Source organism: Leuciscus leuciscus (assembly GCF_965113295.1).
Source record: "Leuciscus leuciscus genome assembly, chromosome: 9".
NCBI lineage: Eukaryota > Metazoa > Chordata > Actinopteri > Cypriniformes > Leuciscidae > Leuciscus > Leuciscus leuciscus.
Genome location: NC_138733.1, coordinates 36,673,311 through 36,745,399, shown reverse-complemented (window position 1 = coordinate 36,745,399; position 72,089 = coordinate 36,673,311). Strand labels below are relative to the sequence as shown.

Below are 72,089 nucleotides of genomic sequence, written 5' to 3'. Positions count from 1 at the left end.
AGATGCATGTAGGCTACACAGGAAAAGTAACCGTGAAGGCACTGAATTTAACATAAAACAGCCGTCATAATAATCACAAATACACTTACATTGCTGTAAATGAGTTTTATGAATGAATGACTTGTTCTAACTGTTGCTGGTCTTCAACATGCGCTTTTGCACCATCTGCCGGTGAGGTAGACTAACAGCAGATGGAGAGTATGCTCGGCAATCTACTGCTTTTCCTGCAGTTCCTGGACGTCAATGTTGAATTTACTGTCGAATTTGAACCACTGAATTTGTGGAAGCGAATTTGCAAAGCGAAATAAAATGGACCGAAAATTGCCTGTTGAATATTATTGGTTGTATTTTTAAACAGTTTGAATATTTTGGAAGTGAAATATGAAAGGTGAATATGGATTATTGAATTTTTAATAATGAAAAGGTGTTTGAAATTTTTTTAATTGAAATATTCACAGCTTAAATATTCAACCATGTTGAATTTCAGCCCATAAAAATGTAAGCACTAAAAATACAATGCATTAAAATGCAAGCATGGTTAATGCAATGCCTATTTTTTTTCAAGTAGTGCAATTCAACAGGCTTTTTATTTCAAAAACATTTGACATTATTTTACTTCCATACTTTGCCACCAATGGTCTCTAAGATCAACTTGGCTCACAATGCTTTTGAGAAATGCAGCCCTGGATCTGTACTCCCAGCATGCTTTGTCGCTTTTTTTGTTTGTTTGCTTAGGCACGCTGTCAATTGTGTTTGGTCAAATTGGTCAAATTTCACTTTGATATAACTTAATGTGTTTAATAACCCCAAATTAAACTAACATTCTTTATTTTGGCAACATGGACTGATTCAGCTAGTAACAATAGCTAGATTTCTAATTTTCTAAAAATGTTTAACACTTATAATGCATTTTTATGTATTATATGCCATATATGATTATTTCATCATTAACTGAATAGTAATGATCTGTGTGCAGGTATTGACCTCATGGGCATGGCCAGTGATATCCTACAGCCTGAAGGAGATGACACTGCCAGGATCTCATGGAACGTGCGCCGCACCATAGCTAAATACCAAGAGACCTTCACTGTTATTGAAAAGGTTACTATTTTAAAACATTATTAATTTACTGTGAAAACATCTCAATACATACACTATATGGACAAAAGTATTGGGACACACCTCTTAATTCTTGAATTCAGGTGTTTCAATCAGACCCATTGTCACAGGTGTATAAAATCAATGCAGTGTGCATTTACAAACATTTGTGAAAAAATGGGTCGTTCTGAAGAGCTCAGTGAATTCAAGAGCGGTACTGTGATAGGATGCCACCTTTACAATAAGTCAGTTTGTAAACGTTTATCCCTGCTAGATATTCCATGGTGAACTGTAAGTGGTATTATTGGAAAGTGGAAGCGTTTAGGAACAGCAGCAACTCCATGAAGAAGAAAACTATATAAAGTTTAGGAACAGCAGCAACTCCATGAAGAAGAATACTATATAAAGTCATAGAGCGAGTGCTAGGTCACCGAGTGCTAAGGCGCATTTGTGTGTAAAAATCACCAATGCTCTGCTGATTCCACAGCTGGAGAGATCCAAACTTCCACTGGCATTAATATTAGCACAAAAACTGTGTGGCGGGAGCTTCACGGAATGGGTTTCCATGGCCCAGCATCTGCATCCAAGCATTATATCACCAAATACAATGCCGAGCGTCGGATGCAGTGGTGTAAAGCCACTTCTCTGTTTGGCAGTCTGATGGACGAGTCTGGGTTTGACGGATGCCTGGAGAATGTTTCCTGCCTGACTGCATTGTGCCAACTCTGTAAAGTTTGGTGAAGGAGGGACAATGGTGTTGGGTTGTTTTTCAGGGGTTGGGCTTGGCCCCTTACTTCCAGTGTAGGGAAATCTTAATACTTCAGCATACCAAGACATTTTGAACAATGCTATGCATCCTACTTTGAGGGAAGGCCCTTTTCTATTTCAGCATGACTGTACCCCAGTGCACAAAGCAAGGTTCATAAAGACATGGTCAGATGAGTTGGGTGTGGAGGAACTTGACTGGCCCACGCAGAGCCCTGACCTCAATACCACTCAACACCTTTGGGATGAACTGGAACAGAGATTGCGAGCCAGGCCTTCTCGTCCAACATCAGTGCCTCACCTCACAAATGCGCTTCTAGAAGAATGATCTAGAAGAACACACTTCTCTCCCAACCTTGTGGAAAGCCTCCCCAGTGGAGTTGAAGCTGTTATAGCTGCAAAGGCAGACCAACTTCATATTAATGTCTATGTCTTTAGAATGAGATGTCATTACAGTCCCTGTTGGGGTAATGGTCAGGTATCCCAGTACTTTTGTCCATATATTGTATATGAGAATATATGTATTGTATACCATAAATGGGATATAGGTAATATGGGAAATATATAATATGGGAAATATACTCAAAAGTTCATACAAAAATTAAGATTCATTCTTTGTGCATATTTGAGAACATTGGCGAAAAGGCATGACATGAAAATGATAAGAGGATTGTAGTATTTTTAGATGAACATTAATATTTGGCTATAACATTCAATGGCAACTAACTAACTACTTTATCTCAATACACAAATCATGTTTCATCATGTCTCTTGTGTTTCTTTTTACAGTGTCCAAAACCAGTGATTGTGGCCGTTCACGGTGCATGTATAGGAGGAGGTTAGTTTCCCTCTGTTAAGAAATTTCCACAACATTCTATACTTTATTGTGAATATATAGAACAAATTCATTATAGAACAGATTTCTTCTTTAGTATTATTTGATGTTGAAACAATCAGTATTTGTACCCTATTGTATTTTTTGTTTATTATTATTACTGTAGTTATTATAGCTTTAATTATGACAGACAATAAAATGTCTTTAACTATAGAATTATTGATCTGTTTGACTAGAAATTTTGCATGCAATGTCTTTGTCCAAGGCATCATCACTGTTAATTTGAACAGTTACATATGCAAAAAAAAAAAATGGCCAGCAATGACCAATAAGCATTGAGTAGTTCTTAGACAAGAATGTCCTACCAAGCCAAAACTTTGGTGGGCCTTTTGGACAAATGACCTCAAAGACAGGAGGCGCTATGATGTAATGATACAGACACAAGTAATTAATATAATTCATTCATTCATGATTGGACTCCTCAACTTGAACAACTTTGTACTTGTGAAGTTAGTTTCTCCACTAGAAGTGTGCTGCTTCACCAGATAGAAAACGATTCTTCATAACCATATATAAAACGTTATCATTTCATTGTGTCTTCTTTTACAGGAGTGGACTTGATCACAGCATGTGATATACGACTTTGTACACAGGATGCCTGGTTTCAGGTCAAGGTGTGGGCAGTCTCATTAGATTGTCATTGTGATTTTAACTGACCATTTAATGCCATTTTAGAATAAACTTAGATTTGCAGAGATTTAAATTTGAATGCCTGATTTGATCACCCTTTCCTGTTCAGGAGGTTGACATTGGTTTGGCAGCTGATGTCGGGACTTTGCAACGTCTCCCCAGAGTGATTGGAAGTCGAAGGTACTAGCTTGATTTTAAAGCGTGTTATAGATTCAGTAGCAGTGCCCTGTTTTTAGGCAATTGATAGTAAAGTTTGCTCCCACTGTCTTTCAGTCTAGTGAATGAGTTGGCTTTCACTGCAAGGAAGATGCACGCTGATGAAGCCAAGAGCTGTGGATTGGTCAGGTGAGATATTTAAGCAATAAGATATGAGATGATGTGCTATTTTGAATTTATAATATATACTGTACATTCACAATATAGTGATAAGTGATTTTTTAAATAAAAACGTTCCTACTGTAGATTTAAGAACTCTGTAATGATTGGCTATCCTCTTCACATGTGGAAAGAGTGAACACAATTACACTCATCAGCCATATTATTAGGTCCACCTGTTCAACTGCTCATTAACGTAAAACATCTAATCAGCCAATCATATGACCCGTGGGAGAAAACCTTGGCGAATGGAGAGGAGAATGACCAGACTGCATCAGTTGATAGAAAGGCAACAGTAACTCAAATAAGCACTAGTTACACCCGTCTGCAGAAGAGCATCTCTGAACACTCAACACATCAAACCTTGAAGCTGAAGAGCATCTCTGAACACACAACACATCAAACCTTGAAGCAGAAGAGCATCTCTGAACACACAACACATCAAACCTTGAAGCAGAAGAGCATCTATGAACACACAACACATCAAACCTTGAAGCAGAAGAGCATCTCTGAACATAAAACACATCAAACCTTGAAGCAGAAGAGCATCTCTGAACACTCAACACATCAAACCTTGAAGCTGAAGAGCATCTTTGAACACTCAACACATCAAACCTTGAAGCAGAAGAGCATCTCTGAACACTCAACACATCAAACCTTGAAGGAGAACAGCATCTCTGAACATACAACACATCAAACCTTGAAGCAGAAGAGCATCTCTGAACATAAAACACATCAAACCTTGAAGCAGAAGAGCATCTCTGAACACTCAACACATCAAACCTTGAAGCTGAAGAGCATCTCTGAACACTCAACACATCAAACCTTGAAGCAGAAGAGCATCTCTGAACATACAACACATCAAACCTTGAAGCAGAAGAGCATCTCTGAACATAAAACACATCAAACCTTGAAGCAGAAGAGCATCTCTGAACATAAAACACATCAAACCTTGAAGCAGAAGAGCATCTCTGAACATACAGCACATCAAACCTTGAAGCAGAAGAGCATCTCTGAACATAAAACACATCAAACCTTGAAGCAGAAGAGCTAAAGCAGCAGAAAACACTCCTGTCAGATGAGAACAACAAACTGAGGCTACAATTCACCATGCTCACCAAAACTGGACAATAGAAGATTGGAAAAACGTTGCCTGGTCTGATGAGTCTGGATTTCTGCTGCAACATTCAGATGTTTGGGTCAGAATTTGGTGTGAACAACATGAAAGCATGGTTCCGTCCTAATATCATCAGTTCAGGCTGCTGATGGTGTAGTGATATTTTATTGGCACACTTTGGGTCCCTTAGTACCAATTGAGCATCGGTTAAACACCACAGTCTACCTGAGTGTTGTTGCTGACCATGTTCATCCCTTTATGACCACAGTGGATCATCTTCTGATGCTACTTCCAGTGGGATAAAAGGCCATGTCACAAAGATCAGATCATCTCAAACTGGTTTCTTGAACATCACAGTGAGTCACTAAACTCAAACGGCCTCCACAGTCACAGATCTCAATACAATAGAGCAGCTTTTGGGATGAGGAGGAACTGCAGATTCACATCATGGATGTCCAGACGACAAATCTGTAGCAACTGCGTGATGATATCATGTCAGTATGGACCAAAATCTCAGAGGAATGTTTCCAGTGCCTTGTTGAATCTCTGCCATGAAGAATTAAGGCAGTTCTGAAGGCAAAATGGGCTCCAATCCAGTACTAGCAAAGGTGTACCTAATAAAGTGGCCAGTGAGTGTATATTTACATGGAAAAATCTAATCGTTTCTGTGTGCGTTTGTTCTCTCTCGTTGCCCACAGTCGTGTGTTCCCAGATAAAGAGGCTATGATGGCCGGAGCTCTGGAGATGGCAGGAGAGATCGCCAGCAAAAGTCCTGTAGCAGTGCAGGGAACCAAAGTCAACCTCGTTTACTCCAGAGACCACAGTGTTGCAGACTCCCTGGACTACATGGTGAGATCACAACTCAGCCAAACATCCAGACAGACAAGTGTATATAACATGACATAGTGACATAATAATATAATATTTATAATAACAAGGAAAAATACAGAAAAACTTAGATCTAGATTGTACATGGGAATTAAAATAACATCAGCATGGAAGTAATGAGAGGCAGGTTATATACAGGTTTGGGATCTTCCCCAAACTGGAAGTGCCTCCCATAATCTAAAATGCAGTAGGCTTATTAGGAAAAAAGTGGATTATTGTTGTACGTTTTCTCCTGTTTATGTTAGTAGAAAGGGAAGTTTCTGTATTTTCTTTGTAATCTTTTTGTAGTACTGTAGTATTTTTGTATTTTTTCCGAAGTTTACGTTATTTATTATTTCTTCCTGTTAATAAAGTCCTCTTTTTTTTCTGCACTTTAAAAGTGTTCTGTGGTTGTAAAAGTATTTGGGAGTGAGAGCGGGGACTCCAGGGATCTTTTTTAATACAATCCCTGTTAATTGTAACAGATAATTGAATTCTCTTTGAGTAGGGATTTAACTAATTCGTGACATTATTTATACTTGATTGATGTAAAAGCATGTGGATGCACACCAGTAACAACATGTGACATTCCGTGATTAAACTGAGAAACTGTGTCTCCTGTTGTTGTTTGTTTGTGTAGAGCACCTGGAATATGAGCATGCTCCAAACCCAAGATTTAATGAAGTCAGCGCAGGCCGCCATGGAGAAGAAAAGCCTCAAAGAAATCATTTTTTCCAAGCTCTGAGAGTCTACACACCCGAGCTAGATCTGATCCGCTCGCTTGTCTAAACCATATCTCGCGATTACGAATGTAAAGTCCGTCTCCACCTTCAGTGAACTCTATGGGTTTGGTGTCGAGCCTTTTTAGGACTGGTTCATTAAAATGAAAGTTTGATTTAATGTTTTCTAACGGGTGCCTTGAAGTCTGGCTCACAGATGTCAGATAACTAACCAAAAAAATGCTAAACATGTTCAGTGCTGAATGCACACTAAAATCTAAACGTGTACAGATACCTAAAATGAAATAATAAAAAAAATGCTAAAATGAGTGTATAGGTCATGTCAGTTTGGACTTTTTGTGAAGAGAAACTAGTTTGGTTTTGTAATATGAACATCATCGCAGCGTGGATATCATGTGCTGATCTCCGCGTCCAGGTTTCAGGTGTTCATTATATCACACTGCACACACTGGGAGCCGTATCGCTTTACTGACTCCCCAGCTGGGTATAAGAGTATAATACACTGGAAACCATCACCACTAAACCAGAGGGTTCTGTGATCCTGACATCTGTGTGATAATCCGGGACAGTGATGTCTGTGCTCAGATGGGTTACTGTGATTCTGCTCTTCCACCTGGTTTACTCCGGTAAGACTCATTCTGCTCTTAAACTTCTCCAGTGTTTAACACAACTGAAAATAACAAAGCTGTGAAAGTAATGTATCCGTTCATATAGCCAGGTTACAAGTTTGAGTTATTTCAGTGAGTGAATGCCAGAATTATCTGCTTCTCTTATTCTTGATAATAACACAAGATATGTTAGAGTATGTCATTCTCTGGACATTATTAACAGCCCCATGACTTGCTATTGATATAATAAAGAAAATAGTGCTTTTATTTATTTACGGTATTTACTTTTGCAATGTTTGTCTTGTTTGGTATGTAAAGAAATTTAATTTAATATAATAAAACTATATTATTTTTTTCATCTGAATATCATCATCATTACAGTGGGTTATATGGAATTCTGCTTTGTATTGAAATTACAGATATCGTGCTTTTACTTCTAAAGTGGTTTATGCATTTTAAAGCATGAATGATTTGTCTGTCACTTACTATTCAAACCGTTATGCTATGATATTTCCCATCTTTCTGACATAATGTTTAAGGGAACGAGATCACATGATTTAAGTTTCTCTTAGTCTTTATCAGTATGTTTACACATACACTGCCGTTCAAAAAGTTTGGGATCGGTAAGATTTTTTTATGGTTTTAAAAGAAATCTCTTCTGCTCACCAAGGCTGCATTTAAATGATTAAAAATACTCTCTCTCTCTCTCTCTCTCTCTCTCTCTCTCTCTCTCTCTCTCTCTATATATATATATATATATATATATATGACAATTAATAACTGTTTTCTATGTGAATATATTTTAAAATGTAATTTATTCCTGTGATCAAAGCTGTATTTACAGCATCATTACTCCAGTCTTCAGAGTTACATGATCCTTCAGAAATCATTCTGATATGACGCTTTGTTGCTCAAGAAACATTCATTATTATTACTAATCTTGAAATTAGTTATGTACACATTTTTTTCAGGATTCTATGATGAATAGAAAGTTCTATTAGGAATTTAAAGGAATTTATTTGAAAATAGGAAAGGAATTTATTTGAAAATAGAATCTTTTATAACATTATAAATGTCTTTATCGTAAGTTTTGCTCAATTTAATTTATCCTTGCTGAATAAAAGTATTGATTGAAAGTATTGAAAAAAACAATTGTTACTGATGACCCCAAACTTATGAACGGTAGTGTTTAATGTAACAAAAGCTTTCTATTTCAGATAAATGCTGTTCTTTTGAACTTTTATTCAAAGAATCCTGACATTTGTTTTGTACACAACTGTTTTCAACATTGATAATAAACGTTTCTTGAGCATCAAAGCATCATATTAGAGTGATTTCTGAAGGATCATGTGACACTGAAGACTGGAGTAATGATGCTGAAAATTCAGCTTTGATCACAGGAATAAATAACTTTTTAAAAATATATTAAAATATAAAACAGTTCTTTTAAATTGTAATAATATTTCACAATATTACTGAGTTTTTTGTTTGTTTGTGTGTGTGTGTGTGTGTGTGTGTGTGTGTGTGTGTGTGTGTGTGTGTGTGTGTGTGTGTGTGTGTGTGTGTGTGTGTGTGTGTGTGTGTTATAATAAAATAAATGCAGCCTTGGTGAGCAGAAGAGACTTCTTTTAAAATCATAAAAAATCGTACCGATCCCAACATTTTTAACGGCAGTGTATATTGGTCTCATCAAGCTCCAGTTGTGGTGATATTTGCTAGTTGACCTTCAACCCCAAATATGTTAAGAATATATAACAGCACAAAGCATGTTACGAGACAGAAATGCCACTGGGTAATTAATATTCTTTCAATTATCGTGTGTGACTTATGTAAATATACACCAAAGCTTTAAAATTACAACATTTGCTAGTGTAATTTGATGGGGCTTGAAATAATATTAGTGCTTAAGGGTTGAACAATAATAAATATCAATGTTTCTCAGGCATATTTCCACTAAAAGATGCTGAAAATTCAGCTTTGATCACAAATAATAAATTACATTTTAAAATATATTAAAATAGAAAACAATTATTTTAAATTGTAAGAATATTCCACAATTTTACTGTTGTTACTGTATTTTTGATAAAAAATAATTAAATGCAGATTTGGTGAGCATTTTCAAAAACATAAAAAAAAAAATGTTTGTTATGTATTTTTGTCTAGGTCAAATTCTATGGCGAATGAAGGACCACGTGCATAAAATCCAACAGGCCCGAATAAAACACACTTCCACTGCCATTCCCAAGAAAGGCACAATTCACCAACCCCTGAACCACTATGACCAGCAGAATGACAAAACCTTCCCACAGGTACAAACTGTAGACACAACCTCACACTCATCCTGCTCTAAATGTGATCAGGGGGACACAAGAACAAGACATGGGGAACACTTTATAATGAGTATACAGTAGCCTAATAAAGTACTTAGATCATTTGCAAAGTATTATAGTTAATTAATATTTTTTACTGCATATTGTAGTATCTACATTGTTAATATTAATGAGCTATATAAAAATAGGGAGCTCTTCATTCATTGTCATTAACACAATTATTGTTTAATTAGCTCATGTAAAAAGTAAAATAATGCTTATTTGATTTGTAAATACATTATTACTGTATATTTATTATAAGTGTTACCGAAATGGGTAGTTTTAATTCCTATATTCAAAATAATGTGAAATATATAAATACAATTTTTATGATTTAAGTTATTATAAAATGTTGTTTTAATTAGGCCTATATTAAAACCAATTAATCGTGTCAATTATTTTGCTATCACTTATTCATTAATATTTGTTCTCCACAGAAATTCTTTGTGAACGACGTTTATTGGCAGCGTTCAGATGGACCGGTCTTTCTCTACATAGGAGGAGAGGGACCCCTCTCCAAATTCAGTGTATTGTTCGGTTAGGACCCTTTTTTTTTCTTTTTTTTTTGGCTTCAAGTCATTCTGCTACTTTCAACCTGATCTCCTGAGAAAAACGTGATTATAGATACGTTTTGTAAAGCCAAAAATACCGTCAGTTCTTCCTACACCTCATTCCTGCTTCAGGTCAACTGTCCACTGGGTGGCGCCAAATGTTGCAGGTTCAAAACAAGTTAAAATAAAGAAGAAGCATCATCCTGTCATTTACTACACAATATATTTTTATAACTTTTGGGAGGGCTCTTAATATCATTTCTCTTAATATCAATATAGAATCATCAGTCACATGGCATAACTGGTTGCCTCAAAAAATGCATTTACATTTATCCAAAGCAATGGCTTGCAAATAAAGAAGAACATCACAAAGATAAAAAAAAAAAAAAGATATTTCCAGAACTGAGTGTTCATGAAGCAAAGGTTGTGCGTATATGGACCAGCCGCAAAACGAGGACAAATAATTGATGGTAAAACTTTAGAAAACTGTGCCTTCATTAATGAATAACTACACAGGAACAAATGAGTAACACACTATTAACATTCTAGTAACTGCTATTAACTAATGAGGAACTCTGATTAACTAATTAGTAAGTAATCGCGCTCAGTTTATGTGGTAGTTCACTATTAGCTAATCAGCAACTACCATTTTTTTTTCATTCCTCCCAGAGAACTACAACAGGTTCATAATTAATATGAATAAAGCATAATTTATAATAAAAGGTAACGGTAACCCACTAATGACTCAAGTGTTACTACATCCTTCTAAAGGAACTGCTAATTATTTGGATCAGTATATTCTAAAGTGAAAAACATGATAACAACCTAATATTGACTGAAGTCTTTGTAAACTTTTTAGATTTTTGTGAGATTTTTAATAGTAATTCCTTCCGATGGATTTGGTAACACTTTAGTCATTACTAGTGTGTTCCCATGATCTTCACTTCAGAATACTGATTCAAATAATTAGTAGTACCTTTAGAAGGATGTAGTAACACTTGAGTCATTACTATCCAAAACCTTACAAAAACCTCAAAAGTTTGCAATGACTCAATATTAGGTAGTTAACAAGCTTTTCACATTAGAATACTGATCCAAATTATTAGTAGTTCCTTTAGAAGGATGTAGTAACAATTGATTCATTACTAATGGGTTACCATTACCTTATATTACCCATTATGCATTATTAATATTAATTATGAACCTGTTCTAGTCTTCAGTGAGGTATAAAAAATAGTAGTTATTGATTAGCTAATAGTGAACTACCACATTCGACTGAGCGCTAATTACTTACTAATACGTTAATCAGAGTTTCTTGTTAGTTAGTTACTGGAGTGTTAATAGTGCGTTACTCATTTGTTCCTGTGTAGTTATTCATTAATTAAGGCACAGTATTCTAAAGTTGAATTCAATTCGAAGTTGAAGTTAAATTTGAATTGATTCTCTAATTTTGATAATGCTAATCCAGAAATGTGATTTGCGTTTGCCCCCCCCCCCCTCCTCCTCCATCTGTTAGGGCACCATGTGTTGATGGCAGAGAGTCATGGAGCGCTTCTGGTGGCGCTGGAGCACCGCTTCTACGGGCAGAGCATCAACCCTGATGGACTCGAGACCGAGACACTGAGACATCTCTCCAGCCAGCAGGCGTAATGATGACCTTTCACTCATCACAATGATGATCACAGTGACAGTTCTGATGCATGTTGTTTCCTCTCCTCCCTGTCTCAGTTTGGCGGACTTGGCTGTGTTCCGGCACTACATCAGCCAGCGCTTCGGCCTCTCGCACAACAACACCTGGATCAGCTTCGGAGGCTCCTATGCTGGGGCTCTCTCCGCTTGGCTGAGAGGAAAGGTTTGTTCCCAAACAAGTTCAAAAATTCTCTAAAAGTGTTGGTCCCGTGTCTTTAACCACTAATGTATGTACTTTTTATGTCCATACTTGTGCTGCTGGGATGCGGGTGAGGTTCGGCACAGGGTCGGTGGTTTAGGAGGGTGGGTTAAGGTGTAAGGGAAGGGTCAACAGTATAGGGGTGTAACAATATATCGTGTCACAATATATCGTAATAATAAAATGCATCAATATGTATTGTGGATAATGACAATATGTATATTGAAATATACGAAATATACGAAAAATATACGAAAAAATTCAAGTTTTCAGAGTTTCAGTGTCAGCACTACATTAAACTGCTATATATAATGTTGAATATAATGTATAATAATGCAATGGGGGGATATTTGTGGGCCCTGATAATGCCAGATGTCTTATGTTACCAGTAAAAGTGGGCCTACGTTATTTTAAATATATCTAGTCAGTGAAAGAGCGCAAGCATATTCGTCTAAAATAATTCAGTATTTTCAGCTTCAGAATCATGAATATTGTTATTCTGGTGTCACTATTGTCCTGTGCGTTGGGTTTCCAGCACCAAGTCCAAGCCTATTTATTTACACACACAAAGTAAAACCAAATTTAGCATTTTTATCAACAGTACTTTTTTTTGTTAACCTTTTATCATATGTCTTGGAGTATCGCAATAATATTGTATCGTGATATGTATCGAATCATGACATGAGGGTGTCGTTACACCCCTAGTCAACAGTGTAATTACAGATGTGATTACAGAGATCAATTACAGCTGTTATTACACACAGTTAATTTTTAAAATGTAAGTACAATGTAAAAACATGTACTGTATGTACTCAATAAGTGCACTGTATCAAATGAATAATTTAAATGTTAGTACAAAGACATCATTGGAACCAAAGTTTTTAATTAGTTTTTAATCTTTCATTCAAATACATTTTAGAGGATCAAATCTCCACCAAGGTCTATCACCTGCATCTTAAAGGGTTAGTTAACCTAAAAATAAAAAAAATCTGTGTTACACTTTACAATAAGGACCCATTAGTTATCATTAGTTAATATCAATGAGCACATGAGTAGTATTGATTAATCATTGTTAACGTTAATAAAAAAAACATGTGTTTATTGTTTGTTCATGTTAGCTCAAGGCCATAAAATTAAAATAAAGATTATAATTAGTTCTAGGCAACGATTAATCGTGATTAATCATATCCAAAATAAAAGTTTGTTTACATAATATGTGTGTGTACTGTGTATAATCATTTTGAATATATAAACACACACACATGCATGTAAACATTTAAGAAAAATGTGTTATTTATATATAAAATATTTATATATAATATAAATTATATATAAACATATATACACTATATACATGCAAATATTTCTTAAATATATACAAGCATGTGTGTGTATTTATATATACAAAATAATTATACACAGTACACACAAATATATTTTGTAAACACAAACTTTTATTTTGGATGAGATTAATCACAATTAATCATTGCCCAGCAACTAATTAGTAATAATAATTAGCAAATGTTGAAATTAACATGAACTATGATGAATAAATTAACTTAATTTGTAGTATATTTCATTGTTCATGTTGAGGAATGTATTAACTATTAACAAATGGAACCTCATTGTAAAGTGTTACCGAATTCTGTCATCATTTTCTTTCTTTCTTTCCTTTTTTTTTTTTTTTTTTCTTTATTTTTTTAACTGAAGAAATGTACAAAAATGCCTATGCTGCTCTTTTCCATTCAGTGAAACTCCAAAAGTGTGTTTTTCTTCTAGTTTCCTCATCTTATCTATGGAGCAGTGGCATCCTCCGCCCCTGTTCAAGCTCAACTGGACTTTAGCTCTTATAATAGGGTGAGAGTTTCATTCTTGTGAAGTATTGTTATTATTAATGTTATTGTTGTTGTTTTCATTCTGTACAAATGTCCTGTTCAAAAGTGACTCATCAAATAAACATTGCAAACAAAAAAAATATCTAAACCTTCACAAAAAATAGACTTTGAGATTGTCTAAACTTATTTTCAAATCCACAACCTAATAAAAGTAAGTAATTATGTCTAAAAACAACTAGAGAATTTATAAGCCTCTTTAAATACAGCTATACAGGCATCTGGTGGTTACAACATGACATCAAATGTGTTTTTTTTTTTGTGTTTTTTTTTTTTTTACTCCTACTGATGACACTAAACTACCTTCAAAAATGTAATTTTAAATACTGCTAATAATAATAATAATAATAATAATAATACAAATCTTAGAAAAAAACGATTACTTTCAATCAGAAATCAAGTGTGACTCCCAAATTAGGGGATAGGAGATTCCCAACACCAACAAACACCAATTTGGGAAACTCTGAGCTAGAGCACAACACTTTCAGAAGTTATTGCATAACTTGTGTGGTTTGGCATTAAAACCTTTATTTTGCAGGTGGTTGCTTATAGTCTCATGAATGAGGCAGTGGGTGGCTCTGAAAAGGTAAGAGCACATTTAGGGTTGCTATGAATTCCTCTGTGTGTCTATCTGAGTGTGTGTGTGTGTGTGTGTGTGTGTGTGTGTGTGTGTGTGTGTGTGTGTGTGTGTGTGTGTGTGTGTGTGTGTGTCCTCACTCAGTGTGTAGCAGAAGTGAAAGCAGTGTTTGCAGCAGTAGAGGCAGCTCTGCTTATGGGGAATGAGACTGAGGTGGGAAAAGACTTCGGCTGTTGTGAGACCCCTTTGAAAACGGAGGACAAAGCGGAGCTGTTGCAGAGTTTGGCTGATATCTTCATGGGAACCGTCCAATACAACGAGGAGGGGGTTGCGTTCAGCATCGCTGAGCTGTGTGACATCATGACCAATAAGAGTGAGGCCTGTGAGCAGAAGGAGGAGGCGTATGACCGTCTGGTCAAAATAGTGGCGGTAACATTTCTTCATCTCATTTAATGTGGCATCCAAACAATTTGGTTCAAATAAAAAGTGGAATTGTGTGTAGCTTTAATAAAGAAATCAAATTTAAGATTAAATTTAAGTTTAGATGTATTTTAAAGTTTTGTGGTATAACATAACCTGGTGTCCTTGTTACATATGTTACATGTACGTACCATAGTAATAACAGTAAATTATGCATAATTACAACTAACCCTCAACCAAACCCTAATCCAACCCTAACCCTATAGTAAGTACATGTAGTTGCTTAATATTACTCAGCACTTAAATATATAATTACACTGTCACAATGACACCTTAAAATAAAGTGTAACCAACAGTATTCATTACCACAGATAGGGTAAGTTCATTTTGTTTCAGTTTCATAACATTATTGCTGTGTTGCTCAGATTTAGAAATTCTAAATTGAAATGCTATACAATACTACAGTATTATTTCATGGATATATATACACTCACCTAAAGGATTATTAGGAACACCATACTAATACTGTGTTTGACCCCCTTTCGCCTTCAGAACTGCCTTAATTCTTTGTGGCATTGATTCAACAAGGTGCTGAAAGCATTCTTTAGAAATGTTGGCCCATATTGATAGGATTGCATCTTGCAGTTGATGGAACTCATTGTCATGTTCAAGAAACCAATTTGAAATGATTCGAGCTTTGTGACATGGTGCATTATCCTGCTGGAAGTAGCCATCAGAGGATGGGTACATGGTGGTCATAAAGGGATGGTCAGAAACAATGCTCAGGTAGGCCGTGGCATTTAAAAGATGCCCAATTGGCACTAAGGGGCCTAAAGTGTGCCAAGAAAACATCCCCCACACCATTACACCACCACCACCAGCCTGCACAGTGGTAACAAGGCATGATGGATCCATGTTCTCATTCTGTTTACACCAAATTCTGACTCTACCATCTGAATGTCTCAACAGAAATCGAGACTCATCAGACCAGGCAACATTTTTCCAGTCTTCAACTGTCCAATTTTGGTGAGCTCGTGCAAATTGTAGCCTCTTTTTCCTATTTGTAGTGGAGATGAGTGGTACCCGGTGGGGTCTTCTGCTGTTGTAGCCCATCCGCCTCAAGGTTGTGCATGTTGTGGCTTCACAAATGCTTTGCTGCATACCTCGGTTGTAACGAGTGGTTATTTCAGTCAAAGTTGCTCTTCTATCAGCTTGAATCAGTCAGCCCATTCTCTTCTGACCTCTAGCATCAACAAGGCATTTTCGCCCACAGGACTGCCGCATACTGGATGTTTTCCCTTTTCACACCATTCTTTGTAAACCCTAGAAATGGTTGTGCATGAAAATCCCAGTAACTGAGCAGATTGTGAAATACTCAGACCGGCCCGTCTGGCACCAACAACCATGCCACGCTCAAAATTGCTTAAATCACCTTTCTTTCCCATTCTGACATTCAGTTTGGAGTTCAGGAGATTGTCTTGACCAGGACCACACCCCTAAATGCATTGAAGCAACTGCCATGTGATTGGTTGATTAGATAATTGCATTAATGAGACATTGAACAGGTGTTCCTAATAATCCTTTAGGTGAGTGTATATATATATATATATATATATATACCGGTAAATAACTGTTCAAAAGTTTGTAATAATTAAGATTCTTTTTAAATGTTTTTTAGTCTCTAATGCTCACAAAGACAGCATTTATTTGGTTACAAATACAGTAAAAACAGTTTCAATATTCTGTATTTTAAAATGTAATTTATTCCTGTGACCAAAGCTGAATTTTCAGCATCATTACTCCAGTCTTCAGTGTCACATGATCCTTCGGAAATCATTCTGTGTGTGTGTGTGTGTGTGTGTGTGTGTGTGTGTGTGTGTGTGTGTGTGTGTGTGTGTGTGTGTGTGTGTGTGTGTGTGTGTGTGTGTGTGTGTGTGTGCAAACTATTACATTTTTAGGATACTTTTAAATTGTAAATACTAAGATTTCACAATATTACTGTATTACTGTGTTACTGTATAAAATAATTGCAGACTTGTTGCGTTTAAGAGACTTCTTTCAAAAACGTACGCACGCACGCACACACACACACACACGCATCTTGAGCTCAAAATTAGTGTCATGAATTTATACATTTACAAAGAATTATCATGTGGACACTTCAGTTCAGAATAGCATACTAGCATATGACTTACACTAAACTATTCTGCGTGAAATACTGTATATCCAGCAATGCCACGTGTTCAACTTTACCATCCATTTCTAGTGTGATAAATGAATAAAAAGTTAAGATATTTTTTAAGATATTTACTCAAATAATGTAATAACAAGGTCATTTGGCAATAATTTAGCACACTATCTTCTATACTGCTTTCAATTTCACATACATTTTTCCCCTATTTTTTTTTTTTATAGGCTGTAAACTCTGTATTCACTAGAAGGCTAATAATATTCTAATTTTGCACAGATGGTGTGCAACTAAAATGAAAAACACAATATCATTTCTAACCAGCTGAGGGCATCACTGACTAAAAAATGTTGTCTGATTCTTTTAAATCTCTTACATTTGAAACACAACTCTACACACATTACTGTACAGTTTCCTCTTACTATAAAATACATTTTGCTAAATTAAAATAGTATTTAAATGATAAAATCATCACAGATTATGTTGATAAAGCTCAACAGCCCCTTTGAGGTGCAGGTGTAAGTCTTATCATGAACATATTTCTGCCATATCTTCAGATGTACCGTGCCAGAGAGAATGTCCCGTGTCTGGATGTCTCTCACGAGAAGCTTGTGCTTGAACTCAGTAACACTAAAGCTTTGTCCAGTTACAGACAGTGGCTCTACCAGACCTGCACTGAGTTCGGCTTCTGTGAGTATTACATCAACTCTACTCGTTTTGATCATTCTCTGAAACTCATTGCATTAGATAACAAAATATCAAAGCAAGTGGCTTTTTCAGAATTAACTTCATCTTTCTATCCTTTTTGCACATTTTTAACAAACTGGTGTCAATGCAATTTTTATGAAGCATGAAGGCAGTTCCCTCAAGTTCACACATGTGGAGTAACAATTGATGTAGTTCATCATATTGACTGTGTGGACATTTTACTAATGCTTGACATCCAAAAAGTATCACAATTCTTTTGGTTTTTATCTTGAACACTATATCTATTTTTGTATCATTTAGATCCTAACAAACATGTTTGTAAAATTATTTGCTTGAATATAGTGTTGGTGCTATCTTTGAAAAAATTGCCATTTGGTTTGACAAACATTTTATCCAGTGCAATGACGTTTATGACATTTTTGAGTGCTGGCAAATATTTTTAAGGTCAGTGTTTTGTCCAGAGGAGAACTGGTCCGCCGACTGAGCCTGGTCTCTTCGAAGGTTTTTCTCTGTTTCTGTCCGCCTCCACAGTAAAATCCAACAGCTGTTCTAACTAACACTTTTTTGTTAGCTTTACATAATGTCTAAACTTAATTGTACAAATCTAGTGATCTGTACTATTCACATACCGTTCCTTGTTTACTCTGAAAACCCAAGATAAGATTAATTGATTTTTTTGAGTGCCGTTTTGTCAAGCAAAAAAGGGTTGAGGCTGGGAAATTCTTAATAGACTTCCGCTCATGTCCTCCGCTTCTGCCGTTATCTTTCTCTAGTTGCATTCACTGATTTCCCAAAGTCATCTTGAACGTTGAATTGTCAAAACAACTGAAAAATTTGAGAGAACATCACATAAAGCTGACGTCATAAATTGATGTTAATTTTCCTAACATGTTTTTGTTTGAACTCACCATTATGGTGATCAGTGTCCCTTTGGTTGGGTGCCTGGGACTACATTTATATTATTGTAATTCTCTTCCTATTAATGCAACAAGAAATCACAGTTATTTGACTTTAAAGGAAGGGAAGTGATTCATAGGTTGCTTTTAAAAGGTGACCTGACTAAATCTTTAACTACTCTATTTTTCATGTCGAAAAATTATGTTTTAAAATTTGATTGCAACACCTAGTGTCATAAACACCTACACTAGTGAATTTTTTTTAATTGGGTTGATATAATCTCTCTATATTTGTGATAATATCTGGCAATTGACCATGCTTGAGTGACACACAGACTTCAAGATTCAGCATGCAAAATTGTATGTATTATTTATCAATTGTAACTAACAATTTTATTAGCTTTTTTTGTTGTGCTACTAACTGACACAAGACAGCAAATAAAAATTGGCAAATAAAAGCAACTGCATAATTTATTCATGCTGCAATGCACTCTGGGAGTCAGTAATTCTGAGTAGTTATACTAAGTCAAGAGTAAATCTAGTCAAGTACTCTGCGGTCCTTTTATAGTTACTTGAACTCTTGTGTAAGTGAACTATACCAACTACACATTTGTTAGTACAACTTATTATTCCTATTTCACTTTACTTAGTTTTTTTAAGGCAATCGGTTTGCTTTTTTAAGTAAGACTAACTAATTACATTTTACAGTATGATGCAGTTTGTGTATGTCTTGCCACTGTTGCCTCTGGCTTGCTTAGTTGGTGATATTTAATATTCAACAATATTATTGACTTGACTGCACTGACACTGAGCTGATGATGACATCACTGATTTCTAGATGCTTTATAGCCGAATTGAGCTCACTGATGATCTTCACACATTTATGAGTACTGCATTATCACTAAACTCATTTCAACTGAATCCATTTGATCCATTTGCATCATTGAATCATTATTTTCCTGTTATCACTGTAAAGCTGCTTTCAAAATCTGTATTGTATAAAACGCTATATAAATAAAGGTGACTTAACTTGAGTGTATTTAAGGTAATTAAATATTCTTTCACAAGGTTAGTTTTCATCATGTCTATTAAGTCTTAATTTCTAATCCAACTTTGTACCTTTTGTGTTGGTTTCTGGATCAGATCAGACATGCGACGACACTCACTGCCTCTTCTCACGTGTGTCAACCCTTCAGTCTCAGACTGAGCTCTGCTCTCGACTCTTCAACATCCCTCAGGACAGTCTGCCGGGCCGCATCGACTTCACCAACCAGTACTATGGAGGGAACCGGCCCCAAACACAGAGAGTTCTCTATGTCAACGGTGAGCATGAGTGCCTTTGACTTTCATGCAGATTCTCAGATCCTTTCACATTCGAGTTCATGTTTGAGCTCATTCATATGCATGTAATTGATTGATTTAACTTTATTGTCCTTAAAGGTGATTCTTTATGTAGACAGCAGTATACTGTGCATACACATATAGCAACACAACACAACACACACAAAAAAAAACACACATTTATAATAAATCATTTAAAAACCTAATTGCAGCAGGTATAAAGGATTTCTTATATCTATGAGAAATAACAGTGAAGTAGCCTGTTCAGAGTACAGTGATTGAACATTATGTGATGTGATTCATAAAAACCTGTTTTTCTGACCAAGGCAACATTGACCCGTGGACGGAGTTAAGCGTGGTCTGGAACGACACGATGGCGGACGATGACAGAGTCATTCTTATTGACGGCACCGCCCACTGTATGGACATGAACGCTGATAAATCAATGGATAAACCTGCACTGCACCAAGCCAGGAAGGTAACATGCAATGGAGTTTGTAAAAAACAAAATATTATGGAATTTAAAAATTGACATACCCTTTTTCGGTAACACTTTACAATAAGGTTTCATTAGTTAAATACCAGAGTTAACATGAACTAAGAATGCATTTCTTCAGCATTTAATAATCTTAGTTAATATTCATTTTCAACATTTACTAAAATAAAATGTTGTATTTGTTAACATTAGTGAATGCACTGTGAACTAACATGAACAGCTGTATTTTTTATTAACTAACATTAACAAAGATTAATAGATAATGTAACAAATGCATTGCTCATTGTTAGTTCATGTTAGTTAATAGATTAACTAATGTTAACTAATGAAACCTTATTGTAAGGTGTACCCTATAGAAAATGCACCGATATGAAAATTTTGCCCGATACTGATAGCCGATAATTCTTTATATTTGAAAGTCGATAAATCTAAATCCAGATTGTATATAATTTTTGAGAGCCTGATTACAAAAAAAAGTCTCATCATGTCCCAATCACACAATTATAATGATGTTTTCATTATAATATTATTCCGCTGATATGAGACTTGCATGTTGCACTGAAGTGTATTTTCCTTTTCAAAGTGATTCCAATCATACTTCAAGCAATTCAAAAACATCATGGCGAACAGTGTTCATCTGTCTCAGCTGAAGGAAATAATACATTATTTAACTGCTTTAATATATTTCTTATCGGGCCAATAACGATAACAATAAAAAAGGCCGATACCGATATAATGTATTTTTTCTCATACAGTTTTCCATGTTGTTATCCCTGTAGGAGATTGAAAGACGTGTGGCCATGTGGCTCAAAAGCGCAGCATGGCACCATAAGGTTTGATCAGCACGACTTTTTCATAATCACATGATGACCGAAGCGTGCCAACTGGGTTTCTTTTTATCTTTTAATTGAAAACGAGAGATCTGAGTGCTTGACATCTTGAAATCTGCTCTACATTAGACTTCTTAACCTTCCTTAGGAGCCGAGAGACTGGTTGAGTTTAACAAAAATGTCTAAATTATTTCCATGTATGTACAGTAATAGTACTCAAATATGTCCACTCACATGATTGCAGTCCAGTCTTAAATGGTCTAAAAATTGTTATTGCATGATCAATACTACTCAAGCTGAATTCATAATTCTATACAAGCATACTAATATTACAATCCCACTTTATATCAGTGGCCTTTAACTACTATGTACTTACATTATAAAACTAAGCATTTAGTTCAAAAGCTTGCCAGATTTGCATTTGCTGAGGTTAGGAGTACTTTTTGGGTTGGGGTGTGGTCATCAGAGTAAATAAGTATGTCATTTCGTGCAAATACTTTAATTAAATAGCATTTTATTCGAATATTATTTTTTGATTTTTTGTAAGTACATATAGTTAAAGACACCTAAGGTAATATAAAGTGTGTTCATTGTTACTATCTGACAGAGTATCGCTCGTATGCTGCTTCAAATTCAGTTTCAGTCTTTTTTTAACTTTTGCTTTTATGAGACACTTTATATAACAGGTGTCTGTACAAAATCCAACACCACACTTGTCCTGCAACACAGAAAACACGTCCTGCACCTTTAATCAATGACTCTGTATGGAAATGCATATACTACCATGCTATTCTTACTCTTCCTGTACTGCAATGCACAGTATGCATATTTTCTATATGCACAGATTTCATATTTATATTTATAACAAAAATCGAACTAAATATATATATATATATATATATATATATATATATAAATATGCTAAAGCTTTAACTTTTTCAGTAAATAATGTAAGTTAACTTCTAACTAATACTCTGTATACAGTGATTAATAAGGCCTTTATAATGATAATAAAATGTGTGTTATGCAGAATTTATTTGTGTTTGTGTTGATGTGGTAAATTTCACGCCTTGTTTATTCCTCGGGTAGAAATGATCATGCTGTTCTGAGGCTTTGCCAAAATCTCAAATTTGCGTGCTATTAACTCATGTAATTTAGATAAACCCAACAACGGCCAGTTTCCATTCACGATAATATCTATGAAAAGCCACAAGCTTGTTTTATACAATAGAAAGAGCTGTTGGTATTACATACTCCCCCTCCTATTAACAATCGTTACTATAGCCAGAAAAATGTGATATATGAGAGAGAGAGAGAGAGAGAGAGAGAGAGAGAATGTATTGTATAAGTAATGGTTCAGTGCTTTAATTTATATAATAGACGAGTCTTGCAAAACTTTGTATACTGTACATTTTTACAAGTTCAGTTATGAATTTCCAGGATCAAGAAAAATATGTTGAGATGCATGATGTTAAGGACAAGAAAAGTATCCTGGTGTTCTCATATACTCCCATTGCATGATCTGTACATTACAGGAGTAATCAGTCATTTCTATGCAAATAATTTACAAATAGGGGCATGTGCAATGATGTCTGAACAACAGCAGAAACACAAAATCAATCATACTCAATCTGTGAATGTATGTGTGTGTAAGGTGAGCAAGAGCCAGTTGTTACAAGGCCATCTGCTTGGCGGCAGTGTGTGTGTGTGAGGGGGTGGTTTAGGGGACAGGGGGTGTGTTCAGCTCCTGCTGTTTGGTCCTGCCTCTCGCTGATTGATGATCTCCACTCCCCCAGGGTCGACCAGGTCACGACCTCCCACTACTGACCCCCCCTCTGAGAGAGCTCATTCAGCACACACACACACACACACACACACACACACACACACACACACACACACACACACACACACACACACACACACACACACACACACACACACACACACACGATTCACTCCATTTTGCTGTCTTTCCCCCTTTCCCTTTCAAACAGATCTATGAATATATATACACTTGCCAATATACTGTACATGATCATTCATCATGTCTTAAATATGACATGTAACAGTAGGATCCTGCAGTTATATGCTCCGCGTCATCTAAAATAGTTTTAAACAAATATTTTATAATTATTTTCAATAATATAAATGTATGTAAACTGAGAGTATAAGTGTTTGAAATATTTGTGTTTTAAATGTCACGTCAACTGCCCTCAGTTAAGAGAACAAGGCTATTTAAGTAAATAAAAAAAAGAATGAAATAATAAATAAATAAATACATTTCAACCAGTTATTGAATATATAGTCCTTTATATTATATATTATATATTTCTATAAATATGTGTACATTTGAAGCACTGTATGCTATTTGTCAACTGTCCATAAATATTTGTAACTAAATTCCATATTCAAAATATCCATTCACACATCATGCGCGTGTGTGTGTGTGTGTGTGTGTGTGTGTGTGTGTGTGTGTGTGTGTGTGTGTTATATTTGCATGACTTCAGTGTGATATACAGGTCCTTTTTCTTTTCTGTGACTTATACGTATACATGATTATACGACAGCTTTGCATTACACACATACTATGTTTAGAGTATGAGCAAAACACCTTCAACTACACATATATTTTAACCATGCTATATTGTACATAATATCACTATGAATATATTTTTTTAATTCAGCCTGCAAACAGGCTTTATCTCATCACTGCAACCAGATAAGCAGAAGCTAAGAGTGTGTCATAGATACTCACTCACTCTCTCTCTCTCTCTCTCTCTCTCTCTCTCTCTCTCTCTCTCTCTCTCCCTCTCCCTCTCTTTCTCTCTCTCTTTCTCTCTCTCTCTCTCTTTCTCTCTCTCCCTCTCTCTTAGCCTGTTCCCTTGATCAATGAGCAAGTGCCAGAGCCACAACTATTAATCAGGGCCTATCGGCTATCTGTCTACCACAACAACCAATCACAGCGGCCCGACAGCTACTCCATAACAAATGGAGCGGGGGAGGGGGAGGGGGGCATACTTTATCTGATCTTAGCCAGGTCACAGCACAACGACACTTACAGATGACTACAGATGCTGATTGAAAACACACATGCGGTCTAAAACAAAAGCACACACGCCCGTGTAAACAGGGACGCCATGCTACATGTATGTCCCATATCAAGAAGAGCTCTGTTTCTGAAATAAAGTCCTTGGGAAAGATTTCAATTACCTTACTTTAGCATTTTGATAAATCACAAAGAAAATTAATTTTGCCTTGACAAATCCCTCCCGAGTTTATGAGGCATATACTGTATACAGCGTTAAGGGTTGGATAGATGCATGTGGCCTGTTTGATCGTCGACTAAACCCCAAACGTCTGATCAAGATGTAAGTCAGAACCGGTTGAAGGACTTCACCAAATTTGGTGGATGTAGCTTGAAATGTGAAGCTGCTATGAAACAATCTGTATTGTATAAAGTGCTACATAAATAAATCTGACTTGACTTGACTTGAAAGCTCTGAGATGAGTTAGTCAGAAATATTGATCTCGAGTTAAGGATTTAGAAAAATAGTAGGTACAATAACAGTATACGTTGGTTTTTTCCAACTCAACAAAGCAAGTCTTAAAATGAAAGTGTATTCAGGGAATTTTCCCCTATACTTGACAGCCTTCAATCATTGTATTATATCATTTGAGTTCACTTCCGGTTTAGCCCATTATTTTAACCTGTTTTCAGGTCAGCATGATCAGAAACTATAATACTATAAAAAAACAATCTCTCGCATGAGTCGACGCTAAACGCCATCTGTCTCTATCTTACGCAGTTCAATGTTGTATCTCGCCAGCACTGATGACATCCACGTTGTTCTTGGACGTTCTCTTTTTGTGGGACCTTCTACTCTTCTGTGGGCAATCCTGTTTTTATCCGTACGAAGTACATGACCAACAAGCCACTGGTGTTGTCTTTCATGTACTTCTCGCACAATCGTTTCTATCCGATAAAAAAACTAGAAAACTGCACACCATTCTGCAAAAGTATTTGCACATCAGAGCCTTTGTTATTAAAGGATTAGTTCACTTCAGAAATACAATTTTCTGATCATTTACTCACATACTGTAGCTCTGCAATGTATTATGTAATCACGTTGGAAAGGTAAAACACGACGTAGACAAAAGTACCGATCCAGTGTTTACAAAGCAAACGTGCAAAGACTAGTCAAACGGCATTAAAAAAAAAAAGGTAAAACAATGATGTCAGACGATTGGAGGAGAAAATTAGATGGGAGTTTTTCTTTCCAATGCGATTACATAATGTGTGGCGCATCGCAGATCTAGTGCAAGACGAGCATTTGTGGTTAAAAAGTATATAATTGTTAATTTTTTTTAGAAAATGACCGATTGTTTCTCTAGATAAGACTCTTATTCCTCAGCTTGGTTCGTGTAGAGATCTTTGAAGCTGCACTGAAACTGCAATTTGGACCTTCAACCCGTTGGTCCCCGTTGAAGTCCACTATATGGAGAAAAATCCTGGAATGTTTTCCTCAAAAACCTTCATTTCTTTTCATCTGAAGAAAGAAAGACTAGACTGAACTAATCCTTCCATACAAAGATTCAGACAATATAGATTTACTGTGAAAATTACAGTGAAATATGTCTGTTGATTAGAGACAGTATCAGATTCTCTAAAATAACACGAGCCTCACATTTGATGACTTCAGTCGGCTACAGTAACATTAAAAAGTTTTGATCTCAGAATAGAGATTTACAAAAAAAAAAAAACTTGAATATGTACGATAACATACTGTATGTTGGCTTTGTCAAGTCAGTATAATGACAACAGCTAATCTAAAACAGTTAAGAAAGTCAGCATGTAATGAAAACTGTATTCTGCCATTTTTCTTGGCTGGAAACTTCAAACACTTCAGCCTCATTTTAAAGCCCTCCTCAAATAATAACTGTTCCCAGATCAGCAGGACCTTCAGAAACGGCTGCTCTACTGTACCGACTGATCTGGATCCTATCTGTGTATACTTACAAACACACAGTGAAACTCTACGCACAAAGACGAAAGTTTCAGCTCTCCTCTCCTCAAAAGCATGAAATTCGGTCCAATCAGCAAGCGGTAAAGCGGCCGTTCATCATCACACCTCTGCAACAGTCTGTCAGTGTCTGATGCAAAGCAGACCTTCCCTTAGATTTATCGAGCACTTGGCTTAGCGTTCCTCCCTTGGCCTTCTCTCTTACCTCCCTCTGTCCTTCTCCACATCTGTCCATCCATCATCTCGCTGGCCAGCGGAAGAGTATTAATCCCTCCACCCCATCCTTCACTCCTCTAGACTGATGAGAGGGAGGGCAGGAAATGGGAGAACCTTGGATTTTTCATAACATTTTTGTAACACTGGAAAGGAAAAACTGTATCGCATTACACCAAGCGTATGCACATACGTTACATGCTACTCTGGGTTCACTGCAGGTGTGTGTGTGTGTTTGTTAGTTGGCTGTCTGTCTGAGAGTGTATCATGACATTTTGACAAATTAAGTCATTTTCTCTTGTGTAGTACTATTCTAGTGCCTTTCATCTTCAAGGAAATCTGCTAAAAGCTGTTCAACTATATCAAGTTGATATCCAATGGAGCGGTGCCATACATTTAGCAACAGGGCTCGACATTACATTTTTTTTTTGCACACTAGCCACTGTGGCTAGTGGTTTTCTGAAGTTACTAGCCATTTAGCATTTTCACTGGCCACAATTTTGACATTGATACCATGGGGAAAAACTGCCATTAGATTTATTTTTAAAATATTATCTCATAATTTGAGAGTAGGTTTATTAGGCTGCTGTCACTTTAAAGGATAACTGTTGCCAAAATGCAACCTAGGGTCTTTTTGTGTATCTACCCGAGGCAAACTTTCGTTAAAAAGCATAATTAGAATGGAAACGCCACTTTTAAGTTTGACCGTATTTTCGTTTTTGGTCAAATTACTTGGGAGTGTTTGGGGCACGACTATGATAGCATCAAAATCGCTATTTTTAAAACATTAAGAAGGCTCGACACAACATGAAACTGTGCTCGAAGTATCACCAGGGGCTCTACACATGAACTCCAGCATTGAGAACATTGTTTGTGTTCACAGAGTTTACTAAAAAGAAAGATTTTGAACAACTCACTGTAGCTGTGTCAGACTATTTTTGACAGTCAAACATAGTCGATCTCCGAATGTGAATGAACTGACTCTGAATTTTAGTATTGCTTCTTATATGAGGATCCTTTTTCAAATACAAGGTCAATATTGATTTTCACTAATGACAAAACAACAAATTATCCGTGAATTTATATGGAACTAAGCTTTAGGAGCTTTCCATCTTTACTCTCCTCCCTGTTACGTTGCATTCAGAGATCGACTATTTTGGACTGTCAAAATGCGGGCGGACACACAGCTACAGTGAGTTGATCAAAACCTTTCTTTTTAGTAAACTCTGTGAACACAAACAATGTTCTCAATGCTGGAGTTCATGTGTAGAGCCCCTGGTGATACTTCGAGCAAAGTTTCATGTTGTGTCGAGCCTTCTTAGTGTTTTAAAAATAGCGATTTTTGATGCTATCATAGTCGTGCCCCAAGCACTCCCATTCAAAAGGCAATTTGACTGAAAACGAAAATACGGTCAAACTTAAAAGTGCGTTTCCATTCTAATTATGCTTTTACACGAAAGTTTGCCTCTGGTAGATTAACAAAAATACCCTAGGTTGCATTTTGGCGACAGTTACCCTTTAAGACCGAACACACTGATCCATTATACTGTTACACATGCATTTTCTTTCTCAACTGTTTACATTCACTTCATACATTCAAACATAACTGACTGTGTTTACGTGAACACTCGCCGAGGCCGACATTTTAACATTATTTTGTGTGTGTTTGACTGTTTAAGCGCGATAAGCACTGAAAAAGATATATTCAAAAACAATATTCACCTGGAGCAAATGAAACGAGTGAGTGAGAGGAGGCGGGTTTGTGAGTAACTCGCTGTCGGAGAGATGAGACAGAGAAAACGCGCAGCTGGTATCGTGTATATATTCTGCGGAAAATGAGTATTGGAAGCATTTAACATATTTTAGAATCAATATGTATAGATTTTTTTTTGACAACACTACATCGCACTTATAGTTTATTATTTCAGATGCCTTTTTAAAAGACTATAATTGAAAAATGTATATAATATATTGTATATTAAATTCAACCCGCCAAAGTGTCTGGGAGTGACTGCGTTACACGTCAAGCCCTGATTTACCACCTGTTTTAAGACGCGTAAACTTTTTTGCTTATGCAGGTGATGCTAATTTGAAGTTTCCAGATCCAATTCCCAATTCGGTCTGTAAATAAAAATGACAAAAAACCCAAGTGTGAATAAAGTGTTAAGAAATTGCTTCCCATTTACACAAAAAATTTTTTGTATAAATGTAACATTTATAGATAATTACATGTAAAATCAACCAAATTTTAATAAACTAACATTTAGCTTTTTTTACTGAAATAGACAAACATAAAATAGTGATGAATGCCATGGATGAATATTTTTGAAATAGTAATTCACTATTTTATTTAATAGATAATAAATAATATTTATGACATATATTTCTAGTTTCAACATTATTTGTTCTTCCTCTTTAAAAGAAAAATAAATAAATATCAGCTGTATCCCAAGTTTGGTTTTTGACCACGGAAAATGTGTAAAATTTAAAAAAATTCTCATGAAATTCCAATATCTCTGAAAAAAAAAAGAGTAAAGCTCCTTCAAAATGAAAACGGCGAAAGAAAAGTTTGTAAAGAACCAACATCTTAAAGGATATTAAGATATCTTTAATGATTCTTGAATTAAAGGCATATAAACTTTGAAAAAAAACTTTGACTAATAAACCTACCTATCACATAGATATATCAATCTAATATATATGACTAATAAACCTACCTATCACATAGATATACACATAGTAAAAATAAAATAATGAAGCTGCCATCTTTCTAACACCATTTTTACCCCTCTGTAATTTGGCTCCAAATAATTTTGACCCCCCTCTTCAAAATAGTGGATTACTCTGTAAATATTCATCCACGGCATTCATCACTACAGTCTTTCCTCAGGAAAAAACTAAAAAACAAAATAACTTTTTTTAGTTTCTTAAAATGTTGTTGATTTTACACTGAATTATCTATAAATATTACATTTATACACATTTTCTGAGTGTAAATGGGAAGCAATTTCTTAACACTTTTTTTTCTTACAGTTACACATGACATCTTACATGTACTTACTACAGTAAAAACAGTAAATTATGCAGAATTACAGAACAAAAACCACACCCTTACCATAACCCTAAGGTAAATAAACGTATAATGAATATTACTCAGTACTTCAATGTATAATTACACTAATAAGGACACCTTAAAATAAAGCGTATCATTTTAAAAGTTGATATGTTTCAATCCTAGTTGTGTTTTATTATTTGCATTAAGTGACCCTATCAAAATATCACTTGTCTTAACAGAGCCTTCATATTCCAATCTTGCGCAGAGTTAAGATTATGATTGTTTTAAAATGTTTTCTGCAATTAAAGATAATTCAAATCAAAGCAGGAAGATTTGCAAGATAAGCCAGATGAGAATCTTTTCTCTTTATTTCTCTCTCTCTCTCTCTCTCTCTCTCCCCCCGGAGTGACAGGTAGATTAAGGCGTGTGATAGATGCCCCTCTCTCTATCTGCTTCTCTCCATCTCCTCCCTCTCTCCCTCTATCTATCATGGGCCCTGCTGTAATTGCGCTTGTGTCGGGCTGGCACTGCAAGCCACCATCCATCTCTTTAATAACAAACAGTCAGGGAAACGGATGGCGCTCGGGCTCCGAGTTAATCTCCATCTGCAAGAAGACCATCGGGGGGAGAGGGGGAGAGATTGAGGGAGTTGAGGATGAAGAGGAAGACAGACTTAGGCTTCTGGAGAAAGAAAGGAAAGTCTGCCATGGTTTCTTTCCTCCTGAATATGGGGAAAACAAACAAGAACTATAAAAATTCAGAAGAAGAATGAGGGAAAATAATGACTCTTGAACATACTAAACAAATTTTTGAATATCTTTTAAAGTAGATTTTTCCTTTTCCAAGGAAAAGGCTGACACATTTTGGGTGGATGCTAGAGTATTGTTTACTGGCCAAGCCCATCCCGAGATCTATGGTTTTCTGGTCCCGTCTTTGGGATTTTTTCCAACCATTTTATGTGACATTCTGATATTATGTGACAATTTATGACATTATCCTTAAATGTATAGTCGTTTTTGGTTTCATTTTATTTTGATGGTCCCTTTAACACATTCTGTTGACTATAAGTGACGTTGTCAGCTAATTAGAGAATACTCTCATTAGAGTAGTAGTCGAGTAAAAGAGCCTTTTCCCAATTTTGAAATGTCACCATTTGCATATAATGCAACAAAGCTTGTTAAAGTCGACAGTTTTGACTAATAACCCTATATCTATGTGTAAAAAATATTGTGGAATATTCAAAAGGGACCATCAAAATAAAGTGATGCCTAATTTTTTTTTGCTTTGCAAGTTTTGGACATCCATCAGGGCAAATCTGTAAGTCCCATCCCAAAGTTATAGACCATATCTCGTCAAACAAGCCCCACAATCTGAGGCATCATTCATGTTCATTCATGCCCTAAGTATGAGCAACAGTCATAGTTATGCTTGCCTTAGCAAACACCAATCAATAATACTAATCATTTATAGTGACTCGTTCTGTTTAGAAATGATCTAGATTCAGCTTTATAGTACTCTGGAAACATCTATAAGAGGAGGTGAGCATTTAAAGGAAGATAAAGTTCAGGCGGAGGGTAAACTCATATATGGGACAGATAAGAGGCCTGATGAGAAAGATCGAAAATGTGAAATAATATTTATGGGTGCAGGGCCAGACGACACAGTAACTGGAGAGGAACGTGCTCATAAAAAAAGCTCTCTCTCTCTCTCTCTCTCTCTCTCTCTCTCTCTCTCTCTCTCTCTCTCTCTCTCTCTCTCTCTCTCTCTCTCTCTCTCTCAGATGTAGGTAGACTGACTTTACGGTTAAACGTTTTGGTTAAACATGTCTTGGCCAGTTAGTAGTTGAGTTGGTTCCCCTTGTCTCAGTTCTAAAATCCAACAAAAGTCTTGTCAAGTCACCTTTATTTATATAGCGCTTTTTACAATACATATTGTATCAAATCAGCTTCACAGTGAAAACATGAAAATAATACTAATACTTGTCACTGGACAATGACAGATCAAGTGCTGGTGCACATCAAATGCTTTTTTTTTTTTATCAATGCAATGAATGAACTTCATTTTAGTTTGATAACATTTTTTATTAATATTTTGTATTTTTAGGTATTTTTTTACACTAAATTATATTTATGCTGTATTTATAATCCATTTATTCACTTTCTGAGCATAGACCTGAAAATGTAATTTCCAATTCAAACTGTGGTATATCGTGAATGCTTTAGAGCATTGATTTGACACGGCAGATTATTGCTGAAGTGAAAAGAAAAAAGTTTAAAAAAGAGAATTTAAAAAAAGTCCGAATTTTATGTGTATTGTTATGAAAAATGCACACAAATACAATTTTTTTTATATGAAATATATGTTCAAAATAACGTTTTACTCTAAAACTGCAAGAAAATCAAAGCCATAAATCGAAACAAGTTGCTCATTTTTGTGACTATTTTTACAGGACCATTTAACCTTTTCGAATCATGTCCATTCATTTTTGTTGTGTGTGTGTGTGTTTTGTTGTTGTTGTTGTTGTTGTGTGTTCACATAGCAAGTGCCAAAGCCTTTACCAAGTTTTTTTTGTTGTTTTTTGGACCGAAGAGCACCAGAGGGTTAAATGTTAATTATTTCAACACCTAACACTTTGGTGTGTCCACTTTATTTGCTATTAAAGCCCGTCCTTAAAACCAGAGAATTAAATGTGTTCCTCACAAAAAAAGTGTCTATTGTTCATAGGAAAGCAGCAATTAATTGCTATTTGAATCAATTCATTTAACAGATTCTTTTATTCAAAGCTACTCACAAGTGAGGAATGCTGCAACAAAAGCCATTCATCCTATATAGTGACACAGTCAGTGTGTTTACATTTAATATCGAGCTACAGTCTTTGTGTGTGTGTGTGTGTGTGTGTGTGTGTGTGTGTGTGTGTGTGTGTGTGTGTGTGTGTGTAGTCGGTCTTCATCTGTTGTTTATGACACAATGCATAATCAAATATTTGACGGATTAAAAACATGCCGTGCATCACTTCTGTATTTCGGAGGATGCGCACAATGCCAAGACCAATTGTAATTTGATTAATATGTACACATGCTAGATGCTACAATCACTTTATCTAGGTCTGTAAGTCCGACTTTGCAAAAAAAAAGTTTACAGAACATTTTAAAAGACAAATTATCGCTTTAGTCTGACTGAAATCAAACTTTAAGAGCATGTAGACATTCTGTGTAACCCGAGAAGTGCCATAAAAAGCCTAATAATAAGCATAAAACGGCACCAGAACCATTATGTGTATGACAGAGAGATCCTGACCTGAGGATTTGGGGTGAACGGACACCAGAGAACGACTCCCTCAGGGATACACAACGCTCACAGCAGCAGATATTGATCCAGGGGTCAAAGGTCAGGCCTGAGAGACTGTGTGAGGTTGTTGGGATGGTAATTTGTGAGGTCAGTTCTTTAGCATAAACTGTGAATGTAGGACAGGCCCATACGATCAGTAAGCTCTGGAATGATATTAAACTTTATCATACCGAAAGTAAATGAGAAAGTGATTTGTTGCGTACGAATTGCTGCTGTTGTTTATCCGTGGTGTGTTTTTGGCTCTCGATTCCTTGACACAATGTCTTTCACATGGCACACACACACACACACACACACACACACATGACAAATATGTGACAAATGCCCCAGAACAAACATTCACATTTTGAGAGGAAGTGACCAACAGCCACATTAAACAACAAAAAAAATCACACTAGCCTTCCTCACACCAGAACACTAATGAGCTTATTCTCTAAACACAACCTCCCCTCACTTTCACTAAAACACACAACTAATGTTAACAACTCATTGATGGCATTGGTCAAACCATTGTGGGGTTTTCATTTTTGTTAGCAGGGTGTATATGTAGCCTAATGTATATACACTGTAAAAAAAAACATTTTCATTTGTCAAATCAACATAGCTAATTAATGTGGTTCAGAATCAGATAACATAATATTTTGAGTTTCCATTTACTACTTTGCATTAACTAAAAAAATTTATTTCAATGAACTCAAAAAAGTAAGTTTCCTGGTTGCCTTTAAAATTTTAAGTTAAACCAACAATGTTTTTTTTTGTTTGTTGTTTTTTTACATTGTAGCTACTTTACATTTGTTTGTGTATTCAGTTTCATTCAACAAATAGCCTATTTCACACAGTAGTTAACAATATAATTATTGATAACACTTTACAATTAGGTTCATTAACATTAGTTAATGTATTAACTAACACGAACTAACAATGAGCAATACATTTGTATTATTTGTTAATGTTAGTTAATAAAAACAGATGTTCATTGTTTGTTCATTCACAGTGCATTAGCTAATGTTAACAAATACAACCTTTGAATTTAATAATGTATTAGTAAATGTTGAAATGAATATTAACTGAGATTAATAAATGCAGATGTATTGTTCATTCTTAGTTTAACTAACCAATGTTAACTAATGGAACCTTATTGTAAGTAAAGTGTTACCTAATTATTATCATTAATCTAAACTATTCACAAAGTTATAGTATAGCAGATGTTGTATTTATAGAGCATTTTGTTTTATTGAAATGACAACGCATTACAAGTGGAAATATCCGATTAAAGTCGGCTTTGAAAAGACGTTGCTCCTTTGAGCGCCTTTCCAATCCCCGTTGTTCCGCTGTTAGTGCTTTATTTGTCTCTGATCATCTCTGCTGGCCGATGGCCTCCTGTGGCGTTGAAGAGCCGCAGACCTCCAGATCCTCTGCGCGCTGTGTCACGCGGCGCGTCGGTCCGGCCGCGGAGCGTCACTGCGCTGAGAGCCGCGTCGCGCTGATTGAAGTCCTGACCGCCCGCGACGCCTCGCCCAGCGGGGCAAGAGTTTAGGGGACGCATGGAATAATTATTATGTTATTTAAGGGTGATTTACAACACAAACCGCGTTTGGGCCGCAGTGGAACTGCTTCCCTGTCACAGGTTGAGCTGAATGATTGTTATGCTGGCCATTGTTTTCACTCAAATATCACTCACAGGCGGTGTTTAAAATGTTTTATTAGCTAGTTTTCAAGCAGTAAAACAATTAGTTTCGGAATAGCCTAATGAATTAAAAACATATAGGCTTAAAAAAATAATAATTAAAAAAAACACACGTGGCAACTTGCACCAATCTAATGCAAAATACCCGTGTCTTGAGAAAACAGTTTTTTACCATTTATTTGTCTTGATGTGGTTTTATTAAGTGTGGATATTGAGAGTTTAGTCCCTGTGACAGCTTCTCCATATAACAGCCAGCCCAGTCTCCCCATTAGACAGTCATAAATAAGAGAAACATATTGCTGTAATTTGCCCTGCAATTAAAACAATTACATGGCTGTTATTTATTATAGTAAGTTAAGTTGGTAATAGGCAGTTAGTGTTATCAGCTGATTGGTACCTGATTGTATTTGTCTCATACCTTTTCTACTTTCTAGCAAAAAAAAAATGGTGGTGTACAGTGTCTCCCAAAACTATTTTGACACTTATTTCACATAACAAAATGTCGAGTGGCATTGATTTTAAAGGACAGCAAATATTTCACTATAAGAAGTGGGTGTTAAATCAGATATAAAGAGGATACCTGGAAAAGTAATTTTTCAATATTAATTTATTTTGTTTTATGATTCTTTGTATTTTATTTTTATTTTTACCAACCACTATCCTCGGATTCCTATTTCATTGTAAGCATTTAAATATGAAAAAATTATTTTAAAATAGTAAATAATTAGTTATTTATTATTGTGTTAGGGTTGAATTCAAATCAAATTATAACCCAGAAGTTAAACGTTGATTTTTCTATATACCTGTCATGTAAAAAAATATTTTTACACATACACTTAAAACTTCTACTTTAAATGATTCATCATTATTGTTTTAAAAACATGATCCAAGGGGATGCAACAATGTCACACCCCATATTTAAAATGAACAATGCTGACTTTTAGTAATAAAAAAATATACTCTACAAGTATCTGTATTCACCCACTATTTATAAGGAAGACATTGACTTTTAGTGGCTATTTTGACACATTCTGGTTATCAAACATAAGTGGAACATAATCTGTACAACAACTCTAGTTAGTTTGTTAGGACAACTGGGAATTTAATGGGAACTGTCTTCATATATAGGCTATCCACTATAAAATCACCTTGACACAGTTGTTAAATATGCAAATATGGCTAAAGTTAGTTCTGAGAAATTGTCTTTCATGTGTTTGCAGATAGCCTACCATTTGCTTCGATACTTTTTTTAAACCCGACAAATAATTTTTGGGGCCACTGTAAACAGTATATGAATGAGGTGGTGTTGTGTAGCATGTGATGTGACGCGTGTGCAGTGGAGAATAATAACGCATGTGTGTAAAATTCTCCAGTTCAACCCAGACAACCCAGGCAAGTGATTGTACACCGGAATAGCGATGATGAAACTCGGTAAGCACGGTGTGTGTGTGTGAGAGAAAGCGTCCTTCAGATAAAACCAAAGGCTCTGCGTTTGTAATGCGCGCGCGTGTGTGTGTGTGTGTGTGTGTGTGTGTGTGTGTGATGCGCGAGCGTGTGTGTGTGTGTGATAAGGAGGTGGGGGTGAGAGACCCCGTTGTGTTTTGACCCCCTAAACAACTCCCAGTCTCCATCTCTCCATCTCTCTCTCTCTCTCTCTCTCTGGTTTAAAGCTCCATCGCTCATCGCGGAGAGACGCATTCGAGCTCAACGCCTCGCTTCATGGACATCGATAGCGCGAGAAGGACGCGACATCATCTGAAACGCGCCGCTAAAGCTGGATACTCGGCCCGCGTCTCGCTTCTGCTGCTACAGTCTTCTTAAGGTGGGGGATCTTTACGCCTTCTCATCATATCCTCATATTCATAATACAAGCCAATTTACACAACCATAACATTTCCGTGGATGTAATAAGTCGTTATGGATAATAACATGCGTTTCTCACTGTAGTACAGCAACACTTGCGCTGTTATTTTGGTGGATACTTTTTGAGTGAAATAAGCAATCTTATCCACTACTCTCATAGGCTATGTGCTTGCATTTATTTAGTAATGTCCCCAAAATCTCAAATGCTTTTGGACCAGAATATGATTATGGTGTCAGTATGTTTATGTTACAATGCATACTGATTTTTTGAACGCTTTATTTCTTCTAGAGAGTGTGTGTTTTCTGCCGCTCGGGTGTGTGTTGTCCTCCGTCAGTGAGTGTGTGAGCTCGGCTTCCGTATCGCATGGAGAAGAGGGTAAGTCCTGTTTCTTCCCTTGGTTTTACAGATCCATTTTCCTTCTATTTTGATGCAAAGCTAGTGTTTGATCCTGTAGTGTGGATGTTAATAACACAAACAAGCTAAAAAAAAAATAAAATAAAAGATAACTAGTTCTACAAGCAGTATGTTGTCTAAAATACAAAAAGTTACTTCCTATTTTGCAACTGTTAGATTTTTGGCTGATGCTTTATAATAACTTACATTATTAATTCAGTTGTAAACCTTATTCTATTATGAAACGTTTAATGGATTCGTTAATGTGCATTCAAATAGTAAGAAAAATTATTAATTTTTTTAATATTTTCAATCATTTTCATGTAGCCAGGCCTACATTATTTGGAAGACAGTTGAGTTTATAAAGATTGCAGTAGTTTGTCCTCACTGAAATCAGTGAGTTGTATTGAGAACTGCAGCAGAAGGCCAGCCTCAGATTGAGTGTAGAAAGCCAGGCCGTGGAAAGGCAGATGAAGTGGGTAAGTAGGTCAACTTTTGTGCTACAGTGAGCGGCCAAATGGAAATTCTTCTTGTGTTCTGTGTCTTCTTACAAATGGTAGTTAAGATCCTGTTAATTTGGCATCAGTGTATGCGATCTCAAACACAAGCTCTTATATCAGTCCCTGCAACCACATTAAGAATATTTTTTTATAGGTAAATTCCACAAAATAAATGGGATATATTTTACGTGCTGTTCTATATCACGTCTGAGTTTTTAAGTTTTAGTAAAGAACACATTCATTGCTCATATATTTATAAAAAAGCATTGCTGCAGCATACATCGCTAAACGTGTTTTTTTATATTTAAATATATTCAGTTGGTTTGAAACTGATACTGCAGTTTGTCTATAATAACTTTAATTATTCACACTAATAGTCATTATGTGATTACCAGTTCAAATACAGTATGCGCATCAAAGTCTGATGATATTTCCGTCAATAGAATCCAGCTTTATCTATGAATGTATGGTAACACTTTACAATAAGGTTCATTAGTTAACATTAATTAATGTTTTAACTAACATGAACTAACAACGAGCAATACATTTGTTACAGTATTTATTAATCTTTGTTAATGCTAGTTAATAAAAATTCAGCTGTTCATTGTTTGTTCATATTCACAGTGCATTAACTAATGTTAACAAATACAACTTTTGATTTTAATAGTAAATTTTGAAATTAATATGAACTAATATTAATAAATGCTAAAGAAGTATTGTTTATTCTTAGTTCATGTTAACTAATGAACCTTATTGTAATGTGCTGCCGAATATATTAAAGCTACTTATAATGTCTGTCAAAATGAAAGTTATTATAAAGTGTTAAAGTACTGATTACCAGCACTGCATAAACCGTTTATCAGATTTAATACTTTTGATCCTTCAGATGTGTTTAACTGCTTCTTATCCGATTGTAGTAACGCAGTAATGATGACTGGTCATGTGACTTTGAATTTAAATTCTTACATTGTCCATCTTCATAATAGACCAACTTATCATTTCAGCTCAAAACGTCTTTTTTTTTAAAATTTTGGTTAATTCATTTTATTATGAGAGTTGGTAGCAGCCAGTGCACTAATTATTAGTTTCACATTTAAAATATATATATTTTTTCATAACAGCATGTTCATATTTGAAAAGACTGCGAAACCCAAAATTGCTTTCTCTCGTTCTCATTCGCAACTTCAAAAATCGGGCCAAATGAAACTGGTGTTAACGTAGTGCGCTAAAAAGATTTCCATGATATGTTGAGCATAAGAATATGAGCATGGTTTATATACTACAGAAAAGCCTGATTATTAACAAAGGCCTACACTTTGTTTTAGTTAAAATGTTCTTTGCAGAGGTTATGGCTTACATTAAGTAACCTTATTAGTAATGATACTACAACGTCCATCTGACTAATAGGTGAGCAGTCACTGGAAATGTTTCAAATGTATTTCATAGTAGTGCGGTTAGATGTTTTTCTGATTATTGATTATTCAGAAAGCTGTCCCATTGTTCAGCGCATGTTGTTTTTCTGATCATATATCTGACTACAGCATTATTCAGAAAGATCACTTTAAAATCACCTAATTAGTATAAAAATTAGGGCTGGATGACTTTATGTAATTGTATGTAAGGCTGTTAATTATAAATCAGTTTTCTGTGGAGTTTATGTCCCTGGGTGAATGTTGTTTGGCACACTGAAAAATCGCACATCAAAGCCTCTCCGCATACAGTGTTTATTAAGGAGGAGATACAATTATCAGCGACTTCAAACAGCCTCTCATACTCAACTGTACAGTCAATGCTGTATAAACTCATATCCCACCCACCACACACACACACACACACACACAGTTGAATTAGGCCATGTCTTATCTTCGAGTTTTGTCTCGTCCTGTGTCTCCGTGTCTAGTATGAGGAGTTGGTGCAGTACCCAGGCTCTGACGGCATGCCTGTGGGAGGGTACCGGGACGTCATGAGGTCACTTCCTCCGCATCACTACGGCCACACAGTGCCAGACTCCCTGAAACACCACCGGGACCTGATCTACGGGTGAGAGTCACCATCTGTTTCCTCACACCAGACATGTAGGAGCGCTACATATTTAGCCTTCAAATCCTGCCTAGTTTTCATGAATTTGTAATTGTGGCATCGTACAAGTTCAAGTGATTTTGCTCACTTGAAGTTTAATTAATCACACAATATTTTTCACTTTTTCACATGAGGCCTATTTTTAGGGTAAAACAAACCATATGGCTAGACACATTGCTTTCTTTAGTTTCTGATGAAGATACAAAGTATTTTAGTTCAAGGGCAACAAAATGAATAAGTAAAGGTGTGCATTAGGTATTAACTCTTTCCTCGTCAGAGTTTTTATTTTATTTTTTTTTAGCATTTTTGATCATTTTCACGTCCCTAAGAATATTTTGTTGTATGAATATCTAAACATGCAATATATCAAAAGAAAGAATAGACCCTCTGCTTTTAAACCCCCTTATTCTATAGCTTCATGATTCATTTTTTATCAACACTTGTAAGTTTCTAAAAAAAGCATTTTTTGAGCAAAAAGCTGATCTTTTTTTTAAAGACTACATTCAGATCGGATTCAGAACGATGATCAAAACATAGATGGAGTAGATCGAGTCCATCAACACCTCCAAAGCTTCACAGTCCTGGGTCGATATTTCATTCAGTACCGTTAGGTTTGATTTATATGCTGTTTAATGTTGATGATCGCATTATTTTACATATGCATCTTCTTATATTGCTTATTTCAGAAGTACTCTTTCAGAAGATGCGTTATAGCGCCCCCTACCGTATAACAGTAAAAACACGAGGAAGGCGGGGAAGCATTGTCTCATAAATGATGGAAATATCTGTCAATGGCTTTGAAAGAGTTAAACGATGTCATTTATGTATTTTACTGTTCAAGTGCTACCACTGAGAATGATAAAAAAAATAAAATAATTGTCAGCACAAAACTTTTTTCAGACAGGCTGTTTTTTCAACATACAATGTTTACAAACTACAATGTTCATTCACAATTCACAATTAAAAACTTAACAGCGCCTTGGAATGTCAGAAAGGTGAAGTGTGTCATTTTCGCACCACTAGTGGCACTAAATGGAATTGCAAAAATAATTACTGTTTGCAGACAGGTTTTCCAAACACTCCCATTGGTCAGACCAAGAGACAGACATTGGTCCGGCCCCAAACTCATGCCATTGGTTGAAAATTCACCTTTTAGCCAAGTCAACCTACAAATAGTTAACTTATAGTTGTCTATCCACATTAATCTGAGATAGAAGAAAGGATATAATATCAAAACTATTACACCCTTCACCCTTCAAGAAAATGACATTGCGGCATTGCGGTGGCATTAATTTGTGCTCATCACATAAATCAATCATTCTTAGGCAGCATTAGCTGTGTTGCATTTCTTACCCTGCAGTGTTGTCTTACACGGAGTGTGTGTGTGTATGTGTGTTGATTTGCAGTCATCCTCTGTTTCCACTCCTGGCTCTGGTATTTGAAAAGTGTGAACTTGCCACTTGCTCACCACGAGACTCCGCCTCCATGTCAAACTCCGCCCACCTCCACGGCATGACCAATCACAGCGACGTCTGCTCCTCTGATTCGTTCAACGATGATATCGCAGTCTTTGCCAAACAAGTGAGTAACTCATGTTGGGTTTTCATTTTTAAGGAAACCATGTTTTTTTTTTTCAATACTGTACAAACTGTATATTCTATCCCCTTCCCCTAAACCTACCCCTCATAGAAAAGTAATAAGCATAACTTAGTATGATTTGTAAGCTGGTTTCCTCATTTCCTCACACACATGCGCGCACACACAGGGATCTGCAACTCCTTGTCTAGTTTAAAATGTAAAATGTGACAGGCTTGTGTCTTATGTAATAGAAAAATGCCTGCATAAACATTGAGCATCAAAGACGGTACCTAATGATTTTTTCTTCTGTTCACTATTTTAGATTCGATCAGAGAAACCCATCTTTTCATCAAATCCAGAACTGGATAATCTGGTAAAATAATTTACATAAGCTTTAAAAATAAATGGCTTCATGCAATTTTGCAAAGGGTGTAACCATTTTTTAACCATATGATCTCTTTGCACAGATGATCCAGGCCATTCAAGTTCTACGGTTTCATCTATTAGAGCTAGAAAAGGTATGTGTTGTCTCCTGTATTACACGATGAGTGTTTTTATAGATTACCCTTTCAATAAAGCAATATGGTGATACAATGATAAAGTGATGGTATCAGATGAGAATAATATGGTACTTTATGGTAATACTGTATATAATCAGTACGGATGATAACAGTAATATTTAGATGGTAATATCAATTACTTCAAAGAACATTATTATGCTACATGTTTCTAAAAAAAATTTTTATGGTAACACATGACCAAAAACATGCTATTACATGCTATACCATGTCAGAAAATCCCATCATACCATGGTACATTTGGTTACCCAGCAAGCAATAGCTGTCATTTCACAGTCTAGGTTAACTATAGACCAGATATAGTCCGGCTATATGAGAAACCCACTTCTGGGTTACCCAGAAAATAACCCACAGCCAAAATAACCTTGAATTTGGTTACATGTCGTTTTTGCCAAAATAACCTGCAAGATGTATGATGTTTATGATGTATGATAGATGTATTATCATGTAAGCAAAGTCAACAGTGATAACAAGGTGTTTGGTTTAATGTTCTATGTGTATGACTAGCCTATTCTTGGGCTATGGTTTAGACATCTATTAAATTTTCACTGACAGCCCAAATTTTGCCTTGTTTTAGCCTAGACTATGTTTGAATTTTCTTTTAGAAAATTGCTTTCTGGGTACTTTTGTAATTTTTCCAGTTTCCAGATATTGCATTTAGTGTGTGATTTTTCTTAAATGAAAATCCTGTTCAAATGAACTCACCTCATGTCATTTTAAACCCCTTTTTATTATTTCTATTTCCTTATTTCATGATATCCTCAATAAAATCTCATTCACGCTTCCCCATATTAAAACGTGGAAACTGCATGTTTTGAAACCAAGCCTTCTCTCTCTCTGTACTTTTATTGAATATGAAAAAGCAGCATTAACATTCTTTCAGAATGACTGGATGTCAACAAGTCTGTTTTCTCTTATAGGTTCATGACCTCTGTGATAATTTCTGTCATCGCTACATCACCTGTCTAAAGGGTAAGATGCCCACTGATTTGGTGCTGGAGGACCGGGACGGGGGATCCAAATCTGACATGGAAGATTTCACTGGTTCTTGCACCAATCTGTCAGAACAAGTGAGTCCAGGGTGTTCGTGATTTCGTGAAGTTCCTTCCAAAGAAAGTCGGTTCACTCGGCAGCCATATATGCTGTTTTGGGCATCCAAGACCAAGTCCTGTCCACTTGAATGTGAATCCTGAAATCTCAAAAGCTGCTTGCTGAACTCTCTGTAGACCTTATTCACAGCAGCGCCATCAGTGACGAAACACTGCAAAAATATCTTTCCAAGAAATGTCAGTAGACCAAAAAACTGATCTGGACGCTTTATACAGGTTTGTAAGTCTTTCCCTCGCAGCCTCGCTTTCATACGTCATGGCGCTGCTCTGAATAAGGTCTATTAAATAACATATTTCAAATCAGCAACAAAATCTGACATGAACTCTCTCATAAATGTTGTTTCTTATGAAAGTGACGTGTAGCCAAGTATGGTGTACCATACTCTGAATTTCACCCAAACAAGTGCACACACACACACACACACACACACACACACACACACACACGCACACAGAGAGAAGTGAGTATAAATGCAGCAGTGAGTATTTATGCTCAAATAGCATTAAAACCTTTTATTTTTCAATTTTATATGTGCGGTCCTGCACGCGTCTCAAAACACTGACTGTTTCTAAAGCAAACGAAGCTTCTAACGATCTGATGACTTTATCAATCAGCGATTGGCTCTTTTATTTAGAAGGCGGGGCTTGTTCCGCCAGATATTCTGCCTTTCTCGCATTCATACTAATATGAGTGCAGCGTCTTTCTGTATCTAAAGTCTTTGGTTGTTTCCTCTTATTGTGTGTGTGTGTGTGTGTGTGTGTGTGTGTGTGTGTGTGTGTGTGTGTGTGTGTGTGTGTGTGTGTTCCTCTGATCTAGAATCAGTCTTGGTTGCGGGACCCAGATGAGTGTGTGTCGACCCCCTCGGGCACCCCGAGCGCCTCCTGTGGCCTCACCTCACACAGCGCAGAGAACTGCAGTGATGCCGGTAGCCATTTTACACACAATCAAGTACTGTTTACACTGCATACTGTTCTATTCAAATATTTTGTGAATTGTATAAACAGTAATGAATGTTTTCAGTAGTAGTATGCTACGTTGTTGCATGTTTAATTCAGTGACTAGTGTCCTGTTATTATGTGATGGGATATTTCATTGTGGGGTTTCAGGTGATGGATTGGATGGGAGTGTGGCATCGCCCAGCACAGGAGAAGAAGACGAAACAGACAGAGACAGACGAAACAACAAGAAAAGAGGAATCTTTCCCAAAGTTGCAACGAACATTATGAGAGCATGGCTTTTTCAGCACCTGTCGGTACGATAGAAAACCAGTCCAGTTACTGTTAAAAACATACTTGAACACTTTTCTTTTTGTGTTCTGCTGAGAGAGAGAAAATTAGCAGCACACAGTAAATAAGTAACATGAAGAAAATAAGTGTGAACTCTTTTTTTATTTATTGTGATGAAAAGTATGGTTACATTGGTAAATTTATATAAGGCTTGAAAGAAACAGTAGCATTTGGTGCTAAAATTGGTGGCAGAAAAACAAAGAACGGAGCTTGAAGAAAGATAACAAAGACAAAACAGGAAAGCTAGAAAGAAGTGATAAAAGGCTTGGAAAAGGTGTAACAAAAATTATTGACTTTATTGACCATCTCAAGTTAATATCTGTGAAATATGAATTTATGAGCTCTTTGATGGTTAGGCCTAATATTGCATAGCTGAGCGCAGTTGAAATGAGTAAAGCTTTTAAAGATATGGTAATGAGCATATGGTAATTGCCAACTAATGATGCATCTGTAATTACAAATGGCAGAATATCCAGAAGTTACTAATAATAACAAGAATAAAAATAATAGTGCAGGTAACAAAGGTGAGAGATGTACATATTTACATATTTAATTTCATTTATAATACATATGTAATTTATTTTATATAATTTATTTTTTTACATTTTATTTTTTTGTGTCAAATTCCAAATTCCTTAATATTTAATCAAGCCTCCAAATGTAACCAGTAACCATTATTGAGGGGCATGTTTATAATTAAATGCTTTTTTATATGTATTTTAAAGACAACAAGTTACATTATTGTATTACTTGTAATCTACATTGTTGCAAATATAATTCTAACTAATTCTAACAAAAAATTCATCCTAACTAAATAATGGTGCAAATTCAAAAATGAACGCATTACTTTACTTGTTACTTTCAGGAAGTAATCCGAGTATGTAAATGTGAAACCCCCAGCACTGCCTGTGTAACAGTGCAGCTGTCTATTTTTGTGTGCTCACAAAGGTCACACCACTAACCTAACCTTAACATTACAAACCTTCTGTCCTCTCTCAGCACCCGTACCCATCTGAAGAACAGAAGAAACAGCTCTCCCTAGACACGGGTCTCACCATACTGCAGGTCAACAACTGGTTAGTAATCGCTCTCTTTCACTAATAATCAACCGCTCTCATTACCTGCCTTCATCTGGGCATATTTACAATCATGAGCAATGTAATTCAAAGTTAAAATGTGTGAAATACAAAAAAAAAAAAGAAAACTAAAATGTATATTATATTTACTTTTTTGTTCTGCATTTTTTATGTAAAATGGATTCACATATTCTAATTGTATGTGGTTGTTAAATTGTGGTTCTTTGGTCAGCTATTGTTGCATTCATCAAAACGATTTGTTCCTGTTGTTCTAATCGTGTGTTTGCTCCTGCTGTCCTTGCTCAGGTTTATAAATGCCAGACGCAGAATAGTCCAGCCAATGATTGACCAATCAAATCGCTCAGGTAAAATAAAGTTATTCTGCATTTTTGCATTTTTATCTAGGACTTGTTTTACATTCTGATTGTATAGTAAATCAACATTTGTGGCTCTCTGCACTGAATAACACATATTTGTGTGTGTGTGTGTGTTTTAGGCCAGGGTGCCCCATACAGTCCAGAGGGGGCGGCTCTTGGAGGATACGGGTTGGATGCTCAGACTCATTTAGGTCTTAGGACAGCAGGTGAGAGCATTACTTTCAAAGTTTCTCTTTTGTACTTGGGGGGCAAAAAGTATATTGAGGGTGATGTCTGAAGAAGCATATACTGTATTCAAAATGAACTCTTAGGGCCCTATTTTAACGATCTAAGCTTATGGTCTAAGGTGCACAGCTCAAGTGCACTCAGTGCGTGTCCGAATCCACTTTTGCTAGTTTAACGAAGGGAAAGATGGTCGGTGCTCCCGGCGCATAGTCTAAAAGGGTTGTCCCTATTCTCTTAATGAGTAATGGGTGTGTTTTGGGCGTAACGTGCAAAAAAACTGTCAGAGTCTCATCTCCCATTCCCTTTAAAAGCCAGTTGCGCTCGCGCCATGGCGGATTCGCTATTTACATGGAGGAATTTGCAAGCGGAAAAACTGAACGCTTCTCTAGCGAGGAAACGGCTCTGCTCGTGCGCGAGGTTAAAGTGCGCAAGTAGACCATCTACGGGACAAAGTATACGCGAGTTGTGTACCCGCCTATAGGCGCACATTACTGACACGTTCTTTAAATAACAAAAAAAAACAATTGCGTCATTGGCTTAATTGTCTTTAGACCAGGTTTCTGTTGGTCAATGGCGCAGTCTACTTCAGTTGTCTCAAAAAACACACCAACAATGCACCTGAACAAACCTCGTTTTCATACTAGAAAACGATAAATGGCGCACAAATGGGCGCAAATGCATTTGCTATTTAAACAATGTAGCGCAGGATGTGAAAATGAAAAGTGCGTCGGGCTGAAACTAGCAAAACACACTTGCGTCGCGCCTGACGCTGCATTGCACCGGGTGTATGATAGTTTCCCCTCTTGTGGCGAGTTTTCCATGTTTTCACTGTTATACGGTAGGGGGCGCTATTACGCATCTTCTGAAAGAATATTGAATATCCAGATCCAAAAACAAGGGAAAGAAGCAGCAGAAACAAGCGATAGAAGCACATAAATCAAAACGGCCTAATGTTAATGAAATGTCGACCCAGGATGAGCTATAGGACTGTGAAGCTTTGGGGGTGTTGACAGGTTTTTTCTGCCACTACCTTATTCTGTGTCAGTCCAACACATGACATCATCTAAAGCAGTTAAACAGGCTGGTTGTGTGCGAACACTTCCTTTGTAAGACTAGGGTGATTTACCTGTTCTCAGGACTGACTCTTTCTCTCTTCCTCCACTGTCAGGGCTTCAGGGAATGCCGTCCCTGCCCTCGGATTACCCCGGGGCCCTCCTGCCCCAGCCGGGATACCCCCACGCCGGCCCGTCCCTGCACCCCTACCCCGGCCCCCACACTGCCATGCTGCTCCACCCACCCCCCCACAGCCACCCCGCCGAACCCCTCATAGGACAAGGCCTGGACATTCACGCCCACTAACCCAAACTGGGACGCCTCTCACCAAACCTCAGTCCACACATAATGACTCTGAGAATGTCTTAAATGCACTGACCTGGCATCATATTAATGTATCAAAACTTCCACTCAATGCTCATCTCAAATGCCTGACAGACTTGTTACATTCCTCATCTGCTCTCCTCATGACAATGCTCTGAATGCACTGCACCCATTACATCTAACTACTGGTTTTAATGCACATCGCAGCGTTTGATTGAATATACCCTTGTCTTCCTATGGCCTTAGGGGTGAGTGAGCTGAAATCTCCCTTCATCGAACATTAAAGGCCTTCATCGCCTTTCTTGCCTTGGCTCCGATAAAACCCTCTTGAGGAGCACAACTGGAAAAACACAGGATATACCTCCTCAGTCAGGACCAGAGAAAAGCAGAAGTCCTGAGATAGTCTTCTGTTCTGAGATGAACTATTGCACCGAATCCTTATAACTGCTGAACATGCTTAATAAAATCTAAGGGTGAAAGAAGACCAGGAAACAACTCTCATGAAACAAGACCAGGTCTCGTTTCACCCCGAAATCAACAGAAAACATAAAAAGATTTTGCACAATTTTTTTTTATTTTCAAATAATTAAGTAATACCAATAGCTCACCAATAATAATTAACAAATTGTGGTTCTTATTAGTTTCCCATTGGTGTAATAATTTTTTTCTGGGAAAGATATTCTTTTGATTTGGGGGTGAAACTTACGGCATAGTGAAGGTAGGAAATGTGAGATGGGAGGAAAGTTTTGAGAGTGAATGCAAAAGCATATTTTCTCATATTTTTTCCATCACATGTCCCTTTAGTTACAGATTTTGACAAGGTCTTGAGAGGTTTCGTGAGCTTTACCTGTTAAAAGTCAGCCAAGAGTCTTTGTCTTCCTAGCTGAGGGCCGTCACATACATTTCTCTCAGTTCTCCTCCTTGCAAGTCAGTCTCACTTTTATACATTATTTAATTAAAAATGTTTGTTAATTGTTTTCGTTTGTATTTATCTGTGTCAGAAATACGGCTAAATTTACAATAATCCGAGTGCCACGTTTTTGGAATATCTGGATTGGATAAAGAAGTGAATATGTTCTTCAGTTATTTGAAGTTTATGTGAATGTTTACCTGCTGAGGTCCCGACAGGCACGTTTTTGGTTTGCTCTAAAGGACCTGACTCACGTCATCATACATTTTTCATCCATTTTTATCACACAATACACATGTATTTCTGACTATACTTTTTGGAGATTTTGTTGGAATGCAAAGGATTTCAATCTTGGAAACCTAGCTCTTTTTTGTCACTCTCCTGTCTGCATTAAAACATATGATGTGACTGTTGATTATGTCTTTATGATGATATGGCATAAGCCGTTTATATCATTATATCAACAAAACATTCAATTTGAAAAGTTTAAAGAGCAATTTAACTCATATTTAATTAGAAATGTTTTTTAAAACCAGACATATTTAAAGAGCACAAATCCACACAGAAAAGAGACTTTCTTGACAAAAGTATTTATGAATTAATCATATAATTGTTTAATTGTCTGACATAAAATACAAAAAAGACTGAAAAAAGAGGACATTTGAATTTGAGAGAAACAACATTTTAACTAATTAAATAAAATCACTGCTGCTTTTTATTTCTTTTTGCCATTTTGGGGGCAATTTGTATCTCTTTTGTTTAAACGCTATCAAGGAAATGACATGAAATGCAGACAAAATATAAAAATAAATAAAAGTTTCTACCCGTGGGTTGGCTTTTACTTTCCTTGTCATCACAAATCTCTGCCGAAGTGTTTGACTGCACGCACGGCTGGTTTCCCAGCTCCACATCGACCCCCACACAAGCCCTGTGTGAGAGATTCAGCCCACAGCAGGGGTCAGAGTTCACCCAGGGGTCAACAGGAAGAGGCCTGTCTCTCTGACCCCTTAAGGTCACCCGAGTCCCTCCAATTTCATTTCTTTTCATTTTTGACCATCCATTCATTAGCTTTTCATTTGAGTTACATTTTTTCATTTTTATAATTTTTTAATCTTTGTCCTTCAAGTAGACAAAGTCAAGTCACTGTTATTTATATAGTGCTTTTTACAATACAGATTGTATCAAAGCTTCACAGTGATAACATGAAAACAATACAACAAAGTTTGTTTTTATAAGAAAATTGCGTCATCGTCCACCTTAAGTAAGGCAGATCAATAATATTGTTGAATATTAAATGTCCCCAACTAAGCAAGCCAAAAGCCAAGGCGACAGTGGCAAGGAACCAAAACTCCATCAGGTGACAGAATGGAGAAAAAAACCTTGGGAGAACCCAGGCTCAGTCTGGGGCCAGTTCTCCTCTGGCCAACGAGTGAACAGTGTATGATTATGATCCAGGCAGCATTACAGCTTCCAACCATCCATCTCTCCATCCCACCATCTATCTATCCATCCATCAGTCATCCATCCAACCCTCCAACCATCTAACCATCCATCAGTCATCCATCCCACCCTCTATCCATCCATCCATCCATCCATCCATCCATCCAACCATCCATCCATCAGTCATCCATCCATCAGTCATCCATCCATCCATCCATCCAACCATCCATCCATCCATCCATCCATCCGTCCGTCCGTCCGTCCGTCCGTCAGTCAGTCAGTCATTCATCCATCCATCCAACCAACCATCCATCCCACCATCCATCCATCCATCCATCCATCCATCCATCCATCCATCCATCCATCCCACCATCTATCCATCCATCAGTCATCCATCCATCCATCCTTCCAACCATCCATCCCACCATCTATCCATCCATCAGTCATCCATCCATCCATCCATCCATCCATCCATCCAACCATCTAACCATCCATCAGTCATCCATCCATCCATCCATCCATCCATCCATCCATCCATCCGTCATTCATCCATCCATCCAACCATCCATCCATCCATCCATCCATCCATCCATCCATCCAACCAAGCATCCATCCATCCATCCATCTATCCATGCATCCATCCTTCCATCCATCCATCCATCCATCCATCCATCCATCCATCCATCCATCAGTCAGTCAGTCTTCATCCATCCATCCATGCATCCATCCATCCATCCATCCATCCATCAGTCAGTCTTCATCCATCCATCCATCCATCCATCCAACCAACCATCCATCAGTCATCCATCCATCCATCCATCCATCCATCCATCCATCAGTCATCCATCCATCCATCCATCCATCCATCCATCAGTCATCCATCCATCCATCTAACCATCCATCTAACCATCCATCTAACCATCCATCCATCCATCCATCCATCCATCCATCCATCCATCCATCCATCCATCCATCCAACCATCCATCCAACCAACCAACCATCTATCCATCATCCATCCATCCATCCATCCATCAGTCAGTCTTCATCCATCCATCCATCCATCCAACCATCCATCAGTCATCCATCCATCCATCCATCCATCCATCCATCCATCCATCCATCCATCCATCCATCCATCCATCAGTCATCCATCCATCCATCCATCCATCCATCCATCCATCCATCCATCCATCCATCCATCCATCCATCTAACCATCCATCCATCCATCCATCCATCCATCCATCCATCTATCTATTGTATCCCATTGGCAAATTTAATTTTCTTGTTTTGATCGAGTGTAACCCTTACTAAATGTTAGCTAAATATATTTATCAATGGCATAAGACCTGAAATAAACCTATATTTTTTGACAAAATAAACAAATCTGTTTAAATAATAATAAAAATAGGCCTATTTCTTGTTTTAGGGATGTTTATGGGAATTTTATGGGAAATCAAGAAAACAATGATGATTAACAAAATAATATCTTACATTGTAAGTCAAAGCCTACTATATACCATATATATATGGTAATGGATGATTACTATTGTCATTTGCATGGTATTTATGAAGATGGTGCACAGTCATGCACTATAATTATACGTCACTGTTCACAGCACTATCTCAGCAAAACTGTTGTGAACAAGCTGCTGAAATGATACATTCACATGCGCCCGTGACAGAAGAGAAGTGTAAAAGTGTGTGTGAGACAGAAAGGAAAAATCCAGGCAGTTGTTAATGATCCATCCGTTGGTTTAATGTAGAGAATAATTGGTATGAAAGTGCTGGGGTGCATTTTGCCACTGGCACTTCTCTATTTATCTCCATTAACTCACACTCCTCACAAAGCTGTCAATCAAAGCATCACAAACTCAGAATGTGTGTATTTGAAAGCCAGTTGCTCTTTGTTGCTAAGCCTTTAAATACCTCAGGCTTCAACCACCTGTGTATCCAAGAAACACAAGAAAAAGTCATACTGTATATCCAACTTATGAGTGAAAAGTACATGATGGTCTTACCTGCAAAAAGTTAAACTGTTTATTTTTATCACTTAAGTTCTGGATTTTGCTGCAGATGGGAAACAGGTTAATTATATGTAACATTTAAATTTAGACTTAATGCCACCTGTCTGAATATATAATCGGGCTTGTGATCTGGTTCCTTATATTTGCATTATTCTAAACAAGGAATTTTAAGAATGTGACAGTTAAGTGCTAAGTGTTTGTGTTCACCATTCACAATAAACTGCCAAGTGATAGGAACTAGCAGTTTTTTTTTTTTTGTTTTGTTTTTTTTTTGCTCTTTCAAAGTGTAATGGTATAAATGATCACACCTAGGCTGATTATGTGTTGTCTGTTCAAGAAACATGAGAATTGATACAAGAAACCAAAATATACAGCAGTCCACAAAACCCCCCCAAAACTGCATTTAAATTACAACCCTGTCAACATAAATAAAAAACAATGACAAATGTATGAACACAATAAGAATTCAAAATCTTCAATGTTTTTGGTAACAAATGAATGGAGAAACATGTACAATAGTTCCCCCTAGTGGTCACAATGAACGGCAGAGAATTCATAGTAGGCCCTCATACGAAGAGCCTGTTCCTATACCCAAAATTGCAGTTTTGGCCACTTGAGAGCACGTGCATGCGACAGGAAAGTGTACAAGACTGTCCCGTCTAACCATCAATCCATGAAAAATGCCAAAGCGCACTTAACCCACATGAAATCCACATTAATAACACTCTAACACTGCTTCAGAGCTAAGCATATATCTCAACATTCAGGAACTTTCCAGTGCAGGTAAAATTTATTAGATATTGCATTGATAATAAATGTAAAGTTTTGGAAATTTTGTTGGTGGAGAGATTTGGTGAAAAAACCTTTATATACTGTGTTTGAACAGACTCTTTTTTTTTTTTTTTTAAAGAGTATTGAAAATCATCATGAGTAAATAAAGCTCTTGCATTTTAACATGTTATTCTATGTTGTAAGTGTGTCCCATCCGGTTATCAAAAGTTATACGTACACTTGTGGTCTTAGAACCTACTTGAGCACTTGGGCCAAATCCAGGAAATACGTCATGCATGCAGACAAGGTGCGAAGACCACAAGTGTGGGTATCAGGACAGGCCCTTAACTCTGAAAGGGTAGACTGAAAGACAGGAAGAGGAAACGTCTGAATTCAACAGTCACTCAACAGAGGAATTTCATTAGTTTAATTTCCTTGTTATCTGGACGAAACAGCTGACGTGTGCTGGTTAAGATTTTCCTCTCGTAAACCTGATTCATGTTGTTTGGCTCCATTTTGAACACTTTGGAATAAATTTAAGCATTCTGTGCCACTGGAAAACTTCTAACATGATATTAAAATGGAAGTCATTTATTAAATATAGGCCTACTCATGAACTCAACCAATCAGCATGTTCAGCGCCCAAGTCCCACTCCTAAAAGTTCCTGAACATTGAAAAAGTACAACCTCGCGAGCAGGGACTTTCTGAGGGGGACATTTTTCCCCGGAACATCATTTAGACCCTGGACCCGGGACACCGAGTCCCACCCCAAAGTCCCCAAATTAATCCTGGGGAAAGTTCCTGTGGTGGAAACGCGGCTTAATAAGTCCAAAGTTAAGTTCTTTGATACCACGTGCTTGTTAATTCATGATCCTGTGATTTCCAGTCGTCTTTTCTCCATCAGTTCTCTCGGGACAGGTGAGGTCCAGCGTCTCTGGTACCTGTGCTTGTTCTCGACCTGCACTTCCCTCCTCTTCTTCCTTCACAGCCTCTAACTCTTCATCCAACCCCTGGAGTGGTTCCTGCAAGCTGTGGGTGACGTCGCTCAGACTGCTGGACTCCACGCTCTCGTTTAAAGAGTTCCCGTCCTCAACCAGCGGCCCGTGCCTCCGGATGGTCCTGCGGTTTCGGCTGTGGCGCGATTGGTTGCCGTGAAGTGTGCGTCTGCGATGCCATTGGCTGAGAGACTGGTGTGCTTCTGCACTGAGTTGCCGCTTCGCTAGACGAGGCTGGAAGCTGCTGATGTAAAAAAGGGCAGCGTAGAGAGACGTAAGGTAGTACCCACCTGAGGGAAAGATGGAGAAAGAGGAGCACGTCATGCACAGCAGTGTGCGAATCTTTAACTACACACCCGACCTGGGCCAAAATACCATTAACGGTCATTCATTTGAGTATTCTAATGCAATAAATGAACTTTTTCAAGCAACAAATACATCACAAAAAATTCATAACATCCTCATTATCCTCATGTTTTTCCAAATCCGTATCTTTCTAGAAGGTGCATTCTGGAATTTGGTCCAAATTTTGTTTATGTGAAGAGTCCTGTGATGAACACTGTTATTTATAGTTTTCTATATAAACATGTTTTAATGATTCATGCTGCTGGTCACCTTTATCAATGTATTTTTCCGTGTTGAAAGGACAAAAAAAAAAAAAACTGACAATGGAACGCACTTATTGTTGTGCTTTACAAGCGGAGAGAATCGTATCTGTCCGGCGGAAAAATCGGAGAAGCCAGAAAGACTGATAATGACAAAAAAATTAAGTAAACATTGGTACGGCATACACAAAGTGGAAAGATTTGATGACGGAGAAAAACCTGAGCATTTTTGTTGTACAGGTAATAATTAACAATTGCTTAGATCAATGGTTCTCAACTGGGGGCCTCCACAAATTCTTATCATTCTTATGATGATACAAGTCTTATTATTTACATTGTTATATTAACATAATCATAATGAAATATGCTTTAAAAACATTAAAAACAAAGATGCACCAACTTTCAGCGTAGACAGGAGGGCCTTTCTAATATTGAATATAAGTGGGGCTTTGGTGTCAAAGGTCCCACTAGTTTAGACCATTCTCTACAACACTCCAGTGAAATTTACACAAAACTCAGGGATGATCATGCTGATGTGATGGCAGTTGCCATTGTGGTTTTGCTAGAGAATGATGTTGTGTCGCTAGCACTGAATCGCTAGTGTCGCTAGCACTTTAAACTGAACCCCCAAAATGAACTTATTAAGGACAACTTTGCCACTATATAGGGGTGGGGGTAGGGGTGGGGGTAGGGGTAGGGGTAGGGGTAGGGGTGGGGGTAGGGGTAGGGGTAGGGGTAGGGGTAGGGGTGGGGGTGGTGGTGGTGGCGCAATGGATAAGACACATGCCTTTGGTGTGAGAGACCCGGGTTCGAATCCACTGTGAGACACCAATGTGTCCCTGAGCAAGACACTTAACCCCTAGTTGCTCCAGAGGGGGTAGGGGTTAGGGTTAGGGTTAGGGTTAGGGTTAGGGGTAGGGTTAGGGGTAGGGGTAGGGGTAGGGGTGGCGCAATGGATAAGACACATGCCTTTGGTGTGAGAGACCCGGGTTCGAATCCACTGTGAGACACCAATGTGTCCCTGAGCAAGACACTTAACCCCTAGTTGCTCCAGAGGCGTGCGACCTCTGACATATATAGCAATTGTAAATCGCTTTGGATAAAAGCGTCAGCTAAATGAATAAATGTAAATGTAAAATATAAATCTGTTTGAAAACTAACAATGTTACAGTCAGTGTTGGGTAGTAACTGATATCATGTAATCTGCATTATGTAATTCCATTAAGTACTTGTAATCAGACTATATTTAATTTTCATTGATAGATTAAATGATAATCTCACAGTGGCAGTAAATTATTCACAATTCATTGATTCTCAGACTCAGAGTTCTCAGAATTCTGAGAAACCCAGACGTTTTTTTATCTTTTAAATCTTCCTTTCTAAATAAAGCCTGCTGTTTATATCCGTTCAGAAGCTCTTTCGGGTTTGTTGAATCGCACACTAAAAACAGCCTCTAGTCATGTGACTATCACTGAAACCTGAGAACCACACAGCAGTTGATCACAGGATTTACAGAAATAATTTCACTTTTAAGAAAGTGTTTTCTCAACACTGCAACATTGCATACTGAATCATCTCCTGGCAAACACATTCATTATTATTTTAATTATCACTCAGTGAGTCATTTAAGCACCTATTGCTGTTTTTTGGAAGGCTTTTGTCTCTCAAACACATTGAAATATGCAGATTAACATCATTAGATTTTAATTCAAATTATGAGATTTTAAGTTAATAAGTTAGCCTAGGTTAATAATAAAATTAACTCAATAATAATTATAATAATAATATTAAGGCCCCCCTGTGGAAAATATCAAGGTTTTAATGTTGTTTATGTGGTGTTTTTAATATGCTTTAAGACAAACCATGTGTAAATTCATAAGTCGAAACCATTGCTGAGTATTTTCTCCTTAAAACTGCAGTGAACCAAAGACAGTCTCAAAAACACGGTTTGAAATCGCTTGTGTCTCTGACGTCACAAACTACCTTGTAACCAATCAGATCAACGTGTGATCGGTGGATCTCTGAACTGGTGTGAGTGAGTGGAGGCGGGGCTCATTTGCATATTCATAGAACCGTGTATACTATATGAGGCAAGGGTGTAGAGTTACATTCAAGCTATTTTAAGGCATGAAGAATTTTTTTTTTTTCAAGGAAATAACATTTAAATATGACATTTTGGTGATCAAAGTTTTAAGGGATACAATTATTGACTACAGGGGGACTTTACGTTCACGGTTCTCTTATGTTGGTTAATGGTCACATGACATGGAGGTAAACAAATAAAATATTTAATCTTTTTTAGAAAGTGTTTTATTTTGATTGTTTATATTTTAAATTTGTTCATTTTAATCTTACATTTATATGATTTAAATTATTTAATAGCTTTTTATTAAACTCATGAACCCCCTGCAGTTCCATCATGAACCCCAGTCTGGGAAACCCTAATGTAATGTAATATTTAATGCATTTCATTTTGTTGATAGCAAATCAATGTGATAAACAAGTTAGGTAAAATGTAATAGTCAGATAATATTACCTTAAATGTGTAATGTTATGGATTACGTTACTAACAATCATTTTGTCATGTAATTTGGAATCAGCAACCGACTACAATTTTTTTGTATTTTACCCAGAACTTGTTACAATGAAATCATGTGGATTCTTATTAAAATGACTGGTTTCAGTCACAAAAACTCGCTATATAACCGCACCTTTACAAGCAAAGTGAATGTAAACTAAAGTGGTCAAAAAACGACAAAGCCACAACATTTGCCAAATTCCAACTCTTCTGAAGCCATAAGATAGGCAAACAGAAAACATTTAAAGGTATGGAAAAATAAAATGCGTAAACAAGAAGTCCAACATATTAAAGGAACAGCATAGTCCATAGTAATGGTCAATGGTATGATTCAGTACATGTGCAATCCATCAATCCAAACAGAAAAATAAGAATGAAAACAAAGTATAAAGTGCATTCAAGGACACACTTCAGGTTAGTCGCAAATAAAGGGATTGGGATTGTCCTGCCACTGAGATGAATCCGAATGCCAGTGGATAGATCTCTACAGATGATATAGACCCTCTTGGTTCAGACAAACAGCCATTGATTGAACCAGAAGCTGACATGTTGGACAGAGTAATGCTTTTTAAAGAGTTACAGTGTTTGCCTTCATCAGGAAGCCAACCATAAAACTAGTGGTGTGAACACTGTTAATGAGTGTGAATGTGTGTGTATCCCCTACCCTCTCCTTGTAGTTGCATGGGGTCCAGCAGCTCCATCATGTAGTCAGTGTCCACCTGTAGTATAGATAGATCACTACGCAGCAACACCCACGTCAGGCACGGCAGGAAATCATCTGCCCCGAAAACCGTTCCTGAACATAAAACAATCAACATAATCAAATCTTCTACAGTTTAATGACTCGGGTATTAAAATGTATGAGGTGCCTTGCAGCAATCATGGCTCCATAGGCATGTATGGACAGTGCCGGGTACTAATTGATTACATGTAATCTCGATTACGTAATCAGATTACCAAAATTAAGTACTTGTAATTAGATTATTGTCACGATTATTCTTAGTTTTACCCTCATAGACTTTTAGTTTGTATCCTTCAGTCACATGTTGGTGCTGTTATCTTTCTGTCAATAAACTCGTCTTTGCGTCCTGCCTACATCACATTCAGCCAAAGTGTGACAATTATATTGCATTGCAAATACTTGTAATCAGACTATATGTAATTTTCATTGATAGATTAAATGATATTCTCACAATGGCAGTAAATTATTCACAATTCATTGGTTCTCCCTACTACAAGCAGATCCCTTCTACTTAGTGTATTATTTTAAACGTTTTGATTTTAAAATTGTTTAATTACTTTTCATTAAACTCACAAACCCCTGCAGTTCCATCACAAACCCCAGTCTGAGAAACCCTGACGTAATGTAAAATTTGATATACTTCATGTTGTTGGTAACAATAACAAATGGAATATATTTTCTTTCTCTTTTATTCAAATCAATGCGATTAACAAGTTAGGTCAAAAGTAATCTAAAAGTAGTCTGCATTGCGACGGGTGTATGATAGGGCCCTAAATGTGTAATGTTATGGATTATTTTACCAACTACAATTTTTGTCATGTTATTTGGAATCAGTAACTGACTAAAAATTTTAAGTAGTCTACCCAGCAATACCCAGCAATTGAATTCTTGGTTTTTCGGCACAGGACACGTTTCTGTATGTGTGGAATAAACGGAGCATACAATTTCAGAGGAAGTGGAATGTGGAATGACCATGAGAATCCAGAAAGTTTGCATTGCGTCTCTACAGTAGTTCACTCACCAGGCTTAGCATTAGCATTCATGCTGTGGTAGATATTCTTGCAGACTTTGAGCAGGGTGTTAACTTTTTTACTAGGTGAGTAGGCCTCATGCATTGTGGTCCATCGATGCTGGATCTTTTCCATCATGCTGGAATCCGGCACTCCGGCTCCGGCTGCTCCCTCCAGCTCCTCCAGGCTCCGGTTCTCCAGCGTGCTCTTGTTGGCCTCTAGACGCTGCAGAGTGCCGTCATCCCTGCGCGCTGTCTTCAGATACACGTAAAGGTGAGTGTAAACTGGTTTTAAAGCCACTTTATGCAAGGCAAGCTCCAGCATAGCATCTAAAGGCAGAGAGGAAAAACAGATTTGTCAATAAATTTGGTTTTAGTAGAGACGAAACAATAAGAATCAAAACAATGTACTAGCAAAACATTTGCTTAGTGTGACCATAGAAAGCTCTCGTTTATTGTGTAGGCATACCTATTATGGAGAATGGAGAAATTCAACTGGGAAACACTTTATTTCGATGGTCCACTTTAAACCTTCTACTAAATATAAGTAACTTTGCTATTACATGTCAACTAACAGTCATGAGATTATTAGTGGACTGTAGTAGACCGTTAGGTGCAGATTAGTCGAATAAGGCCGACTAATATCATGCCTAATAATAATAAAACATAAGATGCGTTTTGGTTGATCGGATCACAAGTAGACGTAGGAGACATATTCCCGTTTACACCTGGTGTTTTAATTCATAAATAATGTTCACACACCAGGTCAGTAGCAGGAGAGTAGATGGTCTTTTGTGGCTGTTCGAACACATTCGACTACATGAGTGTTTACACTACGAAAGCAATCCGGTCGAATGTGTTTTCAACTACCTCTGGAAGTGGTGGAAAGTGGACAAGCTCAAAATGTTTAAGACCCCGTTTACACCTGTATTATGCGTCGTCCACTTGTGATCCGATAGACCAAAATGCATCTTAATACCAGGTGTAAACAGGGCCTTAGTTGACATATGGTTGCAAAGTTACTTATAGTCAGAATGTCTGTTGAAGGAGCATCGTAATAAAGTGTTAGCAGATATTAAGCAGACAGTCTACTAATTCTCTAAAGAGAGCTAGTTGACATGTAGTTACAATGTTACTAATAGTTAGTAGAATGTCTAAAGTGGACCATCAGAATAAAGTGTCACCTTCAATTGTAAATCAATTGTATTTGTTGATAAAAGAATAATAAAGATAAGCTGAAAAGTCATGTACGTTAATCATCTTGAGAAAGGAACTCAGGTATTATAACGCAATATAAAAAATAACGTTACTTCATCAGTTGGTTCTGATTACATAACACGCCTATAACTCATTATAGTCAAGGTTGGGGGGTGAAGGGGTGAAGGGATGAAGCGAGGACTCAAAATGCAGAAGTGTTGGGCTTTTAATGATAATAAAATAAAACTAAACACAAGCGTAAACTACCCCGAGGGGAAAAACTAGACTTGACAGCCTGACTTGACTTGACTAGAAGGGAAACCACACAGAGGGAACATAGATGAACCCTGACAGTTACCCAGCTCAAAATCAGGAATGTCTCCACAGCTGTCTGTGATGCTTTGGATCTCTGGACAATCAAACAGCATTTCCCTCAGATTAGTGAGAGCCGAGCGCACGTCCTGCAGCATCTCGGTGCAAGTCACTCCAGGGGCGTCTCCACCCGCTAGAGTCTCCTCTACAAACCCCCTGACGGCCTCTGCAAAAGGCCCAGCCCTCCGCTCGGCCATCTCCTGAACACGCTTGCTCAGTCTGCGCTGAGGAGGCACAAGTCCACCTAGAGCCTGACCCACTGCCGAGAGGCGGTTCTTCATCTTGTCTGCCAGCTGGAAGCGGGACGAGGATAGGGATGGGCTTGAAGCCGGTTCGAACTCCTCCTCTATGCTGCTGACTGACAGCGAGTCCAGCTCTAAGCAGGGCGGTTGAAGCAGAGAGGAAGGCAGTGGTGAATTCAGCCATATCTTGTCCTCGATCCAGGACACGCGGTGTGGCGACTGCGGGAGAGGGCTCTGAATGGAGTCTGTGCTTGCTCTTTTTAGGGGGTCTTCCTTGCTGGTGGCACTCGCCCTTCGAAGCACGACTCCACCCGGGGTAGATGGAGAGACTGGTGATGATGATCCTTTGAGAAGAAGCAAAGACGTCAATACGTGACACTTTCTAACAGCCTTCTTTTTTTATCAGCACATCCTTTTGCAATATATACACATTATAAACATTAGCCGCTTTTTTTCCACCATCGGGCCGAATAAGTAAGGAATAGTTCCGCTTGAGCTTGGTTCGGCACGGCACGATAACAAACCGTCCCACAGTGGGAAAATGTAACCATACCCGTAGCAGCTGGGCAAGAAATGGAAGGGTTAATGTCCTTGCACACTGAATCCAAAATTTTCGTATGCATTTTTCCATATTCGTCGTTCGGTGGCTCCCAGTTGTCAAAACACATCTTGCTTGCAACGGATGCGAAAAAACGCAGAAAATCGAACCTGATCCGAATTTTTTATGACGAACAAAAGTGTCGGAGGCAGTGTGTAAACGTGATTTTTTTTTTTTTTTTTACATTTCGGACGAGAATTTTGGCCCGAGAGTGGAAAAGCAGCTACTGTTTGTCGGTTCCTTGAAATCAGTGCTATTATTGTTTACTAAAGCTGAAACTATTACAAATCTTTTTCGTTATTTGAAATTTAAGCTGAATTCTGAAATATATATTTAAAAATTAATAAAAAAGACATACTTTTTAAACTGAAATAAATGTAAAAAAATGTAATTTTTTTATTTTAATTTTTTTATTAAAAATATAAAAATAAATGACTACCTTTGTCATGGTCAAAACTGCTAGAGTTGTCCTCGGCTGGTGTAGATGACCTCAGTTTCAGTCCTCTCCCTTCCCATGCTCTTGTGGTACTCAACCGCTTGTCTCGCCTCAAGCCGATTGGACGATTGACTGGGCTGGCTGGAGACTGAGTCAGCCAATCATCCCCATGCTCTTGAAGGTACAAGGGATTGATGAAGCACAGGGCACCATTGGCGGCTGTAACCTACCAACAAACAGAAATAATTTGAAGATCACGTCTCTATAGAATACAGCCTCAAGTGTCAATCATTGTGGTCCAATTAAATCCCAAATTAAAAAGAATAGATCCCCATGGACACATTTGTTGTGTTGGTAAATTTCAACTTCCTTGTTTTAACGTGATAATAACCCCATTGGCTGGGTAGATTACTTAGAAACTGCAGTCCGTTACTGATTCCAAATGACGTGACAAAAATTGTAGTTAGTATCATGATCTATTACATTAAACATTTAAGGTAATATAATCTGATTACTTTTAGATTACTTTTGAACTAACTCGTTTATCACATTGCTTTGAATAGGATAATCTTGTACCATTTTGATATGAAAATACAAAGAGAAAGAAAATATATTTTATTAAGTGCATTAAATATTACATTACACCAGGGTTTTCCAGACTGAGGCTCGTGAGTTTAATGAAAAGCTATTAATTAAACCATAAATAATAATAATTTAAAAATAAAAACAATCAATAAAACACTTACTAAAAAAATATTAAAATATATATTGTATTTGTTTACCTGCTGGGTGAATCAATGAATTATGAATAATTTACTGTCATTGTGAGAATAACATGTAATTAATAAAAAAGTAACTGTAGTCTGATTATGAGTATTTTAAAATGCAATATAATCTAATTACAAGTACTTAATTTTCGGAATTTTATTACTTAATCCAGACTGCATGTAATCAGTTACTACGCACTGTTCATAGTTGCACAGGTTTTCTTCCTTTTAAGCACCCGCTAGCATCATAAATTGATGTTTGGACTTTGCACTTAAAATAAGTCTTGGTTTGCCAAATGATGATGGTTTTGATAATGTTTTGTCAGTGTCTAGAAGAGACATGTTAGTGTTAGAAATGTGGTTACACTTTTGGTTTCACTTTATTTCAAGGTTTCCTTCTTTACTTACTTAAACACAAGTAAGGACCATGTTTTATCAATTTATAGCAAGTACTTACCACGGGTTAGGGCTTAGTTTATGGTTAGTCACTTGCTATCTATGGCTTGGAATAATGCATAATGACTGTTACCTCTACAGAAAGTAGATGTGTGCAACATAAGTTTTTTATAAAATAAGTTCGATACGTAAAACAATCTATAACTTTGCAGGTTTGCTTTATGTTACTGATTACCTCAATTCACATACAATTCAAATCCAGAAATTAGAATCTGGAATTGGAATTTCAAAGCATTCTCAGTTCCGAATCACTTATTTAAAGGATTAGTTCACTTCAGAATTTAAATTTCCTGATAATTTACTCACAGCCCAGAAATTTTAATTCTGAAGTGAACTAATCCTTTAATACTGAACAAATATAGTGAACTTGAAAACATTAGAGAAGTAAAGCAGAGCTAACTCAGAAGCTCAGTATCACCTGTATAGTGCACAGGACGGTTTCTGGCATTTCTGCTGTGCCTTGTGTTTCTGAAGTCATACTGTTAGCCTGCAGATCTGAGGAGGGGCACAGCCAGGTCTCTGAAAGTCAAACACACACAACCCTTGAAACGGAGAGAGTCTGGCTGACATAATAGCAGATTTATAGTGTAGTACATCGAATGGTGAATGACAGGGCAAGTACTAACTTGGACCAAGCTGAGGAACAAGGTGATCTGGTAGCTTGATAATGGTGTAAACCCACGAGGGAACCAACAAACAGACAGGCAAAACATCCCTGAGAGAAATGTGAGTGGAGCAAAGAAAAAAAGAAGAAGGTTACAACAATACATTATTTATTCGGTTTAGCACTTATTATAATCTTTGGTGTAAGGGAAACAAGGAGATTATTCATTCTCTTTCAAGAGCATTAACTGCAACTGTTTGCCCCATAAGAGTTAGTTTTTAGTATAATTTGCTATCTAACACAGCGGTGCAGTATTTCCTGTGATGACAATCCTGTTATCAAGAAAAACAGGTCAATATAGTTGCTAGATAATAATAACTCATCCGCACCTGCTCAGTGTGTAGAAATGCAGCAGCTGAAAGAGATCAGGAAAAGCCAGGTGTGATGTTGTCAGTTGAAGCGCTGTGAAAGAAAAAAAGAGTCAGTCGGACTTGCGCTATGTGTCATAGAGAGAAACTGGACAAACTAGTCATGAACTTTAAAAGAACACGGATGTAATGAGGAAATAGGAAGGCTGCAGTGTTCATGATGTCAACTAGAACAGCGTGCGCAAATAGAGAAGAAAGTACAGTGCAGAAGAGTTTAATGAACTGCACAAACTTCTCATGAACACTATTTGCACATGGTTTCCCACAGTGTGCTTCTGTCTGTTTGTAACAGGAAATGTAGAAAACCTGCAGGCTTTACATCTGTATCATGCCTGACAGCTTGTGCGTTTCTTTTCATGCAACATAAAAAATGCTATGAAGTCACTCTTTCATATCTCAGGAAGCTTAGCTATGCTTTGATAAATGTTTCCCTTATAAAATCATATATAAAAAGAAAAAATCTATTAAAAAACAAACAAATGGGGCTGTAGTTAATATATAGTAATAGTATACAGCTATAAAATGTGGACAGCATAGCTCAGATACGTAATTTGATGTTGAGAACATGTGACGAGTTTTTGAGTTCATGTTGAAATCTGACTTTTGATTGAGTATCAATAAAGACTATAGAATAACACAAGACGCGTCTCTCGTATTGTTTTGAATGGGGAAAAGTGCAACGCTCAATATGGCGGAATAAGTCCCGCCTTCTAAATAAGAGCCAGTCGCTGACTGGTAAAGTCATTAGTAAAGCTGCCGTTAGAAGCTCTGGCTATTATTAGAAACAGTAAATTGCGCTTCCACTGCGCATTAGCTTGATCCAGCCTGAAAATTTGTATTTTCTGTCATGATTCGAGCATTTAGAAACAACATTTACGAGACAGTTGTTGTCAGATTTCATTGGTGATATCAAAGATGAAATTTATGAAATTTTTGGAGAATTTGATATTTCCCCATTCAAAGAGAGACAGAAGCTGCGCTTGCACGCCCGAGAGGCATTTCAAAGATGGCCGCCGAGTGAAATGACTTGTCTAAAGGGACTTTGGTATCAGTCAAAGATGAAAGCTGTTTTCAGTACCTGTTCCAGTGGTTTTGATGGGGAATTCTATGACCGGCTCCCCACTGTCCGCTACAGACACGCACAGAAGCTGGTCTTCAGACAAAGACCCTTGGACCACCAGGAAACTCTGTGTAAAAGAACATTTAAATGATTTTGTTGATATGCGAGTTTAATGAAAGGGTTATATTGAGATCATTGAGGATTGAAAGCTTTGGAGAATATTGTCTCATTGCCATATGAGAACTCATGAGAATGAGTGACACAACCAGCTTTGACATCAAGGAAACGCACACATTGTGGGTAAGCTCTCTCACAAGAGGAAGTCAGTGCGCACACAAGTCGGGTGCCAAAAAAAAACTAAAATAGATGACAGTGAGAGCTACTGAAGTTATTTGAGTTTATTTAGTTTATCGAAACCAATGATGAATATGCTTCTAACAATATTCACAGGATATATGTCATTCAAATTCACTCCCTAAAATATAAACAACAAGAACCCTCTTAGGAATTTGTTGACCACAGGGGAAGTGAAATGAGATCTTCGATCATTTTGACATCACTCACTAATTATACAGAGTAAGAGTGTGCTGGACTATGGGAGTATCTTTCACAGCTTTGAAATAGCCTTGACAAAGACTATCAGTGTTAGCCAACACTTCTAAAAAGTTCAACATTGGATCCTTAGATATGCCGCTGAACAACTCTGCTGAGTCTGAGAAACTGGAAAAACTATTTCTTCTTTCTTTCTTCTTTATTCAGATCCCCATTAGCTTCCACGGAGTGGTTGCTAATCTTGCTGGGGTTCACAAAGCAATATTCTGTATTATTTTTAATCATTACATGTTGAATGAGGATTTATACCAGCAAAAGCAAGGAACAAAGTAAAATTGCATAATACTTGATTACTGACCATTCTGAATCAGCATATTGTAAATAACCACTTGCATAAATTGTAGAATAGATCTTACCTTACAATACTGCGCTCTTTTAAGACATCAGTGCTCTACTCTCTCTCTCTCTTTCTCTCTGCCTCTTCTTAAGTACACTTGCACTCATGCTTTCTGCACTCTTATCTAACTCTACTTCTGCAATTGTCTGCAACATAACGACAGTTTATTCCACACAAGAACTTATGCTCATAGTGCTGGTTAGGTTAGTAAACCTTAATAAGATGATTTTTTTTAAAGATAATTGTATTATGGCACACGTATAAACAGCCGTAAGTCAATCATTGAAGAAACTTCTCCCCAATTGGAGACTACGCTTTCACTAAGTATTTAGACAAAGAAATGGCTTTTATTAAACAGGGTCAAAGTTCAGCAAAGGGAACAGTGACTTTCCACAATAAAAATAGCATCAGTAATACTGTGTTATATAATATACATATTTCCCTGAGACTCAAGAAATTCACAGGCTAAAACTTTAAGGTGGTTTCACCAAGTAAATCTTTGTTCAACATTCCAATCAACCAATCAGATTTGAGGGACAAGTTAACAGTTAATGTTTAGGCTTATATAACCAGGGTTAGGTGCTTTCCCTCTGATCTTAGGGATAAGTTATGGGTAGGGTTAGGTTTAGGGGTAGGGATAGGGTTATGACTAAATTTTGATCGAGAAATATGTCTTACTTGGCAAAATTACCATGATATGTGTTAATATTAAGAGATGAAAATAGTTATTAACAATTAAAGTCTAGCTTTTATGGAATTTGAAGCTAAAACATTTCAAGCAATGATTGGATTGTGCATTAGATTTCAAGTCAACTAAAACTGCTTGATTCTTTTTTTTTTTTGACAACATTAGGGTTTACAAGACCTACTGTTGAAACAGCTGAATGACTGATTCAGCAAGCATTGCAAAAAAGGAAGTAAAGGCACCCACCCCAGGAGGTCTGCCCCACAGAGCGGCGTGCGCCCCATGACTGTCCCAGGGGCTCTTGGGAGCCCAGGCATCCTGACACAAGCGTAAACCTTGCAGTAGACTCAGGGATTTTGTCTGATCCCTGAAGACCCCGTTGGGTACTGTCCTGGCAGCATTTTGTCTATGAGAAATAAAAAAAGGTGTTTAAATAATAATAAAAAAAGAAATAAAAAAAAAGAAAGAACATATTGAACAAAATGGTGATTGTATCAATGTTATCTCTCACCTGTTCCCACTGGTTGTGAATTCATCTTTTGACTCTTTCATCATCATTGCACTGGACCTGTTCAGGAAATCTGTTCCAGCACAAGATCTTCCATTTTAGCTATGTTGCTGTAACCCTGTTGATATTTGGAAAGGGAGAAACAAAATTAATTATGAAATATTGTTTCTCTCCAACCCCACATCCTTTCATTTGTATTACTTTTTGTTCACTCTTTGTCATAGTTCCTTGTTAACAGTTGAACATGTTTTATCAGCAGTGAAATCTAAAGTCTAAAAGGGCAGATTTTTTTTTTTTTTTTTTTGAGGAGGAGTTTCATCTGTGAAGTGCAACTTTGAAAACAGAGGACATGTGCTGTGACAAAAAGACCTACTTCCAGCTTGTTGAAATAAATATGCACTATTTAAAAAAAAAAAAAAAAAAAAATGGACACCAGTTCTTTGCTACTTATTGCAATGTGCTACTTATTGCAATGTGCTACTACACATTTTAGATAATAGTAAAGTTATTAAAACAATTGCACTTTATTTTACAGTACATGCACTTACATAAAAATGAAAGAATATAAGATAACTACATTGGTTAAGTTTGGGTTTAGGAGTAGGTTCAGGGTTAGTAGGTTTAGGTTATTAACTATAGTTACTTTAATAAACAGGACTGCAAAATAAAGTGATACCATTAAAACAACATACATATGGGACTTATGTAGTGATCAACAAACTGTTTAACAAATTACAAATATATCATATTTTAGACTAGATGTACCGCATCGCGGTACAAAATATGACCGCCGCTCAGGCCTGCACTGGCTTTCCACAAAAATAAATGACGTGGAGTAATTTGGCTGTATTGCGTGTTTATGTATATACCTAAAAAAAGTAATAGTATGTGCATGTCTGTCTGTGTGTGTGTGTGTGTGTGTGTGTGTGTGTGTGTGTGTGTGTGTGTGTGTATGTGTGTGTATTTGTGTATGTGTGTGTCTGTGTGTGTGTGTGTGTGTGTGTGTGTGTGTGTGTGTGTGTCTGTGCGTGTATGTATGTGTGCGTACATGTGTGCGCGTGTGTGTTTGTGTGTGTGTGTGTCTGTGCATGTGGATTTGTATGTGTGTGTATGGGTGTGTGTCTGTGCGTGTGGATGTCAGTGTGTGTGCATGCTTGCGTTTGTTTGTATTCCTGCATGTGTGTGTGTGTGACAGTATCATCCTAAACCAGCAACCCTTCGCTCAACAGCACCATCTACAGGCCGATGAGTGTACAGTCACTAAATGTGCACATAAATGAATTTATTTTATACCCCCCCATGGATGAAATTCTACAAAACTTAGCAGAGGATACCCCCAGAGGTTGTCAAGTTATTCATACAAATGAAATATGGTGCAGTTCTGAACATCTCCACTGAAGATAGGGGCGATTAAAGCAGAATAATATTGCATTTTCATTTTTTATGGGAGGGGCGCAAATCACAAATGAGTGATTATGGGCTAGGTTGATGTGCCATAAAAATTTCTTCATCCTCGGTGCCACGGTTCAGGTAGTTATTTAGGAAAAACTGCATTTTTTTGGGTTTGGGGGGGCCCAGCGCGGGGGGGGGGGGGGGGGGGGGGGGGAGTGGCCCCCGGGGACCAAACGAAATTTTTCCGTAGAAGTCTAGTGGGGCTACATGCCCACCAAATTTCATGTCCCCCGGTGCTTCGGTGTCCCTGGTATCGTTGACGAAAAATTTACGGGGGCCCCAGCGCGGGGGGGGAAGTGGCCCCGGGGACCGAACAAAATTTTTCCGTAAAAGTCTAGTAGACCAACATACCATAAAAATGTCTTCATCCTCGGTGCCACGGTTCAGGTAGTTATTTAGGAAAAACTGCATTTTTGGGGGTTTGGGGGGGCCCAGCGCGGGGGGGGAGTGGCCCCCGGGGACCAAACGAAATTTTTCCTTAGAAGTCTAGTGGGGCTACATGCCCACCAAATTTCATGTTCCCCGGTGTTTCGGTGTCCCTGGTATCGTTGACGAAAAATTTAAGGGGGCCCCAGCGCGGGGGGGGAAGTGGCCCCCAGGGACCAAACGAAATTTTTCCGTAAAAGTCTAGTAGACCAACATACCATAAAAATTTCTTCATCCTCGGTGCCACGGTTCAGGTAGTTATTTAGGAAAAACTGCATTTTTTGGGGTTTGGGGGGGCCCAGCGCGGGGGGGGAGTGGCCCCCGGGGACCAAACGAAATTTTTCCTTAGAAGTCTAGTGGGGCTACATGCCCACCAAATTTCATGTTCCCCGGTGCTTCGGTGTCCCTGGTATCGTTGACGAAAAATTCAGTAAGGTGACAAAAAAAAAAAAAAAAAAAAAACTTTGACAATCCCTATATGACCGGCTAGCTACGCTAGCGGCGGTCATAATTATTCAGTGTAACCCGTAGGCCTGCACCCGTTGTTTAGGGATTCTCTGAGCCCAATAAGGCATATCCCGGGATGTTATGAACTGTGAAACTGATGCTTAACAATTGTTGCCTGTTTTTTTTTCTTCACTATGTATTCATTGATTAAAACCCTTCATAAAAATGGTTTTGTATTAAACTATTTGCACATCTTAAATTTGTCTTCATAACAAACTGGCACAGTAGTTTATACTTTGGATGGATGACAAATGAATAATTGGTTTCGCTCACTTGAAGGCATTCTTTCGTTTGCTTTAGTTTGACAGCTGGGAGATACATTGCTGGGTTCCCTATAACAATAAACAATGAGCACAAATTATTTTGAATTCATTGGGTAAAAAAAAATAAAAAAAAATTGTTTTTACTGTGAAATAGAAACTTACCATTAATAGCCACTGCTGTAAAATCAAATTTGACTTGCATAAAAATCTCACACATTGACCTCCTGAGAACGAACACACACAAACACAAACACACACACACGCACACACGCACGCACGCACGCACACACTCACACACACACACACACACACACACACACACACACACACACACACACACACACACACACACACACACACACACACACACACACACACACACGTTAACTCACATAACCATATAATACAAGCATCATATATATATATATATATATATATATATATATATATATATATATATATATATATATATATATATATATATATATAAAGACATAACAAAACAATCATTTAAATGGTTTTGCAGTAAACATTTTTTTCCAGGGTTTTACAAAACATCTTGAATGTCGAGTGTGATTGCTTTTTCCATTTACTTTTTTTTTTTTTGTATTTAGTCATCTGTAGAAGATTACGTTTTTGAGAAATTTGTCCAACACTGCTACTTTATTTAATAGGATGCTTGTGCTGCAAACTATAATTTTTTGTCAGCCCTTTCAGATGTCAACTCCGCTGTCATCAATAAGAACTAACTGTTTGACAGCCAGTCTTTTCAGTTTATTCTTAATCCATATTTAATGTCAATATTCATAATAAATATTTTTCATTGCAGTGTGTATATCTAACACTTTGACATTTCTATAGAAAATGGAAAAAGCATCTGATTGCTCCCAAAAGTGTAAGCAACAGTATAATAAGTCCTTGGTAGGCTACAGTACATAAACTTGTACTTGTCCCATGTCTCAAGAATAAGTTGATAAATATGCATTAAAAGTAACACTCTTGGAATGATGCAAACAAACGTCTTTGCTAAACTCACATGTGGTGTCTTCAAAATGTCCTCCTACATGAAGAAAAGACTTCTCTGCACATCTCTGAAAGCTGCTCCAAACACCTCCACCCACTGCAAGTTTGCGCGTGGAGTAATCGAGACTCCTCATTACTAATCTTTTCTGTACTTAGTCATGTCACCAACAGTGAGACTCACTTTTGATCTGTGACATACATATAAACGTTCAATTTCAGTCACACTAAAGATCAGTATCAGCTTTGATAAGACAAGAGTGACAGAACTCTTGATGATGTCCTTTGTGTCTCTCACACCATAAGCTCCACCTACTGTCATGACTGTGGTAAACCTCACTGTGACAAACTTTCAAGTGAAAGTAAGATCCATCAGAAAGATTATATCTGAATGAGTGTTACAGTACCAAGTACATCAGTTCAGTTCCATTTGAGTCAAGTCAGCAGTTACGTTTCAAAAAATAAACCCGTTTCCTTTTATAATAATTGAGCTTAAGGGAAGAAGACAGTTACCCGTGTTCCTCACTGAATTTCCTGTTACTATAAATGAGACCATATTAACCCACAATAAGATCAAACTCATAGCCAACTCTAAAACCAGTTGACTCTAAAAACCTAAGATTTTTTAAAAAGTTTTCACAAATTTATGAGATGCTGTCTTCAGCAGTCAGACAAACATCTGAAAAACGCGAAACTCTATAAAGACATGCCGTCTATAATAAACCTGGCATACTAATGATCACAACGGATGTTTTTACCAGAGATAGTTTTATCACACTGTAACTATAGCATGCAATATGTACAGTGTGATGAAACTATCTATGAAAAATTCTTATGAGAAAACGATAATGAAAGTTTTCCTAATTATTTCAATAGTCCACTTTAGACTGTTACACTCACAGTCAAGTCACCTTCATTTATATAGCGCTTTTAACAATATTAATTGTTTCAAAGCAGCTTTACAGTGTTAATAGGAAATTACAGTAACAGATTGTTTTGGCTTTACAGCAGCTCTAGGATAAAGTTATTGTCCAGCTAAAGTTAGTTTTGATTGACTGATTCACTTCTGTTGCGAAGATCATCAGTTATTAACTTAGGGGCCGCTAACACGACACCGTTCTAACAGAAAACCCTCAATGCGCTCTGGCCACCCATCCGCACAAAACAGTGCCTGATGGCTCAAGAACGCACTCCCGGAAATAGGTTCCAAGGTGCAAACGATTATCAGTTATCGCTGCGCAAACCTACACAACCTTTGCGCAAACACCGACACATGTTGGACTATTTGTCTGGCCTTAACAATGTATAATACAGTATTATTTTTCACGTCCGCTTAGCCATGTATCGTTTAGATAGCCAACGACAACGTTTTATCTGTACAGAGGTAAAGGGAAGGAAAGGAGGCCTTTACAGGGGAGAGACTGGTTGACATTTCAGGACTGCGTTGTCGTCGCGTCCAGGCGCAGGTCCTTCATCAGATCTGATTACGGCCTGGATCCGGCGGACTGCGGTAAACCTCGGGATAAACAGAGAGACTAATATTAGCGTAGATGCCATTCTTCTTATGATGTAACAAGTACATCAGGATTTATGGGAAATGTCCGGCTGACCTAAACTATGCAGCCTAACATTGAATTATAGAAGTCTATAATGTGTTACGTGTATACTAGGCCAAAGATATGTGTTATTAATCTAGATTTGAACTGTCTGCTTCCCGGATAATGTTAGGAAGACTGTTCCAAAGGTTTGGTGCTTAATAGGAAAAGGATCTACCGCCAGCAGTCGATTTTAATCAAGTTTAATCATAGCCAGCTTAAAAGTTTTTGGTATGTATCTGTCACATGCCTGTCCTGTCTCGTGTAGCACGTGGTGTTTGTGTTCCTGTCTCTGTTTTGACCCCACCCTCCTTGTTATCTCATTATTGGTTTCATTTGTCCCACCTGTTGTTCCCTCATTATCTGCCTGATTTGTCCCTTTTATAAGTTCCTTTGTGTTTGCAGTCTTTGTCGGATCGTTGTATT

At 37.2% G+C, this 72,089-nt stretch overlaps 4 protein-coding genes across 5 annotated transcripts in view; 3 read left to right on the top strand and 1 right to left on the bottom strand.

Annotated features, from left to right (window-relative positions):
* Nucleotides 1–6,800, top strand: part of ech1 (enoyl CoA hydratase 1, peroxisomal) — a 13,530-nt gene extending 6,730 nt beyond the window's left edge. Inside the window, exons 4-10 of the mRNA XM_082180714.1 lie at nucleotides 977–1,101; nucleotides 2,653–2,701; nucleotides 3,308–3,372; nucleotides 3,498–3,568; nucleotides 3,662–3,733; nucleotides 5,579–5,729; nucleotides 6,388–6,800. Of these exons, the coding sequence (XP_082036840.1) occupies nucleotides 977–1,101; nucleotides 2,653–2,701; nucleotides 3,308–3,372; nucleotides 3,498–3,568; nucleotides 3,662–3,733; nucleotides 5,579–5,729; nucleotides 6,388–6,492 (638 nt within the window). The 3' untranslated portion in view covers nucleotides 6,493–6,800. The remainder of the gene's footprint in view (nucleotides 1–976; nucleotides 1,102–2,652; nucleotides 2,702–3,307; nucleotides 3,373–3,497; nucleotides 3,569–3,661; nucleotides 3,734–5,578; nucleotides 5,730–6,387) is intronic.
* A 149-nt stretch (nucleotides 6,801–6,949) lies between these two features.
* prss16 (serine protease 16) lies at nucleotides 6,950–22,109 on the top strand. Its single transcript, XM_082180659.1, has 12 exons — nucleotides 6,950–7,113; nucleotides 9,259–9,404; nucleotides 9,902–10,001; nucleotides 11,532–11,661; nucleotides 11,744–11,867; nucleotides 13,683–13,760; nucleotides 14,334–14,381; nucleotides 14,517–14,801; nucleotides 17,538–17,670; nucleotides 19,728–19,907; nucleotides 20,252–20,403; nucleotides 21,201–22,109. Exons 1-12 carry the CDS (start codon nucleotides 7,059–7,061, stop codon nucleotides 21,258–21,260), a joined length of 1,491 nt encoding a protein of 496 aa, XP_082036785.1. The 5' UTR covers nucleotides 6,950–7,058; the 3' UTR covers nucleotides 21,261–22,109.
* Nucleotides 22,110–35,830: 13,721 nt separating this feature from the next.
* meis3 (myeloid ecotropic viral integration site 3) lies at nucleotides 35,831–48,760 on the top strand. The gene is made up of 14 exons (XM_082179416.1): nucleotides 35,831–36,009; nucleotides 36,249–36,400; nucleotides 36,731–36,817; nucleotides 39,236–39,375; nucleotides 40,821–40,995; nucleotides 41,315–41,365; nucleotides 41,460–41,510; nucleotides 42,491–42,640; nucleotides 43,497–43,605; nucleotides 43,787–43,932; nucleotides 44,966–45,042; nucleotides 45,349–45,407; nucleotides 45,539–45,625; nucleotides 46,813–48,760. The coding sequence occupies exons 3-14, from the start codon at nucleotides 36,806–36,808 to the stop codon at nucleotides 47,001–47,003; spliced, it is 1,248 nt and encodes a 415-aa protein (XP_082035542.1). The 5' UTR covers nucleotides 35,831–36,009; nucleotides 36,249–36,400; nucleotides 36,731–36,805; the 3' UTR covers nucleotides 47,004–48,760.
* A 2,344-nt stretch (nucleotides 48,761–51,104) lies between these two features.
* Nucleotides 51,105–70,334, bottom strand: rinl (Ras and Rab interactor-like). 2 transcript variants are annotated; one of them, XM_082180637.1, is made up of 14 exons: nucleotides 70,085–70,334; nucleotides 69,211–69,272; nucleotides 69,059–69,117; nucleotides 66,404–66,518; nucleotides 66,139–66,298; nucleotides 64,277–64,385; nucleotides 63,160–63,232; nucleotides 62,793–62,881; nucleotides 62,585–62,685; nucleotides 60,947–61,169; nucleotides 59,654–60,253; nucleotides 58,111–58,428; nucleotides 57,012–57,143; nucleotides 51,105–53,454 (listed from the first exon to the last, which is right to left on the bottom strand). In XM_082180637.1, exons 4-14 carry the CDS (start codon nucleotides 66,448–66,450, stop codon nucleotides 53,030–53,032), a joined length of 2,277 nt encoding a protein of 758 aa, XP_082036763.1. In that variant the 5' UTR covers nucleotides 66,451–66,518; nucleotides 69,059–69,117; nucleotides 69,211–69,272; nucleotides 70,085–70,334; the 3' UTR covers nucleotides 51,105–53,029. The 2 variants fall into 2 exon arrangements, with proteins under 2 accessions (XP_082036763.1, XP_082036764.1); XM_082180638.1 differs by having other exon boundaries at nucleotides 69,211–69,225.
* Between the last annotated feature and the right edge of the window lie 1,755 nt (nucleotides 70,335–72,089).

Excerpts from the sequence above, each read along its gene's own strand:
- meis3 (XM_082179416.1), top strand. Across the intron at positions 39,376-40,820 it reads CACCGGGACCTGATCTACGG|TCATCCTCTGTTTCCACTCC; the intron begins GTGAGAGTCACC and ends GTTGATTTGCAG. Across the intron at positions 41,366-41,459 it reads ATCCAGAACTGGATAATCTG|ATGATCCAGGCCATTCAAGT; the intron begins GTAAAATAATTT and ends CTCTTTGCACAG.
- rinl (XM_082180637.1), bottom strand. The coding sequence starts at position 66,450 with ATGATGATGAAAGAGTCAAAAGATGAATTCACAACCAGTGGGAACAG. Across the intron at positions 62,882-63,159 it reads CATTTCTACACACTGAGCAG|GGATGTTTTGCCTGTCTGTT; the intron begins GTGCGGATGAGT and ends CATTTCTCTCAG. Across the intron at positions 61,170-62,584 it reads CCGTCCTGTGCACTATACAG|GTTACAGCCGCCAATGGTGC; the intron begins GTGATACTGAGC and ends GTTTGTTGGTAG.
- prss16 (XM_082180659.1), top strand. The coding sequence starts at position 7,059 with ATGTCTGTGCTCAGATGGGTTACTGTGATTCTGCTCTTCCACCTGGTT. Across the intron at positions 14,802-17,537 it reads GTCTGGTCAAAATAGTGGCG|ATGTACCGTGCCAGAGAGAA; the intron begins GTAACATTTCTT and ends CCATATCTTCAG. Across the intron at positions 19,908-20,251 it reads GAGAGTTCTCTATGTCAACG|GCAACATTGACCCGTGGACG; the intron begins GTGAGCATGAGT and ends TTTCTGACCAAG.